Source organism: Glossina fuscipes, unplaced genomic scaffold (genome assembly GCF_014805625.2).
Source record: "Glossina fuscipes isolate IAEA_lab_2018 unplaced genomic scaffold, Yale_Gfus_2 60, whole genome shotgun sequence".
Lineage (NCBI taxonomy): Eukaryota > Metazoa > Arthropoda > Insecta > Diptera > Glossinidae > Glossina > Glossina fuscipes.
The window spans coordinates 740,477-812,565 of NW_023998432.1; the positions used below are offsets into that span (position 1 = coordinate 740,477).

Here is a 72,089-nt window from a genome sequence, read left to right on the forward strand (position 1 = left end):
ATTTATTTGTGAGCAATAAAGTATGTTTGTATTATTACACAACGAATTAAATTAGATACAAAACGTGCCAGACTATATGACGAGCGACAAAGCCAAAAGTATATGAAGAGCGTCTACATTGCTACGCTTTTTCAAAAGAAAAAAAAAAGTAGAAAAATACTTATAATTTCTTTCTGGATGTATACAAGAGAGCTATCAAACATATATTGCAATATAGCTGCTCGCATGCTCACAGTTGCGATCTAATATATTCCTCATATGGATGTAATGAGGTAAATGCCTCATAAGCGATTACCTTGATTATGCGGGCAGTGAATAGAACAAGATAATATGAACTAAATGTTTAGTCAAAATATGGATGAACCATGCACTCTTACGGCCAAGGGAAAACGCTAGGGAAACATGATAACTGATTTTTTGTAACAAAAATTAGACGATTTCGACTTGGATTTTGTCTGGTTTCAATCAATATTTCGCAACAAAATCAATTTATTGCGAGAAGAGTTCAATGATTGTTTAATTTAAAAAAATGCTTATATGGGCGTTTGTCAAAAAGATCATCCGGATCATAATTCCATTGGACATTGGTTACCTTGAAGCATTGGCTTACTCCAGTAAACCAAAGTTTTCAATGATTTCATTCACCACGTTTACCCTTCTTATTGATGAAATGAAAGTAGATTTATGTGTAAGCAGAGCTAACAATTGATGTTCTAGAATTGAATTATTGCAGAAATGCAGAGCCCTTCATCTACACGAAACCATTTTTTAATACAAATGACATTAACCAATAGCCAAAATAAACCATATTGATATCTTTTGCCGTTTTGCTTTTATTTCAAAGTCAAAATTTACACATATATACGTAAGTAAAATACTGTTATGCAATTCGCTTTTATAAGATACTGTCCGTATCACTGGATTGCGGATACTTTATTCAAGAGAAATACACTTCAAAGTTCTTTTATTTACAATTATATTTCTTTCAATGTGGGATTATTTACAAATTAATTTTTTTTGGCGATACGTTCGACTGCTTAACTCAAATATTCTTTTTCTACTCTACTGTCTTTCACAAATATTCTATTTATATACATATTTGCCACCATATTACTAGTACCTAATTTTATAACTTGATTCTTAATTCGTTAACCTGCTTTTGTTGGTAATCGTTTTCATTGGCCTGCAGCTCCATCAAGCGCCTGCGGATATGCACTTTGTTGTTACCTGTCTGCTTTTCCGCTAATCGCTTTCATCGGTCTGCAGCTGCATGACGCCACGCAAATGTACATTTGAATTTTTTTCTCTTTAAGGAATTTATTATTTTAGAAAATGCCTTAGCTGGAATCAACTAGATTTGGGATTTCCGTAACAATACGTTTGTATCCGCCTGAGCGGTCGAGTAGGGAAGAGTCTCGAATAGCAACTCAATGGTCGTGGGTTCAAATCTCTAGTGCGATAGAGTTTTTAACGAAGCCGAAAGCCTTGGAGGCTAGTGATTTAAGACTTTAGTCTTGGAATTTATTTCTCTTAGAATTTATTCTCTGGCTAGATTTATAATAATAATAATAACTACGTTTGCATCATAGTTCTTTAAAAACTGTTCTTATCCAAAACAAGCTGATACTACTTTAAATTTTGACCGAAATGGAATTTCGATTGCGGGCACTTGAGTGGATCGATAGAGAACATTGATGCCTAAGCTTTTCAGGTCTCTTAAAGTTGATAACTACTTGCCACATATCGTTGATCTACAACCCTAATAGTTTCTTGTTTATTAATTAATAAACTTAATAAAATTAATAAAAATATATCCATTTTGGTTATAAAAGTAATGCCTATTCTTAAATTACTTTAACGTACTTAACGTACGTTATAAAGAGCAGAAGCAAATCCGTGAATCAGCTGCTGGAATACATTTTTATTGTTTTTTATTTGCATCTCATTGGTCATAATATCCTGTCGCGAGATATTCTTGTTTACAAAAATGTAAAACTTAATGTAATCGCAAACAATGCTCATATACTCGACTCTTTTCGTTTCCAAGGATGGGTAATGAAAGTCAATTAATTTTTTTAACTTATCGCACTTATTTCTGGCTCGACCGGAGTATTCGTAGAAAATTTCATAAGACAAATAACAATGAAAAATAAGTAAGAAAGAGAAAATTGTAAACAAATAATGAATCAGGTCGCATAAACTGTTAAAATACGGATTGTAAGTTTTCATTTATCGTAGGCATGCTATCGGTCGGATCAAGCCTAACTCTTTTATACTATGACCTTTAGTTAATGCCTGCAATTCGTTTCAAATGAAACAATCAAGTTAGTGAACTCATTGTCCTGAGTGGATAGAAAATATAACAAAAGCACGAAAAAATGAAAAGTTAAAAAAAAAAAGAAAACTAACAAACAAATGTTCCGGCATATTACGAATAACATGTAATTGAAATATAGCCGCCAGTCAATTAAGAGAACACTGAAAATCACTTAAAAAAAGCAAAAACAAAAAATGCTCTTACGCAGGTTGCATAAAAAGTTATTCCCGGGCAAATTGAAGCCAAATGCAAAGAAAGGTCATTTACAAAAGAGTTTCGCATTTGTTACTACCGTACCTACAAAAAAAGGGCCACTTTAAAAATTATTATTTACAATTACTATCGGCCTCTATACGTGAATGTAAATGTTTGCATGTATGGGGGGGGGGGGTCACTTTACAAACCTACGACCAAGTTAATTATGATTACGCCGTAACTACAAACCGCGAAATATAACCCATGAAAAAATGAACTTTAAAATCAAAGCCAAACAAAGCCAAAACAATTCATGCTCCGCCAGTAATACAAAGTACACTAAATTGAAGTTTTTTTTTGGTTAATTGAAATGCAATATTTTTCCGCAATGAGTTCGTGTTAAGCACATAATATCCTCTGGACGTATCGCTTTTCCTTTCTTTTGTTTGTTATATTTATACCCATCACCGAAGGATCAGGGCTATATTCATTTTATCAAGACGTTTGTAACGCCAACAAAGCAGCATTAGAGGCCCCACAACGTATATATAGTCTTGATCAGCATCAAATTCTAAATCCATTTAAGCAAATCCATCTATGTAATCATCGCCACGTAAATTGAGAACACCTCTGTTTTTCAAAGTGAATGAAAAATTGGTTGTTCGCTCATTACTTATAAATTGTAGCAAATAAATGTACAAAAATGTTATCACATATTATATGGGCGATGCTGTAGCATTTGTACACAAAAATGGAAAAAATTGACCATACCTACCCAATAAAAATATAATGTTTTTCTCAAGACGCAGAAACCTCAAAAACCTCACAGAGTATATAAATTCTTGACCACTATCAAATTTAGAATGCACTTAAACATGTCGGTCTGTTCGTCTGTTCATTTGCCTGTTTGCGAAAGTTTATATTATTTGTGGTAAACATTCTCCCTTTAGATATCGCCTACAAATTTGCAAAAGAATTTGGAATTGCCCTAAAATTTTCAAAGGACGCGCCTATAACGTCCACATGCCTATGCGACAACAACTTTTATTTTGCATATTATAGAGCAAGAAAATTTTGATCTTCTACTTATTTTGTCTTTTTTCGGATAACTGTGATGGTTATAGAAAATTCGGTCCCGATCGAATTTAATTTTCTTACTTGTTTTCTTTGCAGATTCTCAAGATTTGGTAAATATATATGATTTTATAAGTGAGAAAAAATGAAATATAACAATAACTTGTAAAGTGATTAAGGGAAACAAACAAGAATGTATCATTACAAGACATTACAAGAACATAGTTTGTTCTATACGGTAAGCCCATATATGTGAAAGTCATATAATGTAAGTTTCTCTTTAGCAAAAGATTTCTATGAATCAAGAAGAGCGTTGCCCAAAATATATTAGTTTTCGTAAATACCATATAACGATGGTAATGGCTATCTCGAACAGCGGCGTTCATTTCAGGTGGAGGAGTTGACGATTATGAATTGCAGATTTTTTGTAATATGACCAGTTAGTCGGGGGAACACGCCTACACGTTTAACAGAGTAACGATCACGAAAAAGTGGAGAGAGAGAGAGAGAAAGAGAGAGAGAAATATGGGTCGCCGTAGCCTTCGAGATGTGTGCTCGGTTGGTGGGTATTATGCCGAACACATAATAAAAGTACGGTCTACCGCACTAAGGATTGAACCCGGGTAGACGACTATATGACCGCGCTTTTTATCATCTTGACAATGGATGGTTTATAGGATAATCTAATAGCTGTTGGTAAGACCTGGATGCGCTACGAATAGCCGTAGATTCGAAATTCAACTTCCGAACAGAGGCTTTCTATTCGTCCATCACTGCACGTCAAGCACACTAAAACAACATTCAAAAATAATATAGTAACTGTATATAGAATAAAGATAGTGCGATACATGTTAATATGTTGAAGACCAACTACCGATTAATATTACATTAAACAAAGTAGTTATTCTAAGTTTGTATATGAAAAAAGTTTTCGAAAATAAAAGCATTTAATATCTGCATGCGTGCTTATCGTTCTACCTGTCCATGCTTTTCTCTATATGAGTGTGTTATTTGGACCGTTGCGAGACTTTATCAACAGATTGCAAATCGATTGTTTGAGCAGGTTCCAGTCGCAATATACTAAAACCTATTGAAATACGAAGCCGTGAATATACGAAATTGTTTTAAAAAAATTTCAGATTAAATTACACGCGTCGAATAGCAATTTGCGACGTCTCTCGGTATGTTTGCGAGCAGATCAAACCCGTTTTCCGACTCGCTTTCGTCATTTTGTCTATTTTTATCAAAGTCTGGCAACTCTGTCGGGCGGTATAGTCGTCTATATTTTATTTCGGCAATTAATATTTTAATTTTTTGTTGAATTTCGTGTCTATTCTGCCTTACAGTGTGTGATTTTACAATATACTTTGAGAAGAAAGTGAGTGAATTCAAGGTAAAAGAAATATTTTTCTTTTACGCTTTGATTTTTGCAAACAAAAATTTTGAGCTCTGATAAAAATCTCTCTTTTTTTTTTGTTTTCTCTCTTTTTCTCTGTTATTTTTTTGCTGTTTGGAGTTTGTGTTGCTAGTGATCTCTCGTTACAGTGTCAACCTAACAGAGAAGTTTTGCACAAATTGGTTGGTAAATTTTTATGTTCAGGATTTTTTTTAGTGATTTGTGTGTCTGTTCTTCATAATCAACAACTGTCTTTTTGACAGGACATGGAGTGTCTATATACACCTTGTCGGGCGAAATCAGGCCCGGATTCTGATAGATTCGTTTCTTGCTGGCTCTGCGAGCGCTTTGGTCATGCAAAGTGTGCCGGTATTCTCGGCCGTGCTGCTGACGCAGTCGCTGATCCGTCTAAAGGCTTAAGATGGTCATGTCCTGACTGTAGGCAGCGGGACATTGACTTTTATAAACTTTTCACGGAGACCCGTTATGGTTTCTCGGAATTGAGTAGAAATCTCGACTCCTTGTGAGAAAAGTTTGAGCTCATTAAGTCTAGGCTTGATGAGTGTCGCTTTATTGGACAATCATCTGCTACTCGTAGCGTAGCATGTGGGACGTCACCTCTGGCTTTCTCCAAATCTAATTCGTTGGTACAAGTTACCGCTCCCTCTAACTCTAAAATAAACAGTAATGTTTCCGATATTGCTGAGTCGGTTGGTAGCAAAACAGTTACAAACAAACCGGCAAGTCCATCGGTTTTAAGCTACGCTGAAGTGGCAAGGGTATCTCCGCCCAGAGCCGCCACTCACTCTAATCAAGCGCCATCGCCTAAAAGTAATGAAGAGAAAAATAAGTCATCCTCTCCTCCTGGCTGTTCGCGTGTGAATGCTGGTCACCAGACTGGGAAAGTCTCACAAGCTGCCGGTACAAGGGCGATAACCCAATCTATATTTTCCCCAACTCGAAACTCTTCTACTGTGAAACCCCCTCCTGTTCCAAATAATGATATTTGCTTGACGGCAGTTCCTCCCAGAAAAGCAATATTTGTGTCAAGACTGGCACCTGAAACATCGGTGGATAACATAAAAGGTTATCTGGCGACGAAAGTCCCATCAGTCAACTTAAAGCGTGTTAGCATCTTCAAAATGGCTCCTTCTCAAGCTAGGGCAATCTCTTCTTTTAAAATATTAGTTCCGACTGAAAACAGTGATATGTTGTTAAACAAATCACTGTGGCCAGTAGGATCCTTAATTAAGGAATTTATCCCTCGAGATCGTCCCCGTAATACCAAGGCAATAGTCTTGTCGCCTTCAAAAAAATTAATTGTTTCTTGAGGCCCACTATCTCTCATTTATCAAAATGTTAGTGGCCTAAATTCGAAAATTCGTTCCACTTTTCTAAATTCAGTGAGCACGGAATTTTTCTGTTTGGCCTTTACTGAAACTTGGCTAAAACCCGATCTACATTCGTCGGAACTTTTTCATAATTCTTTCTAAGTGTTTAGAAATGATCGAGTAAATCGCATTGGTGGTGGTGTATTAATTGCTATATCTGCGTCAGTCCCGTCCAATTTAATTGAATTTCCCACTTCTCCTGACGTTGAATTTATCGCTATTCGTGCGAATATGCCTGATAAACATCTATTTATAAGCTGCTCCTATATTCCCCCAAATTCTGATATCTCCATTTACAAGATACACGCTGCCCTCATTTGTGAAGTGGCCAAGCGGTCTAGACCCACTGATTTGGTCGTGGCATTGGGTGACTTCAATTTGCCTCAAGTCACTTGGTGTAGCACTGATAATTCTGGCTGTTTGGTTCCTACTTCAACGTCTGATAGGGCTGTTGTGTTCTTTAGTGAATTGTTTGATCATAATTTGGGTCAATATAATCGTACCCCTAATTGTAATGGTAGACTGCTTGATCTCTGCTTTGCCAATTTTCCTGAGATTAACGTAAATCGTTGCCCACCTTTCAGTTTACCTGAGGATCCTTATCATCCAGCAATGTGCATTTCCTTTCATCATAAGAATGATGGTTCGTTGAACTGCCTTAATGTTCCAAATCAAATTTTTTTAAATATTATTATTATTATTTTAATTTTAGACTAATGAATTGAATTCTTAGACTAAAAAAAGAGACATTGAGCACTAGCAACACAGGCTATCGGCTCTAATTTAAATAAATGGATATTAGATAATAAGCTTAGTAGTATTAATAAAGTAAAATATTGAATTGATATTCTGTTCTGAAGCTGATTGTAGAATGTTCAAAGGATTAATCGTTCCAAATACAATACTTCTAGCAAAGGAAAAGTTGAGGCAGTCGCAGAGAATGTGCTTTATAGTAAGAGTTTGTCCACAACAGCAGATTGGGAAGGAAGACTTCTTCAAGATCCATTGGTGAGTTGCAATTGTTTGAACAAGGCGAATTCTCGAAAATGTTTGGATCTTGGTTTTCTGAACATTTGTTGGATATAAGGGTGGAGTTAATTGAGGGTTAATGGAAGAGCAGTGTTGATGATGGTATTGTAAATTTCCTTCTGCAATATTCTCTTTAACTTTTCTTCCAATGTATCTTTGAAGATCCAACTTTTCCATGACATCATCCATAATTAGAGGAGCAGAAACAGCATCCTTTGCCACTCGATGTGACTTGGTACCCATAACATTTTAATTTTTCCATCGGGTGTTGTTATTATATTTCTTAGTTTGTTGATGGTGCTCCATCTCGAAGTCGAAGGATTCCGTATAGCTTGTAATACAGACAAACTGTCGGTAATAATGACGGTTTTGAGTTTGCTTTTATGGGCAAGGTTCGCAGCGTGAAGGATAGCTCTGGCTTCGGTTATGAAAGTTGAAGTGCTTTCGTGAATCTGTTCAAAAGCAATTCTTGCTGTTTGCCCTTAGAAATTTGGGTTGGGATCCGATTGCCTCTCTTCCTCCGTATGAAAATAGGTTGCTTCTGCTGTCCGTACCGTCTCTTGAGAAACGTAGATTTGTTCTTGGCGTTTCCTTTCTAATTAAAGTAATAAATGGTGCTACTGACTCGCCTTCATTACTTGGTGAAATAAGCTTTAATGTCCCTAACCGCTTCTCTAGGCACTTTATCTTGGTTAAGCTTAATCAGTGTAAATTTAATTATGAGCTGTTCAATCCGCTCAGAGTGGTTTGCAAGAACCTAAATGACGTCTACCACTTATTCTCGTTATCGGACTCTTTAAAGTCCATTAAAGCAACATTGCTTAATACGCGCGATTTACCTATGTCGTATTTAAGCTAGCTTTTATCCTTAAAACGTCGTTGCGTTTCGAAAGTGAATTATTGTCAATTTATTATCGGTTGCCAGGCTTATGCATGTTTGCGATGGCTTAGGGCTTCATTTGCAATTTGGTCCTGTACCGGTTGTATGTGTGCTCCTATGCTGATAGTGTACATGCTTTTCTTTCTTTTTTCTTTTTTTTTTTTTCTTCTTATTTGTTTTATTGTGCTTATACTCAATTTTATTGTTAATTAATATTAGTTTTGCATTAAGAGCCTATTGAACTCGACTGTTATTTGTTTAGTTGAGTTTCTAGTATAAGTGGAATAAATAAAGTAAATAGATAAATAAATAAATAAATAAAATTACTTTGTCACAAATTGATCGACACGAAATTTCAACGCAGGTTTTTATGATAACATAAACCGTTCCAAGTTATGGCTTTCTGTAAGTCAACCCGCAATATCAACTTTGAAACTAGCGTATTAAGAAGGAACGCAAAATGGTGTAGGGTATTTAACGGTCCGCTATAACGTTTTTGCTTGTGTTACTTATATAACACGTAAATTGTGCTTACATAACACGTTAAACTTACGCCATGGCGGCTTTGTCATGCTTATAATTCCTAAGTTAGCTATCAAAAGATTTGTGTTAAAGCTTATGGTTTTTGCCTTTCTTGTTTTATTGTCGACACTTAAAGATAACGTTAAACTCGTTGGACATTCCTCGAATCATTGAAATAGAAATACTTGCGCGCGTTGTAAGATATCTAATGGTTCCCAGCTTTATCTCTCCTATACCAACAAAAAAATGAAAGAAAAATTACAAAAGTTAAAAATGATTTATAGAAAAGCCAATTAACACATGACAAAAAAACTTGAGAAAGATTAAAATGTGTCCGGGTTAGAGAAAGGAGGGAAGAGAAAAGCGTATGTTTTGCAATTATTCAAAATTATAATGGGAAGTGAGAATGAAAAGTAATAATATCATGAAATTGAAATGAAAAAGAAAGCGTTTGAAGTTTTTCCTTTTCAAAGATTCTGTTTTACTTCTAAAGCAAAAATAAGTTAAAATACTTGGATCGTCGAATTTTTGACATGCAAGCAGCGCATGCACTCATTTATCGTATTATACGAGTATTATTTATAAATAATCAATCAAAGCAATTGTAAGCAATTACTTGACTGAATGAACTAACCAAACAGATTTGGTTCAGGTCGGCTAACTTTGACGTTCAGTCTTCTATTAAGGCACAAGATTAGATTGAAATAATACAAAATGGTAAGAATCTTCGTTCGTTGCTCATCGTACATTGATTGTTACGGTTGGTTAGTAATGCTGTCAGGGCAAAATCAAACGGACGGCAGAACAGTAGTAGCAGCAATAGTAGTAGTCGCATGACAAGACATAAAAGCAAACAGATTAAAGTACATATATGAGCAGTATTCTCCTCTTAACCGCAAGTTTGTTTCTTTATCGGAGCATTGCAATTTACTGCTGTTGGCTGCTGTCATGTTGTTTGCGTTCGTATCGTTTCCAAGTCATTGATACTAATACTGTAGAAATCCCAGCATTGCCACAAACATATCAGCAGCACCATTAGCACTACGCCGCCACCGACAACAACGAAAAGAAAAAACCAACACCATTTGCATATATGTATGTATAGTTCTCAATAGCATTACCATCATTATCCCCGTCATCATTATTATTACGACGCTATGTGACATTGCACATACATACCGACATTTAATAAACAAGAGCTCAGTTTGTTTAATGCAGCGCAACGACCTTTCCACTTCTTTTTCTTTTTTTTTTTTTTTTTATTTTATTTATTTATTTATTTTTTCTTTTCATAGTTTGATCTGATCTTTCGATATAATTGAAATACTAAACCTTTAGTCGGCGCCCCTCGCCTTGCCTGTATTAATACTATAGATGACAGGTACACAAGTTTAACCAAGCGCTGCTAATACTCTGCTCAGCAACATTTCAAAAACCGAACCGAGAATACAATTACACAACTACCAACTTTCGATTCAGTACAGTTTGTCGCAATTTGATATGTATGCACTTATCACATAGCAAATGATAGTGATGACTACAGTCATAATGATGATGATGATTACGATAACGTTGGAGGTGAGCTCTTCTTATGGTTTTATTACATCAATTGCGCCACATTATCCTTCTGAACTTCAGCACTGATTATGTTACAATTTGCAACGATAAACATAAGCATATACATATGCACATATGTATATATCTCGTCGCACTTTTATCTGTAATTCTGCTTACTACTCCAAATGATTATGCAAATTTTCTGTTAGAGTAAATCAAACGAATCGAGTTCAGATTACATAAGTACGCGCGCTTACGTACGCTATATATTTCAAGCTAACCTCGTTTCTCTGCTGTGACAGCGTTAATTAAACAATTTGGATATATTTACATGCACCATTTCATTTTCTAAGAACTATTCTAACACCAATGTAACGTATATAAAGATAAACCTAAACGGTCAACGCCTAGATATAAACAATGCAAATCATCAGGGTTTTTGTTTTTTTTTTTGTTATATAACCAACTTGACAGCTTAAAATCTTCATAACTGTATTTGAATAGGGCATGTTTTTAAAGTTAACGCAAATATTAAAAAAGGGTACAATTTATTTTTAAAAAAAAAGAGACAACGTAATACAAGGTAATATTAAGGAGACTAATTTTATTCCCTTATAATTTCCTAGGGGAGAGCAAAAGAAGTTATTTTTCGCTTTAGCGACTTTAACGACCTGCCCGCATATTGAAGGTGCTCCCTGGCATCGGCTCTGCTGTGGCTTCAACTATCGCGGGAAATATCTGCACTTTTCTTATGCTCAAATAAAATTTCCCGCTTTATTTGGACTTAACAAAATCTTTTATTTTCATGATCGTAGTGCAAATTTTGGATTTATTTTATCGACTGCAATCCTTTTCAGTTTAATACATTTTCAAAAGATAATATGGGTTAAAATTATTAACAACTCGGGTCGGCGAGGAACTATCGGTCGGTAGAGTATTAAAAACATACCTCTGAAGCACGGACCTTTTGTTTAATCTTTCTACCTACCTTAGTTCCCATAAAGTCGAGGGATAAAACGCAGTCGATAGTTGGACTTAAGTGTCATCCTCGTTGTTATTCTTTTTTTCAGGGTATCGAATCATGCTAAAATATCGAACGCGAGCAAAAGTTTAATCAACTAATTATATATATGTGATTACACATCAAAACAGTTGTGCTGAGAAAAAAATAATTTGTTATTCGGTTCATGGTTTTCTAAAATAATTTCTGTACATGTTCATATAAACTTTTCGCTGATACGTTCATTGTGACTAAAAAATTGATATTGGGAATATTGGGATTATACCCAGTATCCTATATGAAGTTTTAGGGTGTGCTAATACATTTCACGCAAGATTTAATTTATCCAAGCACCTCTGAATTTATATGTTTTCTAAATCAGTTAAATATCTAAACTCATAAAAGTCTATTATCTTTAACTGTGACCGCAAACGAGAAATTGATGATAGTTTAAACAATAGCTGTTAATAGCATAACCTCCGACAAGGCAACCTTTGAATTTGCTTCTTAAAAGGTTTGGTACAGAGTGTTCACGGTGAAGTTTAACTTGGATGGTACGAAATTTATTACTGAAACACTCAGAGACGGGCAAGTGAAATCTGGATTTAAATGAATTATAGAAATGAAGTATTACATGGGCTTCAATTATTTTTAACCAATTGACGTTTTTCTGTAAAAAAATTGCATAAGTAACAATATGAAGTCATGTTATTCTTCCAATTGTTCAGCAGAACTCATAGTTCGAAATAATATGCGAGTTGAGTTATTCCTTGGCTTCATCGTAAGAATTGACACTCATCGTAAGAATTGACTTCTGAATAAATATAGGTATGTCTATCGATCTTCTTGTGGTCAGCGTACTTCATGTAGTAAAAATTAATTTGGCAAAAATTTGATACTAAAAGCGAGCCAAATCGATCAAAGAGCTGACCAGTACAGAATAACCTGAGCACAGTTTTACTTTTGAGAACTAAAAAAAAATTAGTTTGTAAGTTCTATAGACTATCCTAAAAATAAATTAAAAAATCGGCCATGTGAAATATTGGAATTTTTATTTTTTTTTAAGATAAAAGTACTCAAAGTAGTCAACTTATTTATAATTTCCCTTACGATATGTAAAAATACCAAAATATTACTTTCTTTGGTATAGAAAGAGATGCTGAACGACATTTGTGAAGAGATGACATTTATCTGTCAGCGACTTCCATGCGAAGGGGTCATTTTTTAACTTTACGCAAAAGTTAAAATCAACCCCTTTCAACTGTAAATAGTATAATTTATGGCAGTTCGAAATGAGCTGACTTCGATTCGTCAGGTTGTACTTTTCAATTCAAAGAAAAAGCTTGCTGAATCATAAAAGAGTGATGAATAATAATTTCCTCTACAATGTGCAAAGCGCATGCAATTATGGCGTAAGCTACGCTAACCCTTAGCATCCCTAGCAGGCCATTTTGTTAGATGCACTACATTATGGATTACTCCAACCAAACGAAATCATCAAAAAATTAATCCTACCAACAACAAACCGATGCAATTGAGTCAAATCTCAATCAATGTTACGGCCTAATCAAGAAAACGTTAGCAGCACTGACCTGAGACGTAACACCCTTATCGCTTTATTCACCAAATGCGACATTTGCTATGGGCTTTTTGTATACAGGGCCGTTTCGGCATAGATTTCATTTCTTTGTTTTTTTTAAGATAGGGACAATATATACTTACTTTTACCATCACCCTGAAATAAAAAGACTAAATGAACGAGAACTAAGTTGATTCGTACTCGGAAAGCATATATTTTCGGTACGAATACACTTTTATTGAGGACGCTAAGACTATTCTTTCCAAATTAAACTTTATTTACCGTCCTCTAATTATGATAATAGAAATTTCATTGAAAGACAAAGAGAAATTTATTGAAGAAAATTGAAAAATCTATTGCAATGCACCTGTTGAACTGCTTACTAATAAAAGTTATTATTATTTACATTAATAGTTGAGTTAAATTGAAATTCCACTCCTTAGTTAAATAATAATAGATAATAAATAGATAATCTAGAAATTATCACCGTCAACTAATTGCGTACTGCAGTAATTGTTTTAACATTTAGTGAGAAAGACACACAGAGAGAGAGAGAGAGAGAGAGAGAGAGAGAAAAATAGAGATAAAAAGGTTACAAAGTAGAAGACATAAAACAGTTGACATTTAATTTTCAATTTTACAGATTACTTGGCATTAAATTCCCTTCAGGGAAATTTTGTTTATTCAGCAGTAATTATACTCTCACCGCATAAACGCCGGACCGAAATCAGGATGACAGCCATTTGAGAATCTATGACAAATTAAGATTTTCCAGTAAAAGTAAGAAAGAGAGAGAATAAAAAACAGCAGAAAAAAAAAAAAACAAACTGATTAAACATGACCTCATGCCGTCAGAGACACAATGTTTACAGCACAATAGAAATCAGGTCATTTATTATAGGTTTGTAATTTTTCATAAAACCAAAAACCAAGAGCAGTGATAAAAACCATTGTTGCAATAGTAAACGACAGATCATAAACAACAAAGCAATCAAAATGATGTAGAAAGGTCAGTTTGTGTTGATATTACGGCGAATAAGAAAGCTATACCCGCCTTCAGGCAAACCTTCTCTTATCTATTAAATTTAATTACTTTGCTTTTTATTCTTATTTCAAATTCCAAAAAATTTAAATAGAATCGTTTATCTACTTTCCTTAACTTGCTTCCTAGTGATCTCATTTTTCTTTATTTATTTTTTTTTCTTATTACATACAAAGAAAAAAGGATTATGGACATTATACAAAATATTTGTGATAGTTGGTACTACGTAACATATAATCTTCTTTGAAATGAGTTGCGAAATGAATTTGTCCGTGTTATTAATGTACGACGCGCGGCTTGACTTGATCAAAATCTTATATCAAAGAATAGGTGTACAATTTTTTCTTAGAGAGAGGATCTGCAATCTATCTTGTTTTATCAACAATAGGATAACATAGATATGACTATTGAAAGATTAGTCCAAGTCCAATATTTCTCCTTCCATGATTATTTTTTCTCTTGAATAAAATTATTAGTGATGGGTAGGGTAAGTGTAGATTCAAAACTTAGGACTTTAAAAATTTGAATAATCAAAAAGATGAAAAGACATACAGGCGAATGGATATGTTTTGCAAATGTCAGAAACAAATGGTAATAATTATATTTTTTATCATTTAGATTCCCGATTATAAAAATTATTATATATATGATATTATTTGCATATATACATTTTTTTTTATTTTATTTATTTTTAATTATTTATTTTGGTCTTTGTGTGAAAAATTACCCGACAAAAATATAAGTTGATGAGCAACGAATCCGAATGTAATGCTTTCCTGTAGCATATTTTTAGGATGATGGTGCCTTGAATGATATTTTAATGTTGTGTCATTAAGTAGAAAATGAAAATTTCATTTCTCGTTTTTATAATTGCAAGTTAGATTGTTGTTCAGGCGAGTATCGCCTGATTTCATTAGCGATTTTATTTAATTTCATTATTTTACTGTTGCTTCTTTACCATTACAGTGACGGCTTCGTTTAATGCTCTTGTGGCTTCTCGCAATAAGTGTACTGTTGTTGGGCTAATTGCGGACTGTAAATCCTTAACCAAATGCTGACATTTAAAGGAGTGTCGACACTAACAAGACCAACGGCAATCATACAAATAACAGTGAAAGCGGCAGCATTAACAGCAACAAGAACAACAAGGAAAATATTAATTAATAACAAGTATACGACATAAGCAATAGCAATAGCGTTATTATTGTCGTAATAATTACCATTGTCATCATCGCCATCATCGTTATCATCATTAACAGCATCGTTAACTGCAAATACTGTTGCATGTCTGCCTGATAAGCAAAGTAACGTTTTCATGTAATAAGAAATTAACAGGCCTAAGGCTTTACATAACATACCAAAATTATAGAGCATAACAAAAGGTCCTTACATTTGCGGCCTTTTGTAGGTTCAAGCGATTTAACGGAACAACACCGATAATTCATTAACTGTTTTCGTATATATACCTATATATATATATATATACGTACACTCGCCTGGATGTGTGTCTGTATGATTGTGGGAATTTGTAGCACCGTGCACAAGCAGGGGTAGAAAGACAAATACCGGCTAACACACGCATACACACAAAAAAATTTTAATTAGGTAAGTTGCTGCTTACGCGTGCACATCATAAACGTCTGTCAGTGAAACCAAGATAACCAAAAAAAAAAAAAAAAAAATAGGAAGCAAAAAGAAAAATAGGAACAAAACAAAAAGCAAGCCCTCCATCGCCTTCGTCAACCGCTTACTAACATCAGCATAAACTGTGCAACTATTATGACTTTTAGTCAAGAACAACACCCAAGACCATTAATGACCCGCATAAGGCAAACCGAGATGTCAGAGTATTGCCATCAACACTGGCTTACGAAGCTTTGTTTTATTGTTATTATGTTTTTGTGCATACAATCTGCAGATGGCGACTCAGATTGGATGCAAAACTGCGGCGTTTGCCATTGTAATTGGAATTCGGGTAAGAAGACAGCAGATTGCAAAAATTTAACAATAACTGCAATACCTGATGACCTGAGTAGTGAGCTACAAGTTATTGACTTCTCGCATAACATAATACCCGAACTGCGCAGAGAAGAGTTTATTGAAGCAAATATACAAAACTTACATAAAATTTTTCTCAAGAATTGCACCATACAGGCAGTAAATCGCGATGCCTTAAAAGGCTTACCTATACTCATCGAATTGGATTTATCGCATAATTTCATTAAAGTACTGCATGTGGGCACTTTCAAAGGATTGGCTAAGTTGCGTAATTTAGTTATGAATAATAATCAAATCGAGATTTTGGAGAATTATCTATTTGCCGATTTGCCATTTCTATCGCGTGTAGAATTTAAAGATAATCGTCTCAAACGTGTAGAGATACACGCTTTCACTCAGTTGCCAGTTTTAAAATCTGTTTACTTAGAATCAAATCATCTGACAGTACTGAGTAAGGAGACGTTTTTATATATGCCAAAATTGATACATCTCTCCTTGGCTGCGAATCGTTGGAACTGTACATGCGAGCTTCAAGAGTTTCGCGATTTTGCCATAGCTAATCGCCTGTACACTCCGCCTACCGACTGCAACGAGCCGCCACAATTAAGCGCTAAATTGTGGAATGAAGTGCCCTCGGAGAATTTCGCCTGCAAACCACGCATTTTGGGCTCCGTTCGTTCTTTTGTCGAAGCTCAATCGGATAACATTACACTGCCGTGTCGCATAGAGGGCTCGCCGCGACCAAATGTTACTTGGCTGTACAATAAACGCGCCATCAATCCCAATGATCCGCGCTTTCGTATTTTGAACTCAGCTGAACAACATCGTACAGAGAATGCCAACACTTTCAATTCAGAACTGCGCATTTTTGGAGTACGCTCTTCCGATAAAGGTTCTTATACATGCATAGCAGATAACCGTGGTGGTCGAGCAGAAGCTGAATTTCAACTACTCGTCAACGGCGATTATTATAGCGCTTTAGATGGCACTGGCGGCATGAGTGGTGTCGGTGGAATAGGAACAGTGCAAACTGATTCCCAATCAAACATTTTGCTCGTCATTTGTCTGATTGTAATCACATTATTGTTATTATTAATTGTTGTGGTGCTTGTCATCTGTTGGTATTGCCGTCGAATTAAAACTTATCAAAAGGATTCGACCATGCTAAGTGAAAATGGTTTAATTTCTTCCAAGTTAGACAAAACTCACAATAGTTCTATGCTAGAAGGCTCCGTTATTATGGAAATGCAAAAAAGTCTGCTGACAGAAGTTAATCCCGTAGAAAAGCCACCTCGACGAACCGAATTAGAGACTATAGATAGCGGTGGCGGCAGCAGTGACGATGGCCATGAGATAAAAAAAACTTTACTGGATGAAACACAATTTGGTGAGTTAGAAAGAAGAAAAAAAAAAAAAACTTTAAAAGTAAACGCAAATATCAAAAATCAAAACATAAAAAAAAAAAAAAAAAAATACAAATAAATTTAAGTATACAATTCGGTAAAATTATAAAGTTAATTCAAGTAAAATTTTTCTGAGAAAACAATCTGCCCCATAGTCGTTTAAAAGATAATTTTTTAAGTCTACAGTTACCTGAACTTTTACTTTTTGCTCATATTTTATTTTGCTAGTCCTTGCGTAATAACAACCAAGAAAGGCGTCTGCGAAATTTTAAAAATACTTAGTAACTAATAGATATATCGTCGGTCGTAGTAGATATATCCTCGGCAATTCCATATGACGTCCAATTAGGTCAAAAATATAAATGTTATCGTTAAAATTTCATGTTCGTCTACGCGTAGTCTATCATATAAGAAAGCAAGCACAGTCAATAAATCGCATAAGGCCACTTTTGTGTTCATGCATATGCCACCGAAATATGCACCATTGGAAAAAGTAAGAATAAAGTATACATATACTTGACACTATCAATCAAATCATGTTAAATTCTACATCTCTCTACAAACGTCCCCCTAACTGTCTGTTGATTGAATTATTTATTGAATTGCAAAATGTGAAAGGAAGGATAAGGCAATATAAAAGCAGTGCATGGGTTAAACAGGGCAAAGTTATGTTTTAAACCACTATGTAGGAATCATTCGAATATACATTCGACAAAGCCTTCCCTGTACCGCCAATTTCTACATTTAGGAAAATTCAAGAAGCTAATCAAGGGAAGGAAACACAAATTATCCAAGTTCCGATTTACTCTTTAGATAATTTGTCCTTCATAATACGGTTCGGCAATCATTTTCATACTTGACAAGCATTTTATTTCTACCTCACTGCATTCGATTTATTGACATACAAATTTAGCTTTTGTGACTACTTACGTGCTTAGTTCTCAGTGAATATCATATTGTAAAGCACGAAAATTTATTTTTTTTTGTATCTTTCTTAGGACAACGGTGAAGGGTATGACAGATTTCGTCACGACCGAATTTAATTGTATATTCTTCTTGTGGGTTTATTGAGATAGTTCCTAGAGATATGGTCGACATTTTTACATTATTCATATCGTTTTCGCAGTTTTTTTGAGTGTAAAGCTCTTTTATTTCTTCTTTCGTATCAAACTTGCATCGTGAGGTACCAAATTCTAATCCTAACTTTCCGTTAAAATTCTCGACTTACTAAAGACCCACGAAGGCATCCCATGTCGCCTTTGGCATCTTAACAGTAGAAGCGCGGCCGTAATTCCAAGCACTTATCGTTAATGTAATTTCCGCAAGTGTACGTTCATTTAAGTCTGTCTTTTTTCCATTGGTTGCGATATGTTCTATAACATATCAGCTAATTTTGATTACCAAGTAACATTTTGCTTTCCTTCTTAAATGTGTATCTCGCTACTTTGGAGTTTCTCAGTGGGAAATCTACCTCCAAATGATGCCGATGTACTCTTGACGAAGAATAATAAAAAAAATATTTTAGGAAAAAGACAGAGTGAATTTAAACCAAGTTTTTGTCTTTTTCATTTTTATGCGGCTCATAACCTGATGGTAAAAGATTGAAATATTCGTTCATTAGAATGCAAACTGTAAAAGCAACAATAATATAAAGTAAAATTATCTTAAGATGCTGTGTAGGAATTGTCATACATTCTACGATAGTAAGCTTAGAGATACCATAGCTTGGTATTGGAAACGACATGTTTGCAGTAGAACGTAAACTGAACCTTTGCTTTGTTGTTGTTCGCTGTTCATAAACTAGATGTGACGTAATAATAAAAATGCCCACGTATATTACGCAGATAATCCTACAGTACCTGTGCTAAAGTGAAGACTTTGGCAACGCCCACCTAATGTTAAAGAGCAAGGAATTTTTTTTTTTTTTTAATACAAAGCCGAATATAATTTTTTTACTTGTCGAAAATTGTATGTATTAGACCCCCGCGGAAAGAAGGTTGTAAGCGAGGGTGATTAGCAAGTTCCCTTCTCGAAAATTTTGATTTCCCAAATCCTCTCAACTATAATCACTTAATTGATTATGGCGAAGCGTCGAACCCATAACCCGTATTGAAAAATTTTCAATTTGATTTATGATTCGGATTCCTTTTCAAAGGCAATATGAAAAAATTTTATCTCGTTTAAAAAAATAACTCTCATGCGACTATTACACTAAGCCTGATTTTTGTGATTTCGTTCTATGACTTTTCTTTGCCAACAGAGGTGCTTGCACACATACAAATGGTCTAAGTAAAAAATTTTATTATATGAAGGTGCGGTGTGTTTTCAATTATACGTATAGTGAGTAGTGAAAATTAAAAAAAAAAAGGAAAAAAGTTGTTGACCATTAAAGGAATTAGCCGCTTATGCTTTTAGCTGTCTAAAGCAATTTTCCTTAGATGATGTATTTGCCATGTGTAGGGCTTTTCTACAATATTTTTATTTTCTTTTTATATTATCCCATTCATCTTTTTTTTTATTTCGTTGATCAAACAAACACACGCAAATACAGCAATGCTGCCAAGTCAACCAGTAAGGTGCACTAAAAGAGAGAAGTAAACTCAGCGATTTCAAGGTAATTTCACTGAAATTGCGTTTTTTTGGTGATTTATTTTATCATTTACTTTGTATGAGGAAAAAATTATTTTTTCCTAATCAATTCGCTCAAACTGAAATTGCTAGGTTTATGCGTTTGATTTTCTGTTCATTTTCAGATTGTAAAAGAAAGAAAAATATTTCAGAGTTCTTCGTTCTTCTTCGTAACTATTTTACTTTTCTAATATAACCTATAGAAATGGAGCACACCTTCTGCGTTGCCTTTTGCGATTTCTCTCTATTAATAGAGATCGGCCGGAAATTTTTATATTGCCTACGAACGTGCCAATACAGCTAATATGTATTTAAGATTATTTTAACAAACAGATAAACGAAATTCGTGTATTTTTATTCTTAATCATCTCTCTTTGAGTGTCTATTAGACTCAATATTCGACAGATTTGTTTATTGGTAATAGTAAGAAAAAAAAAAAAAACGTGGAGCCAGTTTTTAGTATTTAGTAATTAAATGATGAACCTCATCAAGCATTTAAGTTTAAGTTTAAGCGTTCGGCTTGCATTGTAGAGTTCGATTCCCTGGACCCACGTTACATGAAAATGCAATTGGAAATGCAATGTTCGACCTGTTTAAGTATTGAGAGCTTTCGTTTACTTGGGTTTTGCTCACATTTTGGAAAATATTCCTGTTTTGAAAAGTTCTGACATGTTTGAATTCTTATTGAACGTGCTCTTGTCAAGATATGAGTTCTTAGCAATTTTTTGTACTTAGTTCCTCATAGCCAAGGCATGCAAGGTATGCATCAATTCGGCAGACAATTCAGGTGATTTCCTGCAGTCAATTCGGCTTGCCGAGGATCACACTGACATTCAATATTTGAAACAAAAATATAGATCAATTCATTTGTTTGAGTTTTAAAAGTTATTCTAATTTTGAAAGTTATTTGGGTTTTGATATAATCGAATTCTAAAGTGCTACGATAATTAAATATACATTTCTTGGCGTTTTTTGCGTTAGGATCTACGCAGCATAAACACTTCCAAAGTTCCCAATATTGGCTAAGAAGGGCGATTAATTGAGACTTGCCGCATGCGTGATATTAATTGCCGAAGGTAGTGTTCAAATTCTACGACAGTAATTATTCAAAAATCTCTTTCGACTTTTGAAAGTTGCTCAAATTTGAAAACAACCCAATTCCGAGTTGATACTACAAATATATATCTACTTCTTCCATTTTTTTTGGTCTGGTAATCATTACAAGTTTTTAGACAGAGCATGTCGATTTTCAAATACAATTTGCGGAATTTAATTAACAATATACATGCAAAAGTTGTACGTTGTTGTTCTACCTTTGGAGTTTGAGAATTTCAAGAACCGAGGGACAGATGGACTAATCTTTATAAATAAGGTGACTCAGGATACTGATATGTATGATATCTATTCCTTGTGAAGACTTTAATTTTTACTTTTAGTTGGTTTTTAAAATCATTACAATCTTCGATTAGAGGATATCGGAGTTTTAAAGGAAACGTTTCGAATGAAAGTTCGTTTTGAACTTGTCCGTCTGTATGCACATTTAATTTTTTCCACTAGTACTGTAGTATTTACACTTACAAGTAGGAATTTTTCGAAATATTTTAATGAAATCTTGCGAAAGCTCCATTTCTAAGAAAACGTTATACAGAAAAAGCTTTCCCCGTTTTAATCCTTTTCAATCAAAAATGATAACTAAATGAGAGCAGAAAATTGTTGATGAGCTGAAATCACTTATTGAATCCTCTCTTCCATGCAAAAAGAGAAAACTCGGTTCGGAATAGCAATCTCACCTACACAGATATACTTTGTGGACCCCTCCCTATGCAATGATTCTCGTAAAGAGAGTAAACCTTTTTAAGATAACATGATCAAGTTTTTGGTATTTTTTGAAGAAACCCCGTAAAGCCGAAAGCATTGACTGTAGCAAATTTTCATCACGTGTAGACCTGTCCTTCAAATAAATGTTTCTCAAAAATATGTTGAACATACATAAGTAAATATAGTAAATATTTTATGTCTCCTATCGAAGACAGATAAAGTATTGTGTGTTGAATGTAAAGCTTCAACTAATTGGCCTTGTCCGACTATAACGTTAACTTGATTATTAATACATAAACAACGGTGTTCGATGCTAAGAATTCGACACGAATGAACTGAAAACGTTCTACTTATTTTGGGTTATTGATTGGTTAATTCATTCATTATTCGAAGATATCATCATTCATTTACTTACATTATTGTTTACAAAATAAATATGTTTTCAAAACAATTTTGATTCAATTATACATTTTATCAATATTTCGATAAGATATTGCTTTCATTTTTAATTATAAAAAAAGAAAAAAATTTTTTTTTCATTACGATTTGTATGAGTATGCATGTGTTTGCCTGTGTTTTTAGGAATATAGGACGTATGATTACTTTAAAATAATCCCGTAAGAACCTACAGACACTATCTGCTTGACAACACATTTTTATTTAGGAAATGTCAAACACAATCATAACAGTCCGAATAAAATATAAAAAGAAATGAAGAAAAGAAAGCGAAACAACAAAAAATTCAAATCTCTTATTTAAAATTTACGAAGATAAACAGAAATAACAACAAATTTCTACAACTATGAATGCAAGCAGATATACAGGCATATGTGCGTGCAAATTCCAATTAACACATTGACAACATTTTGATACTTATGACAAAACTAAACAGAAACACACCTTCAACACTACAAGTGCAGATACTTACTCTAAATTTTAACAGTTCTCAAGTGATGAAACAAAGTCTGCATTGGCGTGTGTCCCTCAGTGCGAAACACATTTACGTGCACGTTTGCAAACGTGTGAAGCCTCAATAAACCTACAGTTTATTGTAATTAAATCTCCTATAACTTAGTTGAAGGATATAGTAGAGCTGAAAGCATGCATACCAGCATTGAATGCATTTACTGAAACCATCAAATATATGACATCATTGCTAAAAGAGTAAGAAAGGGGTGATCGGTGTGCTTAGTTACATATGTTGTTATTGTTTACTATCAAAGTCGAAGTCAATATAGCTTAGTGTTGTAAGGTGTTTAGTTATAAAAGTTTTCTAGACTATTATGTTGTAAGGAAGCTTGGTACGAAGAATGTTATCCAATTGTTTCAAAAAGGAAATGTATCTTTATACAGTACAGTCAACAAAGAAAAGTTATTTGTTAAAATTAACCTCCCGTAGTAGCCTGTACTCAAATTCAAACTTGAGTTAAGAAAAGTTTTCTCACCCTTTTAAGCGTGTAAGCTTTTTTCTTTGCCTAAGCACAATACTTTACTTAATGGAAGTTTAGGATTTTAAAAGTGTATGCTAATGAAAAACCACATAAAACACTGTACTTTTTTTCTTTAAAATATTCTTAACATCAATTTGCCCAAAATTTAAAATTTTAAATACTAAATAAATAGGATAAGAAACGCATAGAAGGCCGGCCACACGATGAATATTAAGCATTTGATACATTCATGACAAATAAAATTTGAATTAAAATTGTTTAAATTATCAGGAATTTTTTTACATTGTTTAGAGCAAAATTACAAAAGATGCGTGACGAGTCGACTTGTGTTCAGTGTAGTGCGTGTTTTCTTTTCGTCTGCGTTTTTTCAATTGTTTCAGTGTTTGACACTTTTCTTTAGTAGTTCCCAACCTTCTTCCACAGTTCCCAAACCTTTTCAAGTGAGTGGTTATTTCACAAATAATAAGCAACAGACAACAATAAGGCATAATGGCCCCGGGACCGCCAGACAAAAACTCGAATAGATTTTATCTATTAAGTGATACATCCCCCCAAAGAAAAAAAAGTATAAATTCAGATTTTCCGGTGTTGCCGATCAGCGATATAACCCCTATTGATAAAAAATATATTGTTATTTCTTCAACCGATGCTCGAATAACAATTTCCCAAATTAGCCCTTTTGCTATAAAAAAAGCTCTAGATAGCATTACAATATACATCGACTCCATCTCGATTCTACGCGATGGGAATTTACTGGTCCTCGCTGGGAACCCGCGCGCAACCGAAAAACTCATAAAGGCCAAATCTTTAGCTAATCTATGTGCTATTTTAGCTAAACTACATGAGAAACTTAACTCGGTTGGAGGCGTAATTTATGCCCCTTGCTTAAAGCATGTGCCGGAAGATGAAATTGTTCGCGAAATGGGCATTCAAGGAGTGACTGAAGTATATAAATTAACCAAACTGAATGATGACGGAAAAACACGCTCTCCTACAGGAACGATTATTTTAACTTTTGATCGCTATCGATTACCGCGAACAGTTGATGTGGCGTGGTATAAATGTAAAGTAGAGCTATACATCCCAAATCCTATGAGGTGTAAAAATTGCCAACGCCTGGACCATACGGCAAAAAGATGCACTAATGCTGCATCTTGTGCTAACTGTGGTCATCCTCCACATACTGAAAGCTGTACCCGTAGTTTCTGCATAAATTGCAATGATCAACACTCAGCGTTAGACAAACAATGCCCACGTTTTGTACAGATGCGTGAAATATTAAAAATCAAAACAGAAAATTACTGTAGCATGGGCGAAGCGCGACGCACATACCGGGAAGGAAATCCATCTGTAGCCCATGGAATTGGCAAAAGTAATACCTATGCTGCTGTTGCCTCGCAAATCGAGCCTATTAAGACTTTAACTGCAACTGCTTCCAATGAAAAACCTGTTCCACCATTAACCAAAAATTATATTGCGAAACCAGTTACATCACTTGCTAAAGATAATATTGAAAGAACCAAAGCAACTGCAAATATTGAAAAAATTAAAACAACAATACGTTTGCTAAAATCTAATATACCAAATTCTCCAGAATCTCCAGCTCTCAACTTTACTCAACAAATCACAAGTGTTAATGAATCCATTCTTTCATCCATTAATCAACCTTCAATTTCAAATTATTCACGTGCGCCAACCCGTTGCGCTTCAAATGTGCCAAGTCACCTAAATACAGATTATTCTGCTGGTAAGAATAAATCATTCACGAAAAATTCCTATAGTGAACTTCTCGAAGGAGACGCTGACATGTCAATTTAACCCTCCCTCCACTCTGCTTACATGTCATTACAATTAAATAAAGTTTTTAAAATTCTACAATGGAACATTAAGGGACTTATTAATAACTTTGTTGAACTCCGTACACTCATAAGTGATTTTAATCCAACCTTTTTATCGCTTCAAGAAACCCATTGTAGAAGCTCTTTTAATCCTATTCCACCCAAATCATATACTGGATACTTCACGAATGCTGATCAAAACTCATATTCCAAACAAGGAGTAGATGTTTTTATAAAATCAAATAGACCTCACAAACGCATAAATTTAAGCTCAAATATACAAGCCGTAGCGATACAAATAATGTTAAATATAAAATTTACAGTGCTTTCGCTCTATATTCCACCTTCGCTATCGTTTTCTCAGCAAGAACTCTACAGTTTATTTTCCGTACTTTCCCCCCCATTAATTATATGCGGCGATTTCAACAGCTAGAATACCATCTGGGGCTCAACAGTAAACAACACTCGCGGTACTGTTTTAGAAAAGGCCTTTTTTCAAAGCAACCTTTGCATTTTAAATGATGGAAAACCAACGCACTTCTCAACTCATCATACTTTTTCACATATTGATTTAACATGTTGCTCTCCATCACTTCTTCCTTTGGTGTCCTGGTCTATTTCTGATGATCTACATAATAGTGATCACTTTCCAATTATAATCGATCTTAAATTTTTAACGTCCTCTGCTACTCCAGCAAAACAGGCCAAATTCCTCCTAGATAAAGCGGATTGGATCAATTACTCCAAACAGGTGGAGTCATTTTTGAACTCAAAGCCATTTAACGGAAACTGCAACCATGATGCTGCTATTATGTCTAAAGCGAATCGCACAGCTGCTCATCTTTCTATTCCTCAATCCAACACCTCTTTTCAACTGGCTATGGTTCCTTGGCGGAACAACACGCTTTCGCTTTTGAGGAAAAATAAAATGGATCTATGGCACCGCTTTAAGAGATGTCCTGATCAGAATCACTTGTTATTATACAAAAAGGCCAATGCTCTATTCAGGAAGAAATTACGGAAATCAAAGGCACTTAGTTTCGAACTTTTCTTGAGACGAATTCACAGGAATACATCAATGAAAGTTGTCTGGAATAAAATCAGCAGACTTAATGGAACTTCAGATCTGAACGAAATCTCTGGCATCTGTACTCCCAATGGAACTTTAACTGACGCAGATGAGATTTCTAATTACTTTGGAAAAGTGTGGTGCGAATACTCCTCTGACAGCAACCTCTCCAGTGCTTTCATCGAAAATAAAAGGACTCCAATATCTCTTTCAAATAATATCGATAGTTGTGCCATGTTCCTGGAAAATTGCATATCTACCTCGGAACTTGGAAGTTGTCTCTCCAATTTGAAGTGCTATGTCTAAGTCTAGTAAAAAAAAATTACTGGACCTATATAATGCGGTATTTTTGACTGGCCATATACCCTACATGTGGAAATTGGCAACAGTTGTTCCAATTCCAAAGTTAAAAAATGTCTCCATCGCATCAGATTATCGCCCAATTTTTCTTTTATCTTGCCTTTCTAAAGTATTAGAGAAGATTATGGCATCTAGATTATCTTGGTTTCTTGAGTCCAAGAACCTGATAACAAAGCAACAAGTTGGTTTCAAGCGGGGTAGAGGATGCATCGACGCTCTGTTACATATTGATTATTTCACAAGCAAAGCAGTTTCCGAACGAAATCACGTAACAATTCTCTCAATTGATTTGGACAAAGCATTTGACAGAGTTGGTCTTCATGTTATCTTAAGACTCTTGAAATCATGGAATGTTGGACCCAAATTCTTCAACTACATCAAATCATTGATGTCGCATCGGCGTTTCAGTTAGAATCAACAATCATCTTTCTGATTCTTTTCCGCTAATGAATGGCATTCCGCAAGGATCTCCTGTCTCTGTCATGCTTTTCCAGATCGCTTTCAACGAAATTAGCAATATTCTTTGCCGTGTACCAAGAGTGGAACATTGTCTCTACGCGGACGATGTATACATTTTTACAAAAGAAAAAGACGCATTGCCTTCGGTTAAAAAAAACTCCCTTTTAACAAGGGTAAATTTCATACAGTACGTTGCTTGGAGAAGCCATGCGCATATTAACACTATTGCTTATCTTACCAAAATGCTTGTGTTAAGCAAGATTGACTATGCTTTGATAATTTATGGCAATAGCTGCAAATCTAATATCAACATCCTTAAACCGGTCTATCACCAAGCCGTTAGAGCAAGTTGTTATGCTTTTCGGACGACGCCCATAAATAATATTATAATTGAAACTGGTCTCCCAACTTTAGAAAGTAGACTGTGTGAGTTAAAAGCTAAAATAGTCCCCAAGCTTCTTAATTCAAACAAATCCATTCTTGGTGATGACGTAAGAAAGATTATTATTGCGAAGAAAATTCCAAAGTCACCATCTGCAATTGACCGTTGTTTGTGCATCACAAAGGAAATGAACATTCCCTTCAAAATTTCCCGCTCTTTTGGAGTTAAACCTCCCTGGATTTTGAAAGACTGCTCTTTTGACATCTCACTGTCTATGCACAAGAAAGAAGATACTCCAAATTACGTCTTCAGGAATCTAATAGCTGAGAAAACCCAAGTATTGGACAATACTGGTTGGAATCTTTTGTACACAGACGGCTCAAAATCTCCTGGTCTGCCTGCTGCTTGTGCGGTGGTACATGCTACAGGACGGGTTCTTCTCAACCACATATTTCACGAAAGCACTTCAACTTTCATAACCGAAGCCAGAGCTATCCTTCACGCTGCCAACCTTGCCCATAAAAACAAACTCAAAACCGTCATTGTTGTTGTTGTAGTGTGTTTGTCTGTATTACAAGCTATTCGGAACCCTTCGACTTTGAGATGGAGCACCATCAACAAATTAAGGAATATAATTACTACACCCGACGGAAAAATTAAAATGTTATGGGTACCAAGTCACATCGGTTCACTGGGAAATGAGCAGGCTGATCGAGCGGCAAAGTATGCTGCTTCTGCTCCTCTAATTATGGATGATGTCATGGAAAAGTTGGATCTTCAAAGATACATTGGAAGAAAAGTTAAAGAGAAAATTGAAGAAGGAAATTTACAATACCTTCATCAACACTACTCTTGAATTAACCCTCAATGTTGAGAAAATCAAGATCCAAACATTTTCGAGAATTCGCCTTGGTCATACAATTGCAACTCACCAATGGATCCTGAAGAAGTCTTCTCCCCCAATCTGCTGTTGTGGACAAACTGTTACTATAAAGCACATTCTCTGCGACTGCCTCAACTTTTCCTTTGCTAGAAGTATTGCATTTGGAACGATTAATCCTTTGAACATTCTACAATCAGCTTCAGAACAGAATATCTATTCAATATTTTACTTTATTAATACTACTAAGCTTATTATCTAATATCCATTTATTTAAATTAGAGCCGATAGCCTGTGTTGCTAGTGCTCAATGTCTTTTTTTAGTCTAAGAATTCAATTCATTAGTCTAAAATTAAAATAATAATAATAATAATACAAAAGATGTCTTGCGCAATTGATACTCGATATACGAACAATAACACGTAATCAGAATCATTTTTACTTTGGTTAAATATTAAATTTTATAAAAATTCATAAGCTAATTACGCAGCTATTTCAAAACTTTCGCCATTTACATTCAACAACATATATATGTGATATAAAGTACACTACTATGATGTATATAATGAGTGTTATCTATAGAACTTTGCCACTCAGTCATTAATGAAGATTACCTTATTGAGCTAATGTAATGGTATTGGTCTTAACGCATAAATTAAATCCAGTCAAAAAGTTAGCAATGCTCTCGATGTATGATCAATTCATGAAGCAGACATATTGTCCGTAGTTTTAATAAATCGTCAAACGTGGCATGAAGCAAACGACTGATATATGTATTGACTGCTTGCTTCATATCTGTTTAAGTAATATACATAGCAGGCAAAATTGTCTGTAATCTTATTGAGGATTCGTTTAGATATGTAATTATCATTCGTGCACAACTAGCATCCAGGGAGCGGAGCAACAAAGGAGCGTTGTTAGGGTCAGAGACGTTTTATTTAATAAAATTCGAATATTTAACGTTATACACGATGAAATGCTCTTTCGGCGATCGTAAAAATCTGTAGAATGTCCTCGATTTTTTACCCTCCCTTTTCATATCACTATCAGACCCCATTAATTAGACGTTCATGCTCATTAGTCAGTTTTGTGCGGAACAAACAATAGCCTAATAACTTTAGTTATTGAAAAATTGAAGAAGAAAATTTAACTTTATTAAGTTTGGAAAACGATGGTTCAGGTTTTCGGATGTTTCCTCTTTTAAATAAGCATTTGCATAGGAAAGGCTATAATTTTATTATTATTATATTTTATTATATATATATATACATATATATATATTATAGATATTATTAGGCGATTTGGCAAGGCATACAATAGGTGCTCCTGCCCCATTATAAAAGTCTTTACTTGTTTATCTATCGCGCTTGTACTCTGACTATGCTTATTTACTATTTTCATTTTAATCATGAAGTCGAACGGCTTTATATGGTAACTTTGAACCCTTTATGCTACTTTTAGTGTCTCTAGGGTTCTAGGCGTCTATAACTTCTAAGATTTAAAACTGTTGTCGTCATGAACGAATATTTCATTTCCACTTCTTTTGACAGTGTGTGAAATGAAATGCTGTTAACCTCCGAAACATAATACGGGTGAGTGCATTTAATTTCCGGACAAGTTGTTTCTCGTAATTGTAAGCTTCCTAAAAAGATGTTAAAATTTTAAAAATCAAAATTAAAATTATATACTTAGGTAACGGGGACCATGTCTCTATCTCTTTCCTCGCTCATTTCTAACCCTCATTATGTTACAAGAAAATGCGACATCCCCATATATCTCAAAGCATAACAGTCCGAACTATTGAGATCACGGAAGTCTAGTCGCTCAAGGACAATTTCTTGGCGCAGAATGGCCGATCGTAGTTTTATCGCTTGCACTTTGTGGAGAATGTCTTCTTTGCGATCACTTGAAATGCGGTTTCGGGAGTTTTGCGATGGTTGCTCCAGCGAGTGCATTAATTAATGAATGTTAAATAGTCTTACCCATGTACAGAGAGGACGAAACAGTCCATGTTCCTCTTCTCACTCTGCAGTCTGGTAACACTGATTCCTTCTAACTGTTGGCAGTTAACCTACAGACCGGGGGATGCCGATTATCGTTTTGTGTTATCGGTCCTAAACGCAATAGATGTCCGCATAAGATCAACGGAGAGAGTAAGTTTCCGTTCGTATATCTTCGCGTTCATTTTTACCTCGTGCGAGGATGTGCAATAATTTTTTGCATTATGAATGTTTGCATTCTAACTAATGTCACAACCGTTTACGTTACGAGTTGATTCTGTACAACATGTAGTAAAAGATCGAATACATTTTATGTAAATATTTTTTGATAGAATAAACTATCTGTAATTTTGAAATTTCTAGAGAAAAATCTGCAATTTTTTTTTTTTTTTTTATTATATAAACAGCATGGACAGCATTCTTCCTACTGTTTTGTAGAGCATAGTCTTATTAAGTATAAGAGCACAGATGCTCCTTTTACAGAAAATTAAAAATTCGAATACAAATCTGCGCAGTGTTTAGGCTTTTGCCAAGAATAATTGTAAAATGTGATAGCGAAAAATTTGGTAAATATTCTTTCATCCACGTAGTCAATTATAACTGGGTACAAGTTTGTTCGCTCCAAGGCCCGGTCGTGTGTTCCAACTCGTACATAGCCTAATATTGTAAACCACAAATTCATGTATTTGATCGACTAGCAGTTGAATATCTTAAAGACAATTTTTTATAGTGTATTCTTTATTACGAATTACGTAATCCTTGCACGAGAGTTTATTAAAGTTTTCTTACACATCGAATTAGAATGGAATCACATTTAAAGATAGGGAAAAGGTACTATTACTTGCTGCAATTTTCCAAGTAGAATAAATGTAAAAAAAATTATAGCAAATGACTTCGATTTTAATAGGAATTTTTAAAAAATTAAATGTTTTCGTTTTTCATAACAATTTGCCTTCAAAATATATAAGTCTTTACGGATTTCGTAAAACTTCATTAAATAGAGAAAGTTTATCCATTATACCATCATATAAAGGTTAACTTCCTTTTCGAATAAGCATTCTTAAGACAAATCTGTCCTTGTACTTTACGTATGTGCTTGTGCAAGCGAGAAAATTAGATTACATTTTCAGATGGTTTCTTAATCTGTGTGCAAATGCATGTTCTTAGGTTGACAAGTTTTTACATTACAAATATATGAGTGCATGGGTGCGTGTTTTGGCAACAAGGCAAATACGGCGAATTTATATAAAACATGATATGCAATAGTCAGTCCGACATTAATGACCGTATGGTTAGAAAGCATTTTGCGAACACGATCGAAAAATGAAAAAGAAGAAGAACAACTGCAAGATACCGCAAAGGATCTGAGATAAGCATTTCATTATCAAATTACTCATTTAGTATTCCGAAGAGACGTGCTGGCAACCAAGCAAGCTAGCAATTTTTCCATTAAAATATAAATACAATTTTAAGCTACATTTCCTTCCGGCACAAACTTGATTCTAACGTGATAAAAAATTTTTTCTGGTTTGCATTTTGTTTTGTAGGAAATCATCAATCACGTGATGACGAAACTCATTCAGTGTCTCACTCGGACGTTACTGCTACACCACGTTCCCGTCACACCTATATTGACGATACGTATGCTACTAGTTTGCCACCCGATTTGTTAGCTTTTCCAGCTCGTGTACCACCCACATCACCCTCAATGCAATCTTCGCAATCCAATATACCTGAACAAATTATCTATGGTATACGTTCGCCACCATTAACAAGCCCAGTATATGCTCATATGACACCACACGGTATTTATGGTACAACAGCTATGACTGCCGCTACACCAAACGGTTTCATGACGTTGCAACACCCGAAAACACGTAATTTAGCATTGATTGCTGCCGCAAATAGTCGTCAACAGCAGTCACCTTTTGTGCCAGCACCGGTCGTCTATTCACCGTCTGCCACAACGGCGGTTGTAATGAAACAAGGTTATATGACAATACCGCGTAAACCGCGTGTACCCAGCTGGGCACCCTCCTCCTCGGCTACACACTCCACACAATTGGGCGAATTCCAATCGCCCACATCGCCTAATCCAAGCGAAACGGGCACGGCAGCCACCGCTGAACTAACAGCCGAACCTGTCTATGATAATTTAGGTTTACGAACCACAGCAGGTGGCAGTTCAACATTGAATTTGAACAAAAGCCAATTACAAGAACTGCCGGTACGTTATAATATGAGAGATCGACCGTTGCCGGCTACTCCTAGTTTAACATCGGTAAACTGCAGTCAAATGCAACAACAACAACAACAGCAGCAGCAGCAACAGCAGCAACAGCAACAACAACAACAACAACAACAACAACAACAACAGCTTTCACAACCACTGAAACAGCAACAATTACATCAACAGCAAGCGACAAGTGTCGCAAATATTTCGACTGGCACGGCGTCTGCAAGTAAAATCTACGAACCCATACATGAACTGGTCAATCAGCTAAATCAGACAACGACGTCGGACACGGAGCCGCTTTATGGAACAGCAAGACATCACGCCGGCATGAAAATTGTGCCCAGTAATAATAACAGCACAAACATTAATAATAATAATATCAGCAACAGCAATAACAACAATAATAACAACAACAGCATTCTTACAAACAATAGCGCATCATCATCCTGCGTGGAAGCGAAATTGGCAAAAATACCACCACGACCACCACCAAAACCGAAAAAGAAAATGTCCGTAACGGCATCACGTAATGGCCAGGGTAGCACAAGTCAACTGTTCGATGACGAAGGTGAAGATGGTACGGAAGTCTAGTTAGTTTTGAGCAGCGAAACCAAAGCTGAACCACAGCTTGGACAATTAACTTGCTAACAAGTAACAAACGTAATGCCTTCCTTTCAAATCAAACATGTAATATATTTAAAAAGAAAAAGCGATAAAGAAACAGCAAGAACAACAACAAATTTCATGCATATACACATAATACATACATGCATGTAGTATATAAGTATACATATAGGTAGAGTGCTAAAGCAACAAACCTTGCAAGGAAAACGCCACCACTTATACGGTGTCGGTTTTATTTCCATTCATTCATGTTTTTTTTTTATTTTTTTATATGTTTTCTCGTTTTACTTTTCATATTTTCTTTACATACGAATCAATACGAAATTGTCTCTACGTGTTCATTATACACTTGGCCCATAACCGACGACGCCTTTCGGTGTAATTGCTGTAACTCGACAGAGATGATATAAAGGATGTGAACAGACTATAAAACAAAAGCTTCACTTTTAAATATATTTTTATTTTCAAACATCTCATCATGTTTGCTTTCCTTTAATAAATGGTGTGAAAGTTTTAAATTGCGATGTTTGCGCAAAATTAATGTAAAAATACAGAAAACGCATTTCTTCGTTTTTTTTCGTTTCTTTTTTTTAAAGTTCTGATTATAAGGAGGAAAAGATGAACACAAGTAAAAAGCAAATCACAAGAACTGAACAATAATTTTTCATATATATGGTTGTTGTTGCGCTGTTTGTTTGCTTTAACTCAATGTTGTAATTACATAAATACATACATACATGCATATATAAAAAATATTCATATGAATCACATATACATATATATATACAGATCATTATGTATATTCGGAGTGCGATGTAGAAAAAGAAATTATAATTCTTAACGATTGGTTTTTATAAAAAACTCAGATTTCTCTCCAGTTATCAATTGTCATTAAATTATTTTTCAAAATTTTGGTGCTAAAAATTTGGTTGCTACTAGTGCTGATGGTTACTGTGAAAACTGCGCAATTAGTGCGGTTTTTTTTTTTGTTTCATATTTTTCATTTTTGAGATATGATGAAGAGGAATATTGTCAATATTTCAATTTTTCCATTAGTGCGCTTTTGTTCGCTTTTAAGCTACAAATTTAAGTAAAACAACAACAAAAGCAAAAAAAAGAAAAATAAGGAAAAAACATTCGTTTCGACATGCAACACTTGAACACTTTCAGGGTTTTAACAAGAAATAGCAAAATAATTTTTTTGTTGCTTGCATTTAGGCGCAAACAGCCTTGACACTTTGGTTTGCCTCAGTCAAAATTGAGAGAAACACATGCCTGCCCACTTATGCAAACGTACTCAAAAAAAAGGTCTGAAATTTTTTTCGTATGCCATGTTAAACAACCTTATCGAGTGTTTTGTTAATGGCCTCCTTTTTCTCCATTCATTTTATTTGAATTGACAGAAGAACAGTTCTATAAGATTTATTTTGAAAAATGTGAAAAAAAACATTTTTGTTTTTAAATCAAAATAAATCGTCTTAGAAATATTTTATAAGCAAAACGAAAAATATCTATTACTTTCGTCTGATTACCAGGATCTTGAGCATATATCTGTATGATTTGTCTGGTGATAGTCAAAAATACCTATGATTAGAGAATGATTTATAGAGTACTCTGTGTGGGTCGAATAGTTCACGCTTAACCACATGTTTTTAGGTGCAGCTGCAACTTACAGTGCCTATCCGATATCGTTGAACGCTATGGTGATCAACTATGACGCATCGGTCACTACGACGGCCAAGCCGCAATCAAGCTTGCTAGGTTCTTGCCTAGAGCTAAATTCGAAATTGAATCAATTTTGTATTAGCCCACGACCTTATAAAGTGAGTTTTTATAAATAATTACGATTTTCTACTGAGCGATAGCCTTTAAGGTAAAAGAAACTAAAAGTATTTATGTTTGTAGTTTATTAGCCTCCTTTCATCTCTCTTATGCAGAATGTTTTGAAAAAGAGTTGCAATTTCAAATTTCTCGCCATTCCTTGGACTATCAATAAACAAGCATCATTGCGATGATATTTGATAAGTAAACAATAAGAAGTTTTAAGATACAGTTGCTGACTGGGAGTTGGAAATGCATAAAGAGGCTCACAATTTCCAAGAAAAATTATTCCAAGTGTTGACCACTATTCTTATATTTCCGGAATCGAATACTGAAAGGAAATAATCAAATATCTACTTCAAGCATGAGAAATTACTGAGGTGGTGTGGTGGTCTCCTGGGCTGTCGGTGTTATTTAGCCACAATTTCTAGAAAATGCTGGTAATTCCATAATTTTGGCGAATGAATGCGTTACCGAATATTTTATATGGCCTTTTTCTTGTCGGAAAGTAATGCTCTCGATATGGACGATTTCTAATTTCAGAAAATCTTGTATCGGCTTACGTATCGGGTTTTACAAGTTCATCTTTTTCCTCGTGATGGAAACTGTTACTAGAAAATTTTTTAGACAAAATGAAGACGTTGAACATTGAAAGTCTTTTAAGCAAAACAATGCAAGATCTTGCATGATAAGTATTAATTACTTTCACAATTTTAGTCCCCTAGTCAACCCTAAATTGGTCAGTTTCGTTACGAGAGAAAATAATTTATTAAAATTTATATAAAATTTAAATAAAAGTTTTTAGTGAGGCAATATAAGGGATAGTAAACTCAACAAAGATAGTTTTTCCCTCAATTTCCCTACTGAGCATGGTTTATAATTTGATCACTTTTAATATAATACTATCTAATATTGGAACATTGAAAAAAAAAAAAAAAATCGATTACGTTTGTCGGCTAAATGAAAGAAAGTAACATCAGGTTTCAAAAATTTCTATTCCTTAGCCGAGTAGATTAGTGGCAAAATTAAGATGTCAATCAGTTTTCTTACGATTTAAATATTTTATAGACAATATCATTGTAACAGCCTAAAAAAAGTGCTCTTTGGTCACTTTTTTTTAGCGTTGAAGAAAAGATAATGAAACAATACCCGATAAAGTACTCGACAAAGCTATTAAGCATATATTCAAGCCTTAGGATAAATATCTGTCAAATATTAAATGATGGCAAAGGAAAAGCCATTCTCGCCAGGCGTCTTCAATTTATGAAGCTGTGCAGGTTAGCAATACGGCTTGTGCAAATGCGAGTCAAAAAAAATCATGAAATCTACATGCTTATAGTTAGAGAACAACTAACTTTCTCCGGTCATGCTGTGGCGCATATGAGAGGTGAGAGCAACAAAATTTGAAACATGTTGAAGGACGCAAGTATGACGAAACCCAGCTGCATTATACATTATTTTCTTTTACTTTTATTTTTAGGTTGGTGTGATATAATATGAGAAGAGAATTGTTAAAAATGATAGCATTCGTTAGTTACAAAAAAAATTAAATTTTTCATCAATTCGTAGTGCAACACATCCGAAATTTGATCATTTCATATTTAAAAATATCCCTTCTTCTTCTTCTTCTACGTTAAAAATTCCAAAAGAATTTGTTTAAATGGTTAGGCCGTCTGGCACATACCAGGGACGATCCACGTGCGACTCCTGGTGCGATGAGGCAACAAATCGTGCTCAACTGCGTATAAGTTAGTGCAAAATGCAAACTGCAATGCAATAACGGCGTCTTCAATAATGTCTTAGGATGGTTGCCGAGCAAACAATAGCAGTATTAAAATACTTTTTTCTGTTGTTTTTTTTTTCAATTTCAAATGAAAGAATGCAAGGAAATGACACTCTTGACATTTACTGCCCCTGCAGTTTAAAAGTTATCTTAACTGTTCTCGTTTGATTGATATGATCTACAATTTTATCATTTTGAACGTTTCTATCCTGTTTAGCGTTGCGTATAGAATAAGTTAAATCTTTCAGCATTATTTCTAAACCGTTTAGAATCGTTTTCGAAATCGATTTAAATTCCTCTGTCTGTCTGATCGTTTTCCATGTATTTTTGTGTTGAATCTACAAGCGGCAGCATCTGAGATGATATGATGAAATTTGGCACACTGATGCCAAAGCCCAAGGATAAACCCTTTTAAATATCTATGGCACCCCCACTTTAAAGGTCACTTGGATCCAGCCAAAGGATATCAATACTAAGGGACTCTATTCAAAAACAAACAGATGCAAATGAGCTGAAAAACGGACGCAATATGCCAAATATGTCATAATTTTGTAATATTTCAACATAATGACATACGGCCCTATATGCCGACGCTTCCAAAAGTAGTCTTAGCAGGACTAAACGTGACTGCGCTTGATATTGACGCGCTATATGAAATTGCTCGCAGGCATAAAACAACTTTGAGACAGAACGCTGAGAAAACTTTTGGTTACAATTAAGACAACGCCAGCGGTAAAGTTCTTGGTAGTTTTTGTGAAAAGAATTTACCTTAAAAATTTATTTGATCAAAACACTTGCATCATCCACAAAGAAAGTCCATAAATTCGTTAAAGCAAATATATATACATTTGATCAATATTAAATTGCGAATCGATTTAAACATGTCTCTCACTCCGGCTGGCTATCTAATAATTACCTGTACTAAACGAAGATCCAGATGCGTAAAATAAAGATATCGGGTTCACATTACGAGTCCAAATAGGTAAAAAGAGGTGCTACAAATATGAAAAGTCCGCCACCCGCATCCAATATATATTTTTTATAAATATTTTTTTTTTTTATCCAATCCATCTAAGCACATTCGTCCGCCCACTTGCTTTGCGGTAAACGATCGACCGTTCGCAAAAATGAAATTGTCATCTTCAATGTAGTCTTTTGTGGATATAAAAGATTCAAACGAATACAACTGTCTCACTTCTTCTATAACAAAATTAATGCTGGGCGGTTTTATTGTGACTTTCACTCCGCAATACCGATTTCGAAACAAAATCACAAAACCTATGACCAGAAAACGCATCTTATAACCTAATGAACTATTACAAGGCCAGAATACGGCTATTATTTATTTATTTATTGTCTAAGTATGGATTCGAAGGTTGCCGGATAACTTAGACCATATGCTCGCTAGCAATGAAAACTCCACTGCACTTGAGGTTTATACCCGTGACCATTGAGTTGTTAGTCGCGATACTTTGCCTACCCATGAGGATAATATAGCTACCCATGCCGATAATATGGCTATTGCTTTTATGTCTAACAATTGTTTCAATGTGGTTAAACTATTTCGTATGAAAAACATCCTTATTATTCAAAATGTACAAACTAATGAATATGTGACAAGAAAAATAGGCATTTTAATAGCGATAGAGCTGTTCGCAGACATTAACTTTTTCTTTATCCGTACTCTAAGCAGCGTTATGTGTGCGTTTGCGAATGTATATATTTATGGACGTATGCGTATATTTGCACGAAAATAAGATTTTTGATTTATTCTCAGAAGCTGACAACCCTGCATGACGGTGAGAAACGTTTCTTTGCATGGAGCAATATTGGAATATATGAACCGAACAATTTTTATACTCACCACCGAAGCAAGATATTTTTACTAATTTCGTATCGTATTCTGTTTTTTTTTTTTTCAGTCAGAAATATCTATACGAGGTTTAATATCGCACATATGTTTGTTCTCGATCGGCGCAAAATGATGAGTTAGTTTTTCCATGTCCGTCCATCGGCCCACTTGCTTTTCGAGCTTTCGAACAAAGATGAAAAAAATTGAATTGAAATCTGAAATATGTGGGTGCAACCTATATTCCCATTTCAATTCAAGAATTCGTGTGAATACTAAGTATAAAAATAAACAAGAAAAAAACTTAAAAATGAATAGAAGAAATTTGAAAATATTGTAATTGATAAATGATATCCCACGACAAATACTGATCTGAAATTTTGTACAACAATATAATATGCAATTTTTATACATTGACTTAAGGTACGTGTGGGCATCCAGGATTTTCTTGCTTGTTTTCTCATATGTTTAATTTAAAGCCCGATTTATGTGCCAAATGACTGATGCATAGTTTCTAGGAAATTTTAAAGCAACTTAACTTTTTTTACTTAAAAAAAACATTTTCTATTTTTTTTATTTTTTATTAAATTGAACATATTTGCAAACATTTAATTTTAGAGTATAAGAAGAGAAGAAAGAAATATATATATATATATATATATATATATATATATATATTATATATAAGATTAATTATTATATTTGAAAAAGAAAAAACAAAATTTATTTTAGATTAGTTTAGTTCGGCATCCATATAAATGAATGCAAAAAAGTAAAGAAAAAACCCGAATTATAAAATAAAACAAAACTTAAAAATAGACGAACTTAACGAAACGCGGTATAGAGTTATTGTTAGATCGATGGTATGGTATATTTATATAGGTAAGTCGGGGTAAATAATTCTCTAAGACATTGTAATGTCTATGTATATTTTATAAATATTAGCTGTAAAACAAATATTTGTAATTAAATTTTAAAAATAAAGCAAACATTTACAGCATAGCAAATAAATCCTATATTGAAAGCGTGTATGACTTGTATAGATTTCCAAAAAAAAAGAAAAACATCAAAAAAATGAAATAACTAACAAAGAAAAAATGCAGTTATTACATTTTTAAATGCAAAAGAGATTCTTAAAAAAAAAACAAAGAAAAAAATATTAATTAATATTATCGAATGCACCTTATCAATGTTCATATGAATACTAAAGAGTATTACAAGTTCGTGTTTTTCTTTTCGAATTTAAATGTTCATCCATTAGTCTTTACATTTAGCTTATGTAACTATCATATATAATAACATATATATATATATATTCCAATGCATGTATATATTTACATATATAATTTTTATGTACAAAATGCTTCCAAATACTCAAATCGAATTCCTTATTAACAGTTCATAATGCACCAATTGCGCGACAATTGCAAAAAACTGTAACCGTAGCCTCGATTTTAGAGCAACTTTGACATGGTTTTTTCAAACTTCATTGATCTTTTGCGCAATAGATGCGTTTTATTCTCATCCCACCACCAGTATGATAACTTCTGCGACGTCCTGGCATTTAGAAAACATTCGTAAAGATCGGAAAACTTAGTTTCGTACGCTTCGTTGGCGAAAATACGTACATCGCTGCAACAATTTAACATATTTACATGGAACTTTACATAGATGTCGAAGACAATACTAGCTCTCCAAAATAAGAAAAAAGATCTTTTTCGTAGTATTGATCGCAGTAGTAGATTTCGTAGTACCTACCTCTTTCTTTGATTCACATTATTGTGTATCTACTGGCACGTCGCCTGTTTTTGAAACATTCACGTTTGAAAGAATTGAGATAAGAAAGCAAAATATTTCAAGCATATCTTCAATGAAAACCTATAAAACGAAGTGCCCGTGAAGCGGCGACATTCACTCCTACGGGGAATAAAACACTACAACATACAATTCACAGCGACAAAAAAGTGAATATATAACGAATGAATAAAATGTATAATAAAATGAAGTAATTTAAAAATATTTTTCAGCGTTAGTTACAACCTGTATGTTCTCATACAGGTTTAATTAAGCTCATACTGCTCGACTGCGCTATTTACATTAGCGTAGGTTTTATTTGCAAAATTGGACAAACTTATTCACAGAAAATTGTTTAGAGACGTTTATTTCCAACAATACTTTTTTCAAACAGACAGTTTTTATACCCGGCACTGTAAGCTGAGAGTATATTTTTCTTGCTTTTTTCTATAATGTACGTAACATCCATAAGGAAGCTTCAGAGACTCTATACAGTATATGTGTTCTTAAACAGCGTGAAATTCTGAGTTGATTTAGCCATGTCTGCGTGTCTGCGTGGTGTGTGTTTTTAGCATTCTCCTGGTAGCAAAAATGAAGATATCTATTTCAAACTTGGTAAAAACATTCGAAGTTTTTGCACGTAGGTTGATATTGAAAAGGGGCCCAATTGGCCCGAGCAGAAGCGCACAGTGAAGCGTACACTGAACGCAACTCTTTTCTTAGTAAAAATTTCTGGATTTTTGCTCGTTACTCGGAAATTGTTACAGTTAGAAATCTGAAATTTTCCACATTTGCTGTACGAAACACTCTGCTCCTTACCCCCAAAAATGGAAATAATCGGCCATGTTCACACAAAATCACGAGGAATTAAATTTAATGTTTTTTCAATTTTTTGAGGTTTTGTGCTTATTTATCGTAAGGCAAACAAGACAGAACGTTTAAAACTATTTTGCACGCTGCTCAAATGACCATATGTTATCTGCCTAAAAATGGGTTAATTTTAAAATGAATATGGTAGACATCGCGATACATTTTTTCTTAATAATACTAGCGGTATGTGTATCAAATAAAAGAATTTGGGGAGTAGAATACGAAAAGCATATTCGTGAGTATGCGAGATTTTGCCCCCTCCGAATATAACTTTCTTATTTGTTTTTATTTTTACATAAGAGAATGCAGCCAAGAATAGGCAGATGTTCGGGAAATCTGCGGGTTTTTTTTAATCCCTCGAATGAATCATTTTTGTTCAGCATGTGAGAATTGAAACAGTTCTTTGGTAAATTTTTCGGAACGGAAGAGACGGTATTCAAAATTTAATTGCACTCTAAATCATTGTTAAATTAGGCAGAACGACAACCGCCATTCTTTTATATTGACGGGATAATTTGAGGACAAAACGTTAGGAAATTGCAGCATTCGTTGATTATAAAAATTAATTTTTGCGACAACATACACTGCAGCGCATGGCAGCTGTGGTTTTCTTTCCGCTTTGAAAATAATCTTCTCGTCTGCTCTCACGTTAAAGAGTTCAATAGAATTCGTTTAAATGAAATTGCCTGACGTATATTCTAGTGGCTAGGAACTCCGGCCCATATATGAAAATGCTAGACTCGATTGCTAGTCCGGTGAGTTTTGCATTGTTTAAGTTTATCTATTTTGTGGTTTCGAAAAAAAACGTAAATAAAAAACACTTCTGATCGCGATTTGGGTCGAGTTTTTGTTAACTATATTGTTTTCACTTTGTCATTGTCTGTGGAATACAACGTCATTCAGATGTCTAACACACGATATCTTATAGGACTGGATCTTTTTTAAAAAACAATTTTCGATAACTTTTCTACATACAGCAGGCAATGTCCGAAAAGTGTACATATTCGGACATTTTCAAAGCGTCAAGAGTTTGAGAGTCGTTCGTGTAGACTCGATCCTTTCCGTAGCTTTAGCTTTTACTATTGATATTATTGTGAAGCGTTGACTTCATTTAATTGAATACAATTGTAGTTATGTTGGAATGATAGAAAATGTAATGGCATAGTGTAATAGTCGACGAAGTTAATAAACATATGTTTAAAATATTGAAAAAAGCATTTATGAAAACTTTTAATAAGTGAAAATACCGAAAATTTGAATTTTAAGAAAAATCACTTAATCAACATGCCCATAGTTAGAGAAACAGGTAAGGAATTATGAAAACATCGTTCTTGTGGGATCAAAGCGAAGTCAGTCTTCCTTTAATAAATTAAAGTTTTTAAAGTAGTTAATGGCGAGCGATCTGCGCCTGTCCATACAACTGTTGGAGTTATATTGCTTGCCGTTCGCGTCTTAAGTCTCAAGTATCTTTATAGTACTAAAAAACTGTGTTCAAAAACTGAAACTTTCGATACGACTCTCAGTCGGTTGTGAGGATCATTGGAATAATTAAAATGTTCGAATAATCAACAAATTGAAGGCACATCGTGATACCATTAGGGTTAAACTACTTCTCACAGAGCGCTGAGATTACGCATAAAATTTTGTATAGAGAGCAGACTATTTTAACAAAGCTATCATCTATTGTGGATTACCATAATTTTCTGATACTTTTTCCTCATAATTCGTATCTGCGTATACAGGGCGAAAGGTTGACAAAATATAAAAGTGTGTGTTTAGTTGTTCCTCTTTTTTTTTTCTACAAAAGAACGTCGAATACGAATATGTTACATATAAAAGCTTCTTTTGTAGTCACTGTAGCAAGAGAATCAATTCGAACAGTATTGCAGTTTAAGTATTTTCTTTATCGCTTAACAAATCTTAACGTAAAATAATCGCGAAATATTTCCAAAACTGTGGTTTGTGAACAGTTTTTTAAGTAAAAAAATAATTCTTGTAGAGGTTATGTTAATATATATGAAAAATGTATTTTATCAGTAAAATAAAAAAACTTCTTAATATTTTAACGGGGCATAAGGTGTTAAAATAATAAATAATATTATCGAAGCTTAATTTTGCAAGACGTTATCTATAAAATTATATTTATTCAGTTCTGTTTATGAATTAATTTCAAATAAAAAAACAAAACTAAAAATTATTTCATAATAATTCTAATAAATATTATGAAAACACTATATCACACACAAACACACTATACATACTTATATATTATATATATGTACATACATGTATATGTATATATACATATAAGGTTAATTAAAATATTCAACGAATTAATTTTCCATTTATATAAAACGCATTTCAGTTTTGTTTTTTTAACATAAAAATACGAATAAAATTTATATTAAAATAAATATAATTTTAAGAGTACGCCTTAGATAGCTGAAAGAACAAGATAATTAAATATTCTCTATTAAGTATTAATACAGTGTGTATATATTTGTATGTATGTAAGACACTTATTTAATTTCACACATTTATATAAATAAATATGGGGATGAAGAAGAAAAACACATCACATTAATTGATAACATAAGCCATACAGATAAAAATATATATACAAATATAAGTATGTGAATATATATATATAAATGGATTCTCTTATTATTATTATTATTATTATTATTATTATTATTTTTTTTTTTTTTTTTTTGTTTTTTAAACAATATTAAAAATTATAATGGTTATGAATATCGGGATTTGTTTGTGTTCTGGGTGATCACTTATACCCGTATATACGAAGTACATGAGCGACTCGACAGCGTATTGTCCGGAATATTTTAATGCCGTCGTTCTTGAATAGTGCAATAAGTAAATCATTTTATTTTTTTCTTTCGCGAAGTTGCTCAAACTTTTTCATTGATTTCCATATGATAGACATAGGTGGAAGTGTATTCAATTTGGTATATTTTAGCTCATTTACTGGAAAGCAAATTTAGAGCGTCTTATCCTCAAGGTGTCAAAATTTCGATTTGAATTCATGCGCTGGCTAACGCGTGAGAGATAAAGAGTAATGCTGCTTTTTACAATAATTACACATTGTTATGAAATTTTAAATATTTGATAAAAATATGGAAAATACTCGATATGCTAGGGGACAAAATTCTCAAAATTTTAAAGTTGAAAAAATAGATTCATGATCCTTAATCGGTCAGTTTGTTATTGGCGACAAGTGTATAAAAGCAGGTTAATTGCTGAAGTAGAACAACGAGTTATTCCATACTACGAGATATCTCGTAGCAGTTATTTCTTGGTTTTTTTCTTTCATTTATATATGGTTTTCAAAAATGTGTTTGCGTCAGTTTATTCTAATGCGTTTTCGTAGCACGATTATCTCAATCAGTTATTCTCCCTAATTGTTCATCTGTTTTTGGGAGACTTAAGATTAACCCTCTAAGCAGCATGATGGAGACGTCAGAAAACGCAAGCCAATCGCATGCATTACTTTGTTTTTTCTTTGTAGTTCTCGTAACTCAATAATCTTTTTTTTTTACCGTGAGTACCAAATTTGATACGAAGATTGAGAATGAGTAATTTTCCCGTATACTAGAGGCTGAAGATTTTAAATTATAACATCATCTTCGTTCAGACGATTTGCTTTGATCTATGATAACTGCACTTCTCGTACCGTAATATTCTCCGGGGAATTTTAATAGCCTATCTGGCTTGGCCTCAAAATAGGGCAAAGTAAATAGAGATTGTGTTAATTTCTAAGAAATTCTAAGAAGCAGGTTCTTGGAGCGACAAAATATGCAATAATTGCCGCGGCGACTCAACAGTTAAGCTTGTTTAAGTCGCGACAGCGTTTAACGAATTTATTGTGGAAGGTGGTTAGCAGCAAGATCACCTTAGATCGTTTATAATCTCATTGTTAAATTTTTCCTTTTTTTTTATAAATACGAAAAAGAAAATTAGAAAACTATTCATATGAAATATTTTTTTTTTTTTTGTTTATTTTTACTTTTTAATTATTTACAACATTTTTTAAGGAGTAAATGAAATTGTATTTTCTCTTTAAGTTAAAGGTGTGTGCTCCTTATATACACAAAAAGTTATTAATAAAATAATGGATGTTGTTTAAGTTGTAAGTAAATGAACGTAAATGTACAAAACTTTTTATTAAATGTATTTCAAATAAAATTTTTTTAAACTTATTTTAGTAAATATCCACCTTGCGTAATCTTAATTTCTAATTAATTTCATGTACGTATTTTTTCATATTAAATATTAAACATAATTTACTACAAATCTAATAAGATTTTTTTTCCTCTTTTCTTAAGAAAAAAGCGAAAAACCCGAAAATATATGCAGTGCGCTTTGTAAAAATAATTTGTGAACAAAAAAAGTAAAGATTTAAAAAAAAAAAAAAAAAAATTTATTTAATTTAAACTTATAATAAACTGTATTATTGAGTACATTTACATTTAAAACATAACAACAAAAGCAAAAAACCTAAATATTTAATAAATATATAATGATTTTTTTATTAAAAATTTGAAAAACAAAGTAAAAAATATCTGGCGTTTTTCTTAAGATTATTTACAATGATAAAAATACGCAATAAGTTAAGATAGTGATGCTTGGTTACCAATTAAACCTTAAACGGAAAACATAGCTGAACGGTCTGTACATTTAAGAAGAACTGTAATTTTTACGTAATTACTTGTTCGGTTGTATGTAGGTGAATGACTTAGAATGCATTTAGAGCTGTCCTTTCTATCCATATTGAGTGGGGTCTACTTCTCTTGTTGTTGTTGTACTCAACACTTAGCAAACTACCCTCAGAACAAAAATCCACACCAATTTTGGTAGAGGTTATGTTCAGCTTGTCTGGATTAATATAAGACACACAGAGAAGCATTTACTATACCGTTCGATTCAGAATCGTATTGTGAGTCTAAGCTTGCCTGTTCGACGATCCATCTGACGCGTACCAATTTACTCTCGTGTTCTATCTCCAGTTCGTAATATTTGAGATTTTTTGACGAAAGTCATTACTTTAGCCTACCAAAAAGGAAATTAATCAGTCGAGTTTTTCGATTACTCTTCGTATCAAGTTTTGTTGTGAAGATGTGATTATATGTAAACAAAATTGCAATTATCAAAATTTCCTGATAAAAATCACTGAGCAATGATATTGTTATATAATTCGCTTTTCTAAGATACAGTCCGTATCACTGGATCGTGGATATTTTATTCAAGAGAAATACACATTAAAGTTCTTTTATTTACAATTTTATCGCTTAAATGCAGGATTATTCACAATTTATTTTTAGCAACATTTTCAACTGCTCAACTTAAATATTCTTTTTCTACTCTTTCTACTCCCGTCCCTTCCACAAATATTCTCTTTATATATATTTTCACCATCATATTACTGGTACCTAATTTTACAGCTTCATTTTTAATTCGTTAACTTGCTTTTATGGTGCTCATTTTCCTCGGCCGGCAGCTGTATGACGCGCTGCGGCTGTGCACTTGATTTTTCCCTCTTTAGGGATTTTATTACTTAGCTGGAATGAACAGGATTTGGGATTTCCGTAACAATATATTGGCATTCCAAGTTTATGTGAAAACTTTGTATCGGATGGGGCAATTTTTTGAACTACCTCGTATATAGCCGGTTCTACAAGAAAATGTTCAAAGGAAGGTCCATTCACCATTTTTTCGACACCAGTCTTTGTCAGTTTTCTAATGGAAAACTAAGCCTTTTATGACAAAAAGATTATGTATATAGTTATGAAATTCTGTTCGTGCTACGGTTCATATCGCAATCAATTTGTTTAAGGATAGGATTGTTTACAGTTCGCATTTGCATTGCAGACAGCATTTTTAACTTAAACTTTCTATTCGACTCAGATGTTCTTTACCAACTGATCCTGCCTTTCGCAAATATTCTGTTTTATATACATTTTTACAAGCATATTATTATTACCTAAGTTCATAGCTTCATTTTTTTGTCGGCTGGCAACTGCATGACACTCCGCGAATGTGCACTTGGTTTTTTTCTCTCTCGGAAATTTATTTTCGGGCAAAAACAATTAGTTGGAATAAACTGGATTTGGGATTTCCGTAACAATATATATGACAAAAAAATTAATCCGACGATTAATTTTTTTTATTCGACCATTACCAAGATAACATAAGGTCGTTATCAGACTTTCTATGCAAAATTTTATAAGATATCGCCGATAATCGGTCGTAAGGCTTTTACATGTCTCTCGTACAAATGCTTTCTATTTCTTATTGGCTTGTTTCACAATAATTTTCCTTCTGTTTTAATTTTGTTTAAGGTATTCTTACATTGGCATCGCAAATCATTCCCAGTAAAGGTATTTTAAATGTGAATGCATGCAATGTCTAGAAGCAGCTTGAATTACACCAGTCGATCCAGAATCAATTTAAATACGATTGTAGCCATACTACATATAAAAGGTGATAGTACGAACAAAGACATAATTGCGGATATTTTTCAAGCCACAGGTTCGATGCCCAGTTGCATTAAATATGACTTTTAAATTATATGAGGTCTTCCAAAATTTATGCAAGATTTGAATTTGGCGTTATTTGTACGATAAAGTGTAGGCAAACGATGCTAGAAAAAACAAGAGGAACTGCTTCTGCGCGAATTCAAGTTTCTGAGACTAGCAGGAGCAACTAGGAGAGCAAAGTACAGTGCCTTATTCTAAGCATGCTCTCGCCTTTGATAAATATAATGCTTTACTTATATATAAGCCGTCGAGTTCGTTAGATTAGGGTTTCATAAAACCTAGAGAAGTTCTTGCTTTGACTATAATGCACCGAGAATGTAGGTAGAAGGACACATTGGCATCAAATAATAGACCTAGGCCATCTATTGATGAACATGTCTCCATCTTTTGATCGTAAATCAAGAGACGTGCAAACCTTTGCTTTTAGATACCTTAAAATTCATGTCATTTACTTCACATCATTTTACATGTGAAAATAAATCCGATCTAAGAAGTTCGCACTCTTTCACATTATTGGACGGAATGAAAGAGGTTTACATCATCGGTACACATAGGTACGTGAGAACCAATTATAACAGATGGGAGACCATTCATAGGATAAAAAAGAAGGAACGCAAAAGAGGCTACCTTAGGGTACACTTGACGTACCAGCAATTTCACCAGACATGCAAGACTTGGTAGACTTTTTGGGTGCGATCTTTTAAATATGACCTAAACCAGTTTATGAGGACCTTTGGGAAACCAATCTTGAATAACTTCAATTGTAACAAGGCATGCTTGACTCTGTCAAACAAGCGTGCTGTATGCTTTTACAAACATACATTGGAGTATGTTTCTGCAGAAGTTAAGATTTATTTATCTTATTTGCGCGTAATTTGCTGTTAAATAAATAATTTCCATAAAGACTTTCTTCTGATAGATTCGCCATTAAGAGAGATTTCATTAAGAAAATGTAGTCAATGACAGAACTAGTAACATGAAATAGTATCATATACAAGAAAATAGAATTCAATGAGCGCAAAATGATATATAAATGATAACTCACCTCCTCCGAACCGATCAGGGAATGTTCATGTTAAGTTTCCACTTCCTATCTTCATTTTTGCGAAAGTGACGATTCATATAACTTACTCGTCAAATTGATGGATTTCAGTAAAAATGGTGATGGCATATTTCGAAATAGTAGAGTGGACATATCCAAAAAAAAAAGATATCTTGTTCCATAGACAGAATTTTTAAGCAACAAACCCCTCAAATTAACGGATGCTATATGTCTAGTTTTAATGCAATATATATATAATTGCTAGAACAAATTTTTCTATATACCGCTAAAGCAAATTTTCGTAAACTTAGAAAGACATTATATGAAGCTGCATGGGATCTCTCTTATAAAGATAACGACACATCTACGTTTGTTAAGAATAAAACGGTTTTCCATACGATTTCTTGCTTTTTGCTTCGATTCCCTCCGTTTAAATGTTCGATCTCGAAAGAGCAGTTATGTTCTGCCCTTATATAAAAGCGATCGTAGAAATATTATTGAAAATTATAGAGAAATTGCTAAGCTTAGCGAGTTGCCAAATTTGTTCAAAGTTCTGGTTGCTAAGCAACTTTCGTCTACGATTAAGTCAATATTCTGCCTTTGGTAACATGATTTTATTAAAGAAATTATTTACTAATTTATTTGAACTTACCAAACCGATGTATTTATTTATACTGATTTCTCTAAAGCATTTGGCAATGTCGATCATATTTTATTGCTTTTTAATTTGAAGTGTCTTTGAACTATGATAATAGGATTGCTAGCTAGAATAATATGATTATCTAACAGGTCGTTTTCCCAAGGTACTCTTTAAAGCTAGTTTGCATCGCGATACCTGCGTTTTAATTGTTGCTCCTCGAAGTAGCCAATCGAAGAACTCTCATATTGCCAAAGATTAATACACTGCTATGGTTAAAGTTATGGTAAACTTGTACTTTAATATCGTATTTTTAGAGAAGCAAAGATGATATTACCCCTGTCCTCTCCCCCTGGCTGTTCGAGTGTGAACGCGGGTTACCAAATTGGTCACGTCGCACAAGCTGTTCTTGCAAGTGTGATATCCCCTTCTTTATTCTCCTCAACTCAAAACTCCCCAGCCGTGAGCGTCACTGTTCCTAGTAGACATGACATTTCCTTGACGGCAGTTATCTGGCGGCGAAAGTCCCATGTGGCAAAACGCGTCAGCATTTTCAAATTGGGTTTTTCTCAAACTAGAGCAATCTCGTCTTTTAAAATTCTAGTTCCGACTGAGAACATGGATATGTTGTTAAATAAACCATTGCGGCCAGTTGGATCCTTAGTTAAGGAGCGACCACGTAATATCAAAGCAGCAGTTCTGTCGCCTTCAAAAAACTTCTTCAGGCTCATTATCTCTCATGTATCAAAATGTTAAGGACCTAAATTCAAAAATTCGCTCTACTCTCCTAAATTGCGAACACGGAGTTTTCCTGTTTTGGCTTCACTGAAACTTGGTTAAAGCCCGATCTACATTCGCCGGAACTTTTGCATTATTCATTTCAGGTTTTCAGAAATGATCTATTGTATCGCAATGGTGGTGGGGTTTTAATTGGCTTATCTGCGGCAGCTTCGTTGTATTCAATTGAATCTCCCACTACTTCCAACATAGAATTTATCTCCGTTCGAGCGAAATTTCCTAATAAACAGTTATATGCAAACTGCTCTTTTATAATCCCCTGAATTCGGATATTTCCATATATAAGAAATAGACCGCCCTCATTTGTGACGTGGCCAAGCAATCTCAACTTACCGATGTAGTCATTGCGTTGGGTGACTTCAATTTGGCTTAAGTCACTTGGTGTTGCAGTGGTAGTTCTGGCTGTTTGATTCCTACTTTATTTCCTTTCATTACAAGCATGATGGTTCGTTAAACTTCTACAACATTCCAAATTCAACTTTTTCAAATAAATTTTATGATTTCCATAAAATCAATGTTTTAATGCTAAAATCACATCTTTCACATATTACGCTTGATTTCCAAGTGGGAAGTATTGATAGTTTACTGTCGTCATTCTACAATATATTAAATCAAGCTTTTTCTGCATCTGTTCCCATCAAGTAATCCCATCGTCGAAGCAGGTATCCCCCGTGGTTTAATAAGACAACTAAATATTACGAGAATAGGAAAAACAAGCTTTTCAAAAAATTTTCGGAAAGTGGCTCTGCTTTCGACTATTTCGCTTTCTCGACGGCAAGGCATACATTTAATTCCCTCAACTACCAATATTATTGCGGATACGTTCAGTTCATTAAATCCTCTTAAGTTAAGTTAAGTTTGTTAAATCCGAAATAAAAATTTTTAATAAATCCTTCGCATGCTTTTTTTAATAGCTTTGAGTCCTCGGATGATATTGAAACATCAAATCTCTTTGTTGAATATTTCCGACGAAATTTTCGACTGCTAATTTCGATATATCAACAAATGACCCACATTCGATAACTAATCTGGTTTCAATTCCTTATTTGGTTATTTCTAATAATGACGTTTTTGAAGGGTTGAGCTCTCTAAAATATAGTTGTACGTCTGGACCTGATGAAATTCCAGCATGTGTACTTGAATCTTGCGCTGGCGAGCTATGCGGTGTTATCTCAAAGATTTTTAACCAGTCCTTGAATTTAGGTGTTTTCCCTTTGCGTTGGAAGAGTAGTTTCCTTTCTCTCATTCACAAATGTGGAAATATATCTCACGTAGCGCACTATAGAGACATCGCCTAGTTGAGTGTCTTAATTAAATTGTTTAAGCAAATTGTTACTCAGCATTTACTTCTTGTCATTAAGTCTTATATTCACCCATTCCAGCATTGCTTTCAAAAATGAAGATCTACGGCCACAAATGGGTTAGAGTTCACTTATCAAGTTTTCAAAGCTTTTTCTAGTGGCTCTCGCACTGACGCTATATACACTGATTTTAACAAAGCGTTTGATTTCGTAACCCATTGTACTTATACTAAGTTTTATTAATATAAGTTTTGCCTTAAGTACCAATTGAACGCGACTGTTATTTGTTTAGTTGAATTTCATGTATAAGTAGAATTAATATTTGTAATAATTAATAAATAAATAAATAACTAAATCATTATAAACTACTTATCTTTAAACTCTAAGCGTCTGGCATCCCTTTCTCTTTAGTGAAAGAATAAGCTCTGATCTGCATAATAGGTCTGGCGTACCTCAAGGCAGCCAATTAGGTCCTATTTTATTTAGTTTATACATTAATGATCTCCCATCGGTGATTAATTCCAGTCAGGTCTTAATATACGCTGATAATGTGAACCTGTTTTCTTCCTTCTATCCAGAATCGCAATCACTGTGACTTGAATAATTTGGTTGCATGTTGCTCTTTGAATCTTCTTAAACTAAATCTAAATAAATGCAAGAAGCTTTCTTTCTCAAGAGGAAAATCATTCATTACTCAGTATTTCATTGATTCGCACAAGTTGCAAGACGTCGATTCGCTCACAGATTTGGGCGTTCTATTTGATCATAGGTTACGTTTTAACTTGCATATTGCTACGTAGTTTCAATTGAATCTGTTCAAAAGCAATTGTTGCTGTTTGCCCTTAGAAATTTGGGTTGGAATCCGATTGCCTCTCTTCCACCGTATGAAAACATGTTGCTTCTATCATCCTTACCGTCACTTGAGCAACGTAGATTTGTTCTTGGCGTTTACTTCTTAATCAAAGTAATAGATGGTACTATTGACTCGCCCGCATTACTTGCTGAGATAAGCTTTAATGTCCGTAACCGCTTCTCTAGGCACTTTAACTTGATTAAGCCTAGTCAATGTAAACACAATTATGAGCTGTTTAACCCGGTCAGAGTTGTTTGCAGAGCCCTAAATGATGTCTATCACTTACACTCATTGTCGGACCCTTTAAAGTCTATTATAGCAACTTTGCTTAATAAGCGCGATTTACCTATGCATTTTTAATGTCTCTTTTTTTTCCAATTCGAAAATTATATGGTGTTGTTAACGTGTCGGTTTCCAAGCTTATGCATGTTTCCAATAGTTTAGCGGTTCACTTGCAACCTGGATCTGTTCTTGTTGCAGGTGTGCTAGCTGTGTACATGCTTTTTTTTTCTTATTTTTTTCCTTTTTATTTATTTATACATGAATTATTATTTTTAAGTTACTTTGCTTTTATTATTCTTCTTTTTTCATATCTTCCTTGATATTGTATACTAGTTTTTAAAACAATTAGTATAAGATTTAATCTTAAGATGTACTTGAATTCGACCGTTAATTTTGTTTAGTTGAATTTCATGTGTAGGTAGGTAAAATAAAATAAAAAAAAAAAAAATCGAGTGCGTCTGTTCGGCCGCTTATCCGCGCGTTGTTTATTCAATCATTTGTTTCTCTAACGCACGACGAAGGGTTGAGAAGTTACAGCTCAGTGTCTTATCTCCTCTAACACAGTAACATATCTCTCTAGGGGCATATACTTTTATTTAAATGCGTTTAAAAACCAAAATATGTTAGCGTACTTTCAACAAGATGATCATTAAGTAGCTATGAGACTGGCGACGATTCGAAAGCTTCAAGTTTTTCTCCCACGAAATTAAAACGTTCGTGTGATGGTTTTGGTGTTGATTACGAACTCTGTCATTGAGTTATACATTTTGTTTGCTGTTTTCTTCACTATTTCGCAAAACATCAAGTGTGAAACATGCAATTCTCTACTTAACGCATCCAGCAAATGACGGGTATTGGAGTCAAACATCGTGGAGCAAAAACAGGGGAAAAATATTTGAACTTGAAAGACTATTTTTGTGGTCCTAAGATTGCAGTCTCTTGGCAGTTGGTGCGTTCGAACCTCAATGCTGAAGTTCACACTTTCTAGTAGCTCCAACTGGCCAGTCGAACATTGTGCTCGTCTTTAGATGCAAGGAAATTTAAAAAGATTATTCAAAAGTTATAAGTTGAGCATCGGTAGGACACTATTTCCACACTTGATGTTGAAAACGGTTCAGTGTGTTTCAACACTCCACACCAGAATGTTTAAGCGTAAGCAGAAGAATAGGCGACTTCATTGTAGAAATTGCCAAATATTCGGACAAGACGAAAATGTACTTATTGCGCTGTGAAGCGTAAGACTGCCGATTGCATTGGTACTTATACTGACAAGTAGCCTGCAAATTGCAACCAAAACTCTACATGCACGGAAAGCAGTTGTCCAAACCGTGCTAATTATCTAAAAATTAGAGATAAAGTAAACAACAGGAATTCTTCTCGAAGAACAAGCTTGCGAAATATTTCGTCTTCAAAACAAAATAAGATAACATACTCTGTGTTTAATCCTGCGTTGCATGGTCAACAATGAACAAGCCTTTGCCTGGACAGTTATGAGCAATGTTGACCTTCTTATAAAAAAAATGAAAGCACTCAACTAGCTTTTGATGTTAAGATGGATGTGTTAACAATCTTAAGATGTGTACAACTTATACAAGAACAATTTATTGCTAAAATGCAATTAGCTTTTAAATGTTTATATTCAAATGTTAAATCGTAGATATAGCAATGCTTAAGGTCATTTTTAGCATCTGTCGTCGTGTTCAAAATAAGCACTTTTAGCTTTTTGATTTTGCAATCAAAAATAATGTCGATGTATGTTCACCTTTTGAAACTTGATTAAAACCCACGAACAAATCACAAGATCATTCGAGTTACTGTTGTATCAGACATGAGGGCACAAATCAGTTACGATGAGGGATTGTAATATCAATTAACAAAAGCTGAATATTTTACTCGATGCAATTAAAAACATCAGTCTCGACGTTCGTAATGTTAATGGAAATTCTGTACCGTTTATTATGCCTATTTTTTTGGTGAAGCTTGTTAGGCAACCTTATGAACAAATATGATGACTTGATGATGATGACGATTTAAATGCCACATATTGAAATTAGTGTTGCACAAAGGCAAAGTTTTGGCGGCAACATTTGGAATGAAATCATGGCATTCTTTGCAATACCTATTTTACACACTAAATGACTTTCATTCCGATCATTTACTCTCTACTTAACTCTTGATCTAATCTGCATTTACAACTGAGAATGCAGATAATTATATTAGTTAATTTATTATGAGCGTAACATACGAAGTCCCAGAAAAGATTCTTATGAATAATTCTTTTGAACTTTCAAATTAGATACGAAATTAAACTTTTTGGTGCCAGAAAGAAAAGCCTCTGGGTAATACTTCACAGCCGAAGCCCGACGAAGCCCTTGTAGCATAGGGATGGCGCCCCTAGTCCACCAGTCTAACTTGCGCTGGTCATCTACTTTAGACAAAATTATATGGCCGGGCATTTATTTCTTTACAATTGCTGAAAGCATCATAAGCGTAGCGCGACAGAGACACGTGGCACTGGCCTGACTTACGTTATAACTTTGATCCACTCGCCATTGCCTGCACATTTTTGAAGTCAGCATTTATGAGACATTTACACAAAACGAACATATTGTTTTTCGACAGAGCGCCACAGGGGCAGAACCTACGTTGCACTAACCGCCTTTTGCAAACACTATTGTTCAGTGAACAGTGGCCAGTTAGTAAGTAACCCACCAGCAGCTTCGGAAATGAAGTGGTAGTTTGCGCTACCATTACTACTGCCTTGCTGCCGCGACAGTCATATGGTCAAACTCTCCTCTGCTTCCTTGAACTTACATCCCATATTTTTCTGATCGACCTTCCCTAGCCACACTTCGCGCAGCTCCATCCCTTTCTTTACCCTGAACGCCGCGCAAAGGCGCATTGCCTTCTAATCCAGGTAGAGTCGTTATCGAGAACAATTCAAAGTTTAGAAATTCATTATATGATCGTAAAATTAGTGCTTTGGATAAAAGAAACAAGCCATCTTGAAATATAAGAAAATCACTGCTTTCTTTAAGTGGCGATAAAGATCAAGCTTTTGAAAAAATTCTTCGGATGCTAGCAGCATGCATGTGGTAGCGAGACTGGACTTGAATTGTGATTAGTATAATATCTAATTGGCAAAATAAATTAAAGAAAAGTTTTGTTTTCTCTCTTCTTGTTGTTTGACAGTTCATGTTCGTAAAATTATTTTTCCTGATTATGTTACGTACTTGGAAGTTATACGGAAGTTATACTTGCAAGTTAATCCTTTGCAATAATATTCAGCATATGGAAAACCTTTTACGACAATGTCATCAAAAATGCTATATTCATTAATCAATAGAAATTCTAAACACAGTATTGTATATAAGATACTGCTGTATAAAGTTGGTTTACAATTAATTATATTATGTATGAGGGAAAAAATTTGCAAATACATTCCTCCTAAAATACTTCGCAAAATAACGAATGGGGGCCGACTAGGAACAAAATTGATCACATTCCAATAAACATTGAAACATTGGTAATGAATTGTTACTTATCTGACGACGTTTTTGTAAATCAACATTTTTTAAGCCCTAATGAAATATATTTTACAAGCCATTCTGCGATATTTGACTTTGATCGGAGTTTTTATATGTAGATTTTCTTACGCTATATACCGTCTCAATGTACGAATTCCAATTATCAGCCTGAGTAGCCGAGTAGACAAGAATCGCGACCACAAAGTCTGTGTACGCACGTTCAAATCTCATTGCGGTAGAGTTAATTTTGGTCGTAGTTATAGTAGAGTGCTAAGCCGATAAAGGCATAACACTTATCGATTGGGTTGACATCCACTAGGTTTCGGCCACCACCTCCGTATTCCTTTCTTTCTTTTTTTCTCTTTCTTCTTGACGGCCATCGCGTTACGCGAATAGGGTCCCTTGAGGGATTAGTTACTTAAAAAAAAAACTTATTTATTTATTTATTTATTTAAACGTGACACTTAACTAAAATAAATGAACACTCGAATTCGATAGACTCCTAGAAGTAAATCTTATACAAATTAATATTAAAAATTAGTATAAAGTGTATAAGGAGAAGTAAAGAAAAAAAAAAGCAAACAATTATAATAGTATTCCATAAATACATAAATAGGAAAGAAAAAATGAAATACAAGCATGCGCATCACTAGCATAGAGACAAACCCACAACCAGTACGGAAACAAATTGCAAGTGAACCCCTAAACCATTGCAACAATGCAAAAGGTTGGCAATCGATGACAGTAAACAACACCAGGTGATTTTCGAACCATAGCGAGATGTTAAGATAGCAAGTCAGTTTAAATACGACATAGGCAAATCACGCGTATTAAGCAAAGACTTTAAACAATCTGATATTGAGATTAAGTGATAGACATCATATAGGTTTCTGCAAACAACTCTAAATAGGTTAAACAGCTCATAATTATATTTACGTTGACTCGGCTTAATGCAAACGAGATGCCTCGAGTAGCGGTTAGGGACATTAAAGCTTATTTCACCAAGTAATGTGGACGAATCGATAGTACCATTAATTAACTTAAGAAGAAAACACTTAGAATAAATCAACGACTCTCTAGTGACGATAAGGATAAGAAAAACAACGTATTATCAAATTCGTAATGGCAAACAGCAAGAATTGCTTTTAAACTGATTCTATTGTATTTACATAATTCAAGTGTTGATCTAACTAAGCGCAAGTCTTTTCGTAATGTAAGGATCTTTCACATTAAAATGATGTAGAATTAAGCAGTCATGTTAGAAACTTATGTAAGTATGTAAATAGGTCATGTTAATTTACTTTTTTACACCCACAATATAAAACCAATATAGTTTGTTAGATTTGTGTTCATTTGCTAGCACACCTTAAGCCAAAAAATATTTTTAAAACTGTTTACTTTGAACTTTTCTGATACCTTTGATCGATGTTCTTCTTCACAATGTCATAATTTAGGCATTTGATCTTAAAAAAAGTGTGTTCAGTGTTTCACTCTGAATGTACATTGTAGATCAAAACGAATAAATAAATAAAGAAAAAAATGTATGAAAAATATTTTGCATTATCACTTAGCAGATGATAATCAGATACCGCCGTACCTGGACAAATATGCTCGACACGTCAATAGATTACAGTTGAACTTCTGCAATTTGCCTAATGTAAGAGGTTGGTTTTGTTTCTTGGCTTTCGTAAACAATGATCTTATTCTTAAGTCGGATGCGTTTCAAAATTTTAACATCACTTTCTGGTTTCTACAAGTCATTAAGTAAATGCTTTTTGGTATTCTAGAAATTGTAATCCATGGCTTACTGTAAAGGTTTGCAATTTTGGTTGCTTTGCAGATCAAAACTTCTTCTTGCGCTTCTTTTACTGTTACAGTGTGTTGTTACAATTCCAAATTTTAGTAAACCGTCTTAAGTTTCATCTATGTCTAGAAATAAAGTTTCATCCCTTTCAGAATGCTAGTAATGCGGCTAAGAAAATCTAATTCGAAGGCGTCATTTTGATACGAATCTAATTACCAATAACGTTATAGCCTCCTTATCTATAGCTTCATTGTATTTATGTTGTTAGTTAAGATCTTTGACTGCGATATCTGTGACCCCAGCTAAAGTATCTTAAAAAACAAAATTTTCCACACTAATCATTGTGCAGATACACGTTGAAATGTTTCTTCAATATTTATTAGAGAGCAGTTCTACTGAATAACACCTTCATCAAAATCATTAAAAATATCTTTCCAGTTGAACTTTTGCTTAGAATGCATGCAATAGTTTACATGACTTCTCAATTGATTTTAAAAAAATGAAAAAAAAGCCTCTCGTTGGAAGATCTTATGTTCAAATTGAAATTAAAATTTCAAGACACTCCAAGAAAAATTGAATTAAAAAGCTATTGAGCACCGAGTCCGAGTCCGAGGAAGAGATTATAACTGAAATTTTGAAGAAATTACGTCTAATTAACTATCTTTGCGACATGCAATTCATTTACTCGCTTTAAGCACTTTCATGGACATAGCAGCAGCGTATCCATAAATATTTTCTATTCGAACACACTTGCAAATTATCCAGTACACTTAAAATACCTACGATATGGGCTTGCGATTATCTTCCAACAATCGACTTTATCCGCCATTTACAATTGCTTCCCCTCATAATCAACTTTTCGTATCATTGTTGTTTAAAGAAATAAAAGAGAAATTTGCAAGTAACGAAAACAATGCCTGCGACTATGTATCGATAAAAAATTTTCTTTAATTTTTTTTTAATTAATAAAAAACTTATCCATCCTATTATTCGGCGGAGTTCTTCATATATGTAATGCATTCTGTCTTTCTCCAGGAACGGTTACTTACTCGTAACAGTGAGATCACAACAACAAAATATTTAAATACTGAAAATCTTTGAACTTTACATCTGTTAAATCTGTATGCAGGGCAAGAAAGCATATTAAAATTCATTTTATCTTACGCATTAAGCTAACACTGCGAGGGCTAAGGGAAAAGTTCTTGACCTTTAACGACAATATCATTGCAAATAACGAAATTTTTGTCTTCCCATCTTAAACTATTCCTTACAATAATTGAGGTCAAATAAGTCAACTTGCGCACGCGAATAGTTTTGTTGCGATAACTGCTGATAGGGTATGCGTGTGGAATGTATGTAGTGCGTTAAGAGATTAAGAGAAGTGGATCCAAGATTAGCGATGTCTTATCAACAAGCTATCGTTTAGAAAATGTCTGTAGTCGTCTTTTGGTGGTCTCACTCTTAATTCTACGTCCACTGAGTTGGTAGAGAGAACTACATTAAGGTATTGAATTTTAACTGCCCTTGATTGAAAAGCACAAAAAGCTACAGTGTGATAAACGCATTTCTTGAAATATATTTTGCACTTTTTTACCTTTTAGATTTAGAGCTTTTCGCTTGGACCTCGCATATTCTTACTTAGATATAAGTAACATTGATTTTTCATTTAAATGCTCTAGAGTAAACATTGTGTTCAAGTGCATTCATTGTGCATTTCTTACACACTTTGCATTGAAATATGTGAAATTACTAGTCTACTAGCATTGCAAACGTCGCAAAATTTGTTCATCCTAAGGCAAATCTGTCAGTTTAATAATTTTAAAGAAGAAAATCTAATCAAAAATGAACGCAAATTATTTTATGAAATAGTCGAAAGCCTTCAAACTTAACGTGTTAGTTTTTTTATCTGTTATTAAAAATTTTTTTCTTGTTTATGGCTTTGTCCGTTATTAGACACCTTATTTGTTAATTACACTACTAAGGCTTGCAATTAATTGAAAATTAGACTGTCCGTGTATTATAGACGTGATTTTGGGCAGAGCAAGGCCATTTTCAAATTTGGCCGTTAAATAAAGATTCATCTGACGAATTTCAATTTTTTCCAGTTTTAATTTTTAAATTTTCCAATAGTAAACAATTAATAGAGAAGCGAATGAGTGAACACTTTTAAAATGGCTCATAAGTTCACGTCAATCGAAAACGTTCATACTTTAAAGCGATCTTTCATGCATATTTTTGTTGGCCCACATGTGAAAACGGAACTAAGACAAATTTCTGGCTTTGCGGTGAATATAAGAAAAATAAATACTCATGAAAACGTGTAAGACTGCTCGTTTTACTGCCCTTAATAAAATACTTTCAATTTAATTTTTTTTTATATTTTATTATATATTAAAGTGAAAAAGATATTATATTATAGAAAAGATATATAGTATATGCTTCTTATATAAATAACAAAAGTTGATTTCCTTAAAAAAAAAAAAAAAAATGCTTTTCATTAGAAAATATTATAAAATAGATTTATTATTAATTTTCTATCTCTGCAAAAGAATGATGTTATAACTAACGATTTCTTTTAGCATAACTTCCCTTCTACAATAATTAAAATTATAATGTTTCGAATATTTGCAAAAAACAAGGCTACAGGAGTCTTTTTTGGTCAATAAATAACAAACTATTTATAAAAAATAACACTCATACGCTCCGTACATTTGTCATTCTTTTATATCATAAATCATAAAAGTTGCGTAGGTGCGTCACTTAATACCATATATAGTAAAAGCTAATAAATAATTATATAATCTATATAAATATACATGCTTATATGCTTATATATATTGTTTTTCAATAATAATTTTTCAATTCATTTGCATGTCCTCTAATTTTTATAATTTCGGAATTAGACTTCTCTTTTGCTTTCATTTTATGATTGCTTTCATGGTATGATTATATGACTGACTGGTCTCCCTTTACTGTTCTTTGCTATTGACACTACTTTCTTTGCTCATTTAATAAAAAGACGCCAAAGATAATTTAATAGAAAATAGATAATCTTATAGAAGAATGCGACAATAACGTAGACGCAATATTTTTGGAGAAACAGGTGCTGAAGCAAACTAAACTGCAAAACTTGTTTAAGAAACTAATGTTCTTCGACGTGATACTTTTAAAATAAATTTGTTAAAGAATATATGACCCTTAAATGAACGTGCCTGAATAAACGTCCGAAATGAAATAACATATGTCCAAGATTTTCAAATATAAAAATATAAAGGAACGATCATCCGTTATTGTCAGCGAGTTCAAGGTTGATGACGGAGATTTATGAGGTATGAGTGAACTGAGAATTTTGAATGCGACCAGCACTCTGAGTTATGGTATTGCGATAGATATTGTGATTACTTAATGTCAAAGTTGTATTATTAGCACCTACGTACCAGTGAAGATCAACATATTGAATTGTCAATAATAGAATTCTTTCAATATCTACGCTTTTATATTTTGATGTAGCTGACAGATATGTAAAATATATATATACTATACGACAATAAATGTTACTGAACTGTGATGGGAAATGAAAAATGGACACGAATAATATGTGAATCTTAAAAGCTATAGTACAGGCCAAAAGAAGCATTAACATTGCTTTTAACATTCCAAAATTTAGAAATGAATCTAATTTTCTTATGAACAAGAGCATACAACTTGAGAATTTGAAATAAAAGGTTAAAAAATCCTGAAACTTTTTGAAATTCAATTTAAATATCAATTTATTGCAATCATTCAAAAGTATAAGGACTATATGAGCTCACAATAAACTAAATAAGTAAAAGGGAGACTATTCAATATCCCATACCACTCCAGCGGACATAATCATATGATAAGAAAATTCGAAAAATATACCGTTGTTGTCCAGACTTCACGCATTCATTTTCTATGCCAAGTGGGTATAATAGTAAACCAACTTTCATTGTAAAATAATAAAAAATGGATCTTGTTGCCATGTAAGAGCTAATTATTTCGACAATGATTGTTTGGGAGGGGATTCAAAAAATGGCCCCACCGCAACTAAATTTTCCATGGATAGCAAAATAGTATTTTTTATAAATCTTTATCTAAAAATGTTAGTAATGTAAAATTTGCTTTTGTATAACAATGTTTTTTTTTTAAGAAACGGTCGGAGGAATGCTTTCAATCCATTGCATTCTTAAGCCAAGCTATACCGGTGTAGCAATTTGCTTACAATATTATCTTATAAAGTTGTGCCATGTACAATAGAACGTGAACAGATGTAAGCCTATTGGCGGACGAACGTACTTGCTTTGAAAAATAATTCTGAACAATTCGGAAAAATAAAGAAGAGCATATCTCAAGTGTTTCTGAACATTGTATACATCCACGCAAGATTAACATATCTCTAACCGTAAATAGTGATATGGTATTATCAAAACTGGTGTATTTTTAGGATTCATATCCAAGCCAACATAAACGTTTTACCGGTTATTTCTTGTTGTTGTCTTTATTTAATATTTTAATACTAATTTTTGGAGATTTTGTTTGTGCTTATCCCGACTAGGTTAGAATGACACTGTAATTAAAATTCAGGGACAGCCTTCAATTATTCTCGCAGTTGGCTCTGCTACTTTGGTTAAATATCCAGAGCAGAGAAATTCTAGCGAGAGTTCAAAGGGAAATCAAATGCTTCCTATAATAATATAAAAAGCTGAAATGTGGTTCTTTCTATCAATGAACAACAAGAACAAAACACACGACAGCAATAAAACAATAACATTTTAAATAAATTTCGAAAAATGTTATGGCCAACGAAAAACGAATTAAAATAAAAACTCACCGAAAAACAATTGAATATAGAAATTGAACTTTGATGATATGAAATGCATTTTTAATGTGCTCGAATTTGTTTCCTAAAATGAGCAGTTTATTTGCGCTCATTGTTGCTATTGTCTGCGGTTTTGCTAATGTAATTCTTTTATTAAATAAAATGCATCACGCGTACATCCACAGATTATATGCCATTACACTGTATGCAATATGCCTTCCATATGTATCTTGATTCGAGATATTGTAAAAAAAAAAGCAAAATAATGCTTAAACACTAAACCACGAGGTAAGAGAGCTATGAATTTATAAAGAGCTTAGTGAATTACACTTAAGTGTGGCTTAACAGAAATTCAACTTTCCTATTATTGTAAAACTAGAAGAAAGGGAAAAAATCTTCTTAAAACAATTTGATTAAATTACTGCCTTAAAGGGTTTTTAAGAACTATGTAATGACAAAAACTTATTTAATTGTTTCGGAAATTTATGAAATTTGGCATTTAACTAATAAAAAATTTATTTAATTTTATGTCTACTGTGCTAGAAAACCGAAAAGTGCCTTTTTTTCTTTTACTTGCGGTTAATCTCACAAAACTTAATTGAGTGGAAGACATTGGTGATAAGTGGAAGAGGAGAGAATGGAGAAAATTGTGTTCACTTTAGCAGAAATTTAAATTCTTGGGCTATTTAAATAAGTCAAGATAAGTTGGCTACTATTCTTCAGATACTCTACAATACTTCCAATATATTGACTAGGTGTGGCTGTATGCAACATCCAGCAAAAATTGAAATAAGATGTAACGCTCATTATAATGGAATCTCTTCCCTGTATGCTTTGAGTTCAACGTACAAGTCGCAATTTTCCACGTACGTGAATGAAATATTTAAACAATTAATATTATGAAAGCAGTATATATATGGGCAAACGCCAACACGAATTTCAGCCGGCAGGAGAAAAGACGTCTTTTTTTGCTCGTCAAAAGTTCGACCTGTACGAACAATAGTGTATATACGGGGGAACGTCCGATACACACTTTTCCGCTACGACCACGTCACTCCCCATCCAAACAAACACACATATCCACACACATACGCACATACGCACACACACACACACACACACACACACGCACACACAGAACTACCCCGCCAAATCACATCACTAACATAAGAACACCGTTCCCTCAAAATCGGTTGTCCTTTCCCGTCCCCTTAAAATAACAACACATATTCTTTCTACATACAAACAATTCAAACTCCAACTCGATTTTCTGAGAAAAAACAGATTGTTCGTAACAAAGTACGTAATTACACCACACGCGTATCTTTGCAATTACACACCCTGATACCACGTTCACAAAAAATGGCCTTCGATCAATCCTTTCCTTATTATATACATTCTTCGGGGGCATACATTATTTATGATGTTGATAACAACTAAACATAGAATTGCATAGAAATGCATAGACAAATTTCCAGGAAGAAAAAATTGTCTTTCACGATATTGCCTTTCCAAACACTCAAACATTTAATTATGCTTTCTTATTTGTATTATTATTATAATTACTATTTCCATTCGTATTGTTCTAAAATTCGGTTTTCTAAGATATATTTCGAATCACTGGATCGCGAATATTTTGGTCAAGGAAAATACACTTTAAAGTTCTTTTATTTCCAATTATATTTCTTTAAATACAGGATTATTTACAATTTATTTTTGGCAATACTTTCGACTGTTTAACGCAAATATTTTTTTCTACTTATGCTACACTTCACAAATATTCTATTTATATACATTTTTACCATTATATTACTAGTACTTAATTTTATGACTTGATGTTTAATTCGTTAACTTGCTTTTCTTGGTAACCGTTTTCATCGGCCTGCAGCTGCATGACGCGCCTGCCAGTGTGCACTTGGTTTTTTTACCTGTCCGCTTCTCCGCTAATCATTTTCATCGGCCTGCAACTGCATGACGCCTCGCGAATGTGCATTTGGTTTCTTTTTTCTTTAAGGAATTTATTATTTGGGAAAATAACTTAGCTGGAAAGATCTAGATTTGGGATTTCCGTAGCAGTATAAATAAATACCCCAGCTGAAGATGCAAACAGAACCAGAATTACGGTATATTATGAACGGCAAAAAAGCCAAAATTGAATTTTACATATTATTTGTGACAATATTTCTATTCTATATAAACAGACTTTTCTCTTATCTTCTTCTTAGAATAATCAAACCATCAAAGCGAGAAAACTGCCAATGTTCAATTTAAAGGAATGTTAAATATTTAAAAAAACAATTGATTATTTTGTCATACTGCAGTTGATAATATTGGAAGTTTATTAAATCACTTCTGCCCCGACTTTGGAAGCGTCTGTCTGCTGAGTTTGCAGCAAGCTGATTCGTTGAATAGAGGAAAAATCGGTGTCCGGCGTACAAGGTGCAATTTCTGTGGCTTGATTGTGACTGACCGCGAATTGTTCCATAGGAAAAAACTGTATAGCCGATTTTTTTGCTCATATGCACCATAAAATGGATCAGCTGCATCAGCTATACTGGAATAGACCTTAGCATCCATCACAACGTGAACAACCAACGCAGAAGCCCCAAAGAGTTGTACATATCAATTACTAAGAGAGTAATGGAGGTGAACAAGTTATAATATTTAAAGAATTTCGTGGATTCTAATCGATTTTTAAACTGTAGTTCAAAAAATTTGGCTGAGTATTTAGAGCCCAGCCGGTTTAAAACCTTAAGGAAAAGTTTTACGAATCCAGAAAATTAATGAGATAGCTATAAGGGTGCCTTTCCGTACGATTATATAAGCGACATCAAAAAAACTTGATGACCCAACTGTGCCAAGCCGCGAGTGCTTTTATAACTATTTGACCAATCGCGAATATAATGAGGGTGACTACAATTTTGCTCAGAGGGTATGGGACGCGTTTAAGTGTCAAAGCCTTAAGGATTATATGTTTCTGTACCTTGAAAGTGATGTCTCCATAATAACCGACGTTGTCGAAAATTTCAAGTTCTTATATTTAGAAACTAGATCCATGTGATTATATTACAACCCCATCTCTCCCGTGGGATGACATGTATTTCAATACACTTAAGTTGAATTGGAACTAATTGACGATCCTGAAGTGGCACTACGCGGTGTACCCAGAGGTTGTCCGAGTCAAAAAACAAGTTTGGTCAAAATTATGATGAAAAAAAATGGGAAAATTATTTGTCCTATATGGATGCAAACAATTTATATGGCTGGGCCATGTCCCAGAAGCTTCCCTATTCCAACTTCCTAAGTGTAAGTGAAACTGAAGTCAAACATTTCGACATTTGCTCCATTGATAGCGATGGAAGTAGTGGTAACATTTTGGAAGTTGACCTAGATTATCCGTCTGCTATTCATGATGAAGACGACTGCCTTCCTTTTTGTGCAGATAATAGAATTTCTCCTACTGGAAATTACACAAAACGCATAGAAGATGTAACCCATAAAGCGAATTATAAGATTCATCTAAGAAATCTGCTCGTCTGCTTGCAGTAAGGGTTACAGTTGATAGGTATTCATGGAATAATAAAATTTAATCAAAAAGCTTGGTTAGAGCCCTATATTAGTTTAGATACCAACAGAAGAAAAGCTGCCAAAATTTATGAAATTAATAAAGCTGTTTACGATGCAACCGGGAAAATGTTGAAAAGCGTCGGGATAATCTCTTAGTTACTAATTATGGAAACAGAAGAAATTCTGAAGTGTATAGAGCTCTCATAGCGCAACCTAACTTGAAGGGTATTGAAATATTCGATAATGATTTGAATGGAATCGAATTACGGAAAAAGGATATAGTGCATGGCAAACCAATGTTACCCCATGTCGGGGTAACTGTGTGAGAACTCTCTAAGTGATTGGATGTACGATTTTTACTATAACTTTTTAATTAATCAAGGCCAAAGAATGAAGATAATATATGTAAATACAGGTTCACTCATAATAGAATGTGATGGTAATATAGTTGATGTTATTACAAATAATCCTCATAAATTTGACACATTAGATAATCTCCCAGGCGGTATACATGATATCAATGCTAATAGCAAAAAAGGATTAGGTTTGATAAAAGATGGGAATGCTCGGAGAATTTTGACCAAGTTTGCGGGCTTAAAAGCCAAAAGGTACGCACACATAGTCAATGATGAACTCAATAACAAAGAACAGGAAGCCATAAAGTTAAAGGTTTTCAGGCTTTATTTAGATAATAAGCGATGTATTTTAGAGCAAAGGATTTCCACTACCACACTAGCGTGGGGAAACTATAAAATAACTAATCAAAACACATAATTAACTATCTGTAAATAATACGCATAAGTGAATAAACGTAAAAGAAAATTAATACGCAATGAAAATTGTTGAGTTTCGTTTTATTTAGATTTTATTATTAATAGCAGCAGCAATAAAAGTAATAATAGCAAACACTTTCGTTTGATCTTACACATTTTATTCGAAGTAATTGAGTTTCGTTAAACCACGAATTATTCGCAAAAAAAATTTGCTTCCCTTCTTTTTCAATACCTTTTCCACTAATAGGCGTTCCTGTCACGAATTTGTTGCATTTCGTATTCATAAGATGATCCCAATATTGCATTCGCCCTATGATCCACAATAATGTAAGCAACAGGATTTGTAATTTTTATTTTACTAATCTGAAATAATTCGGCGGTCCAGTTAGATTCATAGTCTTTAAAAAATGATCGTTTAAACTTGCTTATTCTAACATAATGTCCAACTTTAAAGTTCGGTTTTGGAAATATTTCGGGAAAATTATGTACGCTTTGTAATATCTGGTTCTCATTGCTTGTGTTGGCTTCGTTTGGTTTTATTTTTATTGTTCTATGATATGTATCATTGTAGTTGGCTAGTAAGGTTTGAATTAAGTTTACCCATTTGTAATTACCGTTCATCTCAAACATTTTTCATATTCAATTTTTTAATGTTCTATTGCATCTTTCAGATATGGAGGTTTTCATATGATAAATTCCTTTCGCTGATCGGTCGGAATATTCCTTGGAAAGATATTAAAGTTATTCTTCACTTCAGATGAAATAATAAATTTATAAAATGATGTGTTCTATGAAGTCCTAGTTTATTCTCTATTTTATGATTAACAAGGCAACATGTTTTATCAATTTTACCACCCATTTACTACGCTTATTAACGGACATTCAAAGTCAGGTAAAACAAAATTTTTGGAAACACTTATTTATAACAAGGATTTCTTGATTAGTCCGTGGCACATATTGAATAATTGGAAAATGTTTTCAATGAACCAGCTCTCACTACACTCGATGGCTTAATGATGGGCGCTTCCAATAAAACAGTTTGTGAACTTTTCACTAAGATATAGAAATTTTTCCGGATTCGCAGTAACACAGAACGTTTTTCACAAATCCTCGCACCCAACAGATATTTCATTGAATTCAAAATATACAATCCTTTTTGAAAACCCTGGCTATATCTTATAGTTTCAATGTTTAGCGAGACAAATTCATCCTGAAAATTCATCGAAACTTATGAGAATATGTCGTAATGAATGTTGATGGTGCGTGGAGAAAGATTTAGAAAGATTCCCTATGAATCTTTGGTCGTGGTGTAGAATAAGTTTCTAAACTGCTCGGCTGTTTCCGCCAAGACTGTCAACTTCTTTCAGTGCCAATACAAGATCGGCTAGAAGTTGTCCCTAGCTAGGTAACTTAGACGGACGGAACGCCCTTTTTCATACAACGAATGAAACACTTTGTTTAATTGTTAATCCACAACAATTGACTTTATTTAATTGTGGCATTGCTATCTGTAGAAAATATTTTATTGCTAGCGTAAGCATCAAATTGTGGCGGATTCATTTAATTAGGGCGCCTAGCGTAGTATTGCATTACAAAATGCAATTCTCAACTAGTTGAAGTGTGACATAATTCTTCTTTTGCTGTTTGCAAATGAATTGTGCTTATTTTGCGTAATTCTGTCACATTTGAAAGTGGATGCATATTAACCACGATATACGATCACACTATAATATAAAAGTGCGATCAGCAAACTTCACGGTTATTTAATAACCGACCTTATACAAAGCATGATTTATTAGGATACAAAACGAACGTATTTAAATTGAACTTTTGCTATTGTTTCTGTGACACTAGAGAAAATGGACTTAAAAGATAGTTTGAAGGGATTGAAGAAACACAAACACAGGCTGTATGTCCTCAAAACCGACAATGCCAAATTCAAAAATCTATACTCAATTGTGCTGATGATGAATTAATCAAAACTTTGACTGCAATTATCTTTAACACAATAATTGGAAACACTTAACTAAAAAATAAAGATGTCGAGGTTTAAAAAATGTATAAAAAATAACTTCGACTCACCTCGACACCAAAAGCCACCATAGAGTCCAAAAGAAAGGTTCTTGTGCAGAAAGGTGGCGGGTTCTTGCCTATAATGTTTGATGAACTTAAACCGAAACTAAATAAAGTAATTTTATTGCACCCAAACGCATACGTTGGATTGATGAATGACAAATATTCAACGAAGTTTATTTATAGAAAGCTATTATGATATGGCAACAACGTCTCTCTTTCATAATATAATAAGTGGATCAAAATTAAAGAAGAGTTAAGTACTTACCTTAAAAGAAAATTAAAACCACTTAAGCAAATCTATGATCGCATACCTGAAATGACGCTTTGACGCTTTGAGAGACCTGAAATCCCCCTAAAAAACGGAAACGATGATAGCACATTCAAAAAATGGGCAAAATTGCAAAGTGACTTGGATGACAGTATTTCGAAAGATGTATTTATAACGCCTGAAAAGTTCTTAACAGGAAGCATACAAGCCAAACCACACCAAGGAAGCCAAGAACCTGCAAAATCTGACATAGAAACAAGAATTCAGAAACGCATTTCTCCCTATTAGACTCGACTTAGAAGCCAACTTAAAATCAAGATTGATTTAATTAAAAATGGTGTGTCCGCAAATGTTATTAATCCGGACGGAAATCAAAAGTTGATTCTGGAATTTCCAAATTTGAAGGGTGAAAATAGTTTTAAGTACATTGCTTTATATTGTATGTACATTTTTACCAACCTTAATTAAAAGACTGTCAGAAATGTGTTTTGAGTTCATTTATCCAATAGGTTTGAAGCTACGAACTACATGGCGGATTTTTCGGTTATTGTATTAAGCAACACTTCAGCTGCCTTTTACGAAAAGAATACTTTCTCTTCATTTACAAATATTGTAAATCTTGCTACTATTACAAATGATCAATGGGAACTTGGAATAGCTGAATTGTTTCTAAATAATGTCAAAATCGAAAATAATACTCCTCAAGAACAAGCGCGGAAATATTCACCATCATTTATTTGTACCGATGTAACAACACGTCGTTGCGTTGGAGATAAAATTTTGAGATGTCTTCATGTTCTGTCGTTTAATGGAAAAGGAAAGTGTTTGGAGTCCAAAAGCGTAGAGTGCTACAGCCTTGAAATTGCTATTATAAAAACATCTCTGTACTCGTAGTTAATGCAGATAGTGCCAAATATAATTTTCGTGATTCAGTTATATCTACTTACATTTCTGTTCACTTTAGAGAGCACATTTAACATTTCATTCAGAAGTGTAACAGACTGGCATGGGGCAAGCATATACTTCATATTACTCTAATAAAAGTGGAGGTGGGATAAGGATGCGATCATTATGTGTCCGCCCGAGTAGTACAACGTGGGCGCGGTATTGGTTCATTCTTAGTGTTTTCGTTTAGAAATTGAAAACCGTTGTTTCTATTCGGTTTGAACGCGATTAAAGACCAAGCTGTAAATACTGGCAAATCTGTTCTGAATGATTTCCGTCACAAACCACTCAGAAACATTTTGGAAGCGCAAAAAGGTTTTAAGTAATATCACAGAAAAAGTAGTCAACAAGATATAATCTAAATTTCAAAAGGGCTCTACAAAAAGTAATGTAAGAAGATCTAAAGTGAAACGCACGAAAAAATTCCGTCTACGTAAGGAAGTGAAGGATTCACTTGCTTAGGAACTATGAGCACCCATATAGACTGTATGAAAAGCAAACTAGATTTATTTGCACCTCATCCTATTCAAAGCAGCTTGCTAAACACAGAAGAAGACTGATATGAACCCATTCAATCCTTAGACAATCCTATCTCTACAGAATTTCTCCGTCTTGGTAATGGAGATACACATCGAGATTGTTTCAGCGTTTATTTAAAATTGGTTGTTCAATTGAAGAATAAAGGTAATTATGATGTTGCTGAGGATAAGTGTAGCGTAGTTAAGAATCTTCTACATTCAATGTTTCGAAGCGTCTCCGTGTACTTAAATAATATTCTGGGCTCGCAAGGTGATAACAATTATCGCTACAGGTCATACATACAAACTCTACTTAATTATGCCACTGATGCTGGTCAAATACATTTATCGTGAAGTTTTTCATGATGGTAAAAAGCGATTAACTGAGCTGTTTGGCAAGAGTAATACAGTCGAATTGGTTGAGAAGGTGCATGGAGGTATCTTTATTCAAGCAAACTTCTTACTAAGTAATGTTGATTTGCGCATTACATTTAATTTGGAAAAATCATCATTTTACTTAGTGGAAAATCGTGATCAGGAAACGCAGCTTAAAACACTGGACGCGAAATTGTTTATGAATCGTATAACTAATAATTCTGTAACACTGGTTGCTCATTACAAACAAAAGCACCTCTATATCCATTTATCAAAGTGGAATTTAAGACATTCACTCTGTATCCTGGAAATCATATTCTATCTTTAGATAATATCGTCATAGGACAACTTCCAACATTTTTAGCTTTTTATATGGTTCACAATAGTGCTTATTCAAGCAATCGAACAATGGATCCCTTCAGATTCGAATCCCTTTGTTTGCAAAGGTTTAATTTGTCAGTCAACGGTGTTCAAATACCCGCTCAACCAGTTGATTTCGGTTAGTCAGCAGCAAAGTTAAGATCAACCAGATCTTAAAGGCTGCTATTCAAATCAGCCGGCATCAATCATTCAGATTGTGGTCTTTCTATAAATAAGAAACTTTTCGATAATAACTGTTTTATACTATCGTTTGACCTTTCCGTTGGCCATTGTAATAACGATTTGCGTGTTAAAATTTTAAAACAA

At 33.8% G+C, this 72,089-nt stretch overlaps 1 protein-coding gene across 3 annotated transcripts; it reads left to right on the forward strand.

Moving 5' to 3' along the window:
- The first annotated feature begins 15,749 nt into the window (after nt 1-15,749).
- Nucleotides 15,750-39,169, forward strand: LOC119637559. 3 transcript variants are annotated; one of them, XR_005247280.1, is made up of 3 exons: nt 15,750-17,367; nt 31,816-33,164; nt 38,655-38,728. XR_005247280.1 is itself a non-coding variant. In XM_038033646.1 (3 exons), the coding sequence occupies exons 1-3, from the start codon at nt 15,762-15,764 to the stop codon at nt 38,723-38,725; spliced, it is 2,943 nt and encodes a 980-aa protein (XP_037889574.1). In that variant the 5' UTR covers nt 15,750-15,761; the 3' UTR covers nt 38,726-39,169. The 3 variants fall into 3 exon arrangements, 2 of the variants coding, with proteins under 2 accessions (XP_037889574.1, XP_037889576.1); XM_038033646.1 differs by having other exon boundaries at nt 31,816-33,081; nt 38,655-39,169; XM_038033648.1 differs by lacking the exon at nt 38,655-38,728 and having other exon boundaries at nt 31,816-33,191.
- Nucleotides 39,170-72,089: the final 32,920 nt, after the last annotated feature.

Excerpts from the sequence above, each read along its gene's own strand:
- LOC119637559 (XM_038033646.1), top strand. The coding sequence starts at position 15,762 with ATGACTTTTAGTCAAGAACAACACCCAAGACCATTAATGACCCGCATA. Across the intron at positions 17,368-31,815 it reads ACTGGATGAAACACAATTTG|GAAATCATCAATCACGTGAT; the intron begins GTGAGTTAGAAA and ends TTTGTTTTGTAG. Across the intron at positions 33,082-38,654 it reads CGATGACGAAGGTGAAGATG|TCAGAAATATCTATACGAGG; the intron begins GTACGGAAGTCT and ends TTTTTTTTTCAG.